General features: G+C 39.0%; 4 protein-coding genes across 4 annotated transcripts; all 4 read right to left on the minus strand.

Annotated features, from left to right (window-relative positions):
* Positions 1 to 11,079: 11,079 nt before the first annotated feature.
* Positions 11,080 to 34,664, minus strand: LOC311071783 (calpain-1 catalytic subunit-like). Its single transcript, XM_084096320.1, has 21 exons — positions 34,607 to 34,664; positions 33,105 to 33,378; positions 32,801 to 32,873; positions 31,141 to 31,259; positions 30,872 to 31,005; positions 30,506 to 30,680; positions 30,268 to 30,333; positions 24,679 to 24,764; positions 16,178 to 16,249; positions 15,917 to 16,077; positions 15,676 to 15,836; positions 15,517 to 15,528; positions 15,223 to 15,428; positions 14,999 to 15,050; positions 14,501 to 14,569; positions 14,359 to 14,416; positions 14,200 to 14,261; positions 13,997 to 14,065; positions 12,060 to 12,138; positions 11,696 to 11,812; positions 11,080 to 11,292 (listed from the first exon to the last, which is right to left on the minus strand). Exons 2-21 carry the CDS (start codon positions 33,351 to 33,353, stop codon positions 11,225 to 11,227), a joined length of 2,088 nt encoding a protein of 695 aa, XP_083952446.1. The 5' UTR covers positions 33,354 to 33,378; positions 34,607 to 34,664; the 3' UTR covers positions 11,080 to 11,224.
* LOC311072460 (uncharacterized protein) lies at positions 19,413 to 22,854 on the minus strand (the record flags this gene model as incomplete). Its single annotated transcript, XM_084097484.1, has 4 exons — positions 19,413 to 20,237; positions 20,436 to 21,017; positions 21,282 to 21,397; positions 22,748 to 22,854. 4 exons carry the CDS (start codon positions 22,852 to 22,854, stop codon positions 19,438 to 19,440), a joined length of 1,605 nt encoding a protein of 534 aa, XP_083953610.1. The 3' UTR covers positions 19,413 to 19,437.
* A 5,049-nt stretch (positions 34,665 to 39,713) lies between the features above and the next one.
* LOC311071913 (calpain small subunit 1-like) lies at positions 39,714 to 46,494 on the minus strand. Its single transcript, XM_084096504.1, has 5 exons — positions 46,307 to 46,494; positions 45,145 to 45,223; positions 44,782 to 44,898; positions 44,327 to 44,379; positions 39,714 to 40,721 (listed from the first exon to the last, which is right to left on the minus strand). The coding sequence occupies exons 1-5, from the start codon at positions 46,316 to 46,318 to the stop codon at positions 40,695 to 40,697; spliced, it is 288 nt and encodes a 95-aa protein (XP_083952630.1). The 5' UTR covers positions 46,319 to 46,494; the 3' UTR covers positions 39,714 to 40,694.
* LOC311071784 (calpain-1 catalytic subunit-like) lies at positions 46,422 to 58,567 on the minus strand (the record flags this gene model as incomplete). The annotated part of the gene is made up of 17 exons (XM_084096321.1): positions 58,478 to 58,567; positions 57,498 to 57,771; positions 57,234 to 57,306; positions 55,383 to 55,501; positions 55,106 to 55,239; positions 54,739 to 54,913; positions 54,511 to 54,582; positions 54,137 to 54,222; positions 50,801 to 50,872; positions 50,532 to 50,692; positions 49,688 to 49,848; positions 49,523 to 49,534; positions 49,230 to 49,435; positions 49,017 to 49,068; positions 46,814 to 46,882; positions 46,672 to 46,729; positions 46,422 to 46,432 (listed from the first exon to the last, which is right to left on the minus strand). The coding sequence occupies exons 2-17, from the start codon at positions 57,744 to 57,746 to the stop codon at positions 46,422 to 46,424; spliced, it is 1,710 nt and encodes a 569-aa protein (XP_083952447.1). The 5' UTR covers positions 57,747 to 57,771; positions 58,478 to 58,567.
* Positions 58,568 to 60,948: the final 2,381 nt, after the last annotated feature.

The raw sequence follows: 60,948 nt of genomic DNA on the forward strand, positions 1-60,948 counted from the left end.
TAACACTCTGTTGGCTCACTGCAAAGAATTGGTCAATAGCAGCACTGTCAATTCGCTGAGAATACTTCCTTATGAGTTGAATGCTACCAAACAGTCTTTGACATCCAACAGCAGAGTATCTACTGATGTTGTGGGACTAGTGAAATGGGAGGGTCCCGGACCATTAACTATTCCTCCTCGCAGTACTAGTTATGCTGTGTGTAAGGTCATGCCCCACCAACCTTTAGCCCATCACATTCTTCTTATGGAGATGCCAGAAGATGGTCAACTTCCTGCTGGTGTCCTAATGCCCTCTCTTGTGATGACTCCTTCTTCTGTGAATGAAGATCATTTCCTCGTACCCCTTCAAAACGAATCTCAGAAGGGAACCGTGATTCCTATCGGGACTCTAGTGGCTCAAGTATGTGTGGTAGACACTGTCACAGTGCCACAGAAATCAGTTTCCACACAAAAGACCCTAGACCCTAGCTTGTTTGACTTTGGAGACTCTCCAATTCCAGAAGTTTGGAAAACACGCCTCATCAACACACTGTCACAGAAAACTGGAGTTTTTTCAGTAGATGAATGGGATGTAGGACTAGCCAGTGGGGTGAAACACCAAATAAGACTCAGTGATTCAAAGTCATTTCGAGAGAGATCCAGGCGTATAGCCCCAGCTGACATTGAGGATGTTCGGCGTCATATACAGGAACTGTTGGCTGCAGGAATAATTAAAGAATCACGCAGTCCTTACGCTTCCCCCATAGTCATTGCAAGAAAGAAGAATGGTCGAATACGCATGTGCATTGACTATCGCACATTGAACTCCCGCACAGTGCCCGATCAGTACACCATGCCACGTATTGATGATGTGCTTGATTGTTTGACGGGCAGCAAATGGTTTTCTGTTCTGGATCTGCGGAGCGGATATTACCAGATTGCAATGGAAGACAAAGATAAGGAGAAAACAGCATTCATTTGTCCATTGGGATTCTATCAGTTTGAGAGGATGCCTCAGGGAATAACTGGAGCTCCTGCGACATTCCAACGATTGATGGAAGCAGCAGTTGGAGACATGAATCTGTTACAAGTACTGGTCTATCTGGATGATTTAATAGTGTTCGGAAAAACCCTTGAGGAGCATGAGGAACGCCTGTTGAAGGTACTGAAAAGGCTAGAGGAGTGTGGCCTAAAAATTTCACTTGATAAGTGTCAATTTTGCCAGCCCCAGGTGAAATACCTGGGCCATATCGTGTCTGCAGCTGGTGTAGCAACTGACCCTGAAAAAGTGAAAGCCGTTCTTGACTGGAAGAAACCTGTAGATTTGAAGTCACTACGATCATTCCTTGGGTTCTGTGGGTTTTATCGGCGTTTTATTGCCAATTATTCATCCATTGTCAGGCCCTTGACCGAGTTAACTAAGGGTTACCCACCAACTCAGAAAAGGAAGAAATCTGGTAGTGCCGAGAAGCAGCAGTACTTCAAGGAGTCGGAACCGTTCGCTGATAGATGGGACAAAGCCTGTGATGATTCCTTTGAGAAAATCATAAAATGCCTCACCAATGCTCCCGTGTTAGCTTTCGCTGACCCAAGCAAACCTTACATTCTTCATGTGGATGCGAGCCTGGATGGGTTGGGTGCAGTGCTTAATCAAGAATACCCTGAAGGTCTTCGTCCCATTGCTTTTGCCAGCCGAAAGTTGAGTATGTCGGAACGTAATTATCCTATACATCAGCTAGAATTCCTTGCTGTGAAATGGGCCGTCGTGGATAAGTTCCATGATTACCTTTATGGAGCCAAGTTTACAGTGAGGACAGATAACAATCCTCTCACATATGTGCTGACAACTGCCAAACTTAACGCCACAGGCCATAGGTGGTTGGCTGCGTTAACTACCTATGACTTTGATGTAGAGTACAAACCAGGAAGAAGCAATGTGGATGCTGACCTTTTGTCAAGGAATGCTCAGGATTCTCAGGATGACTGGGAGAAGATACCCCTTTTTGGAGTGAAAGCTCTTTGTCAGCAGGTTTGTGTTAGTATGAATGACACCTCCAGATTTGTAGACCAGCTTGGGGCATCTCCTAAAGCCATCCCAGATGTTTTTGCTTTTCCAACAAAAGTTGGTGTTAGTACGCTTGACCAGTTAAGTAGAGGTGACTTGACAAAAGCACAAAGCTGTGATCCTGCCATCGGGGTCGTGATGAAACATATGGAAGCTAGGAAGTCCATGTCTGATCTTAAAACACAAGATCCTGTCCTCATGATATTTCAGCGGGAGAGTCCTAAGATCCAGATGAAGAAGGGGCTTCTATATAGAATCATCCAAAGATCTGGAAAAGAGGTGTGTCAGTTAATTCTACCCGAGCAATACAGGCCTATGGTTCTAGAAGCTATGCATGATGACCTAGGACATTTTGGAGTTGAGAGAACTATGGCTCTCATAAAGGACAGATTTTATTGGCCCAGGATGGCCTTTGAGATTACACAGTACATCAAGAATTGTGGCAGATGTGTTGCGCGTAAGACTGTGCCACAGAGAGCTGCGCTCTTACAGCAGATCACAAGTACAGGCCCGCTTGATTTGGTGTGTATAGACTTTTTGTCTATAGAGCCGGATTCTAGAGGAATCTCAAATGTGCTAATAGTGACAGATCATTTCACCAGATATGCACAAGCCTTTATAACTAAAGACCAAAAGGCTTTAACAGTGGCAAAGGTACTGTTTGAAAAGTTCTTTGTGCATTATGGATTTCCTAATCGCATTCATTCTGACCAAGGACGCGATTTTGAGAGTCAGGTCATTAAAGAGTTGTTGGGAATGTTGGGTATCCATAAGTCAAGAACTTCACCGTACCACCCTCAAGGTGACGCCCAACCCGAGAGATTTAACCGCACGTTACTGTCCATGCTCGGAACTCTCGATCCAGACAAAAAGTCAAGGTGGAGCCAGTATGTATGCCAGCTGGTCCATGCATATAACTGCACCAAAAATGATGCCACTGGTTTTTCGCCATACTACTTACTGTTTGGTCGAGAGGCTAAACTGCCCATTGACTTGTGTTTTGAGATATCTCCTGAGGGTGAAAATGATGTCAAATATCATCAGTACGTGGATCAAATGAAACGTGAGTTGAAAAGTGCTTATCAGCTGGCCATGGAGGAAGCCTCTAAGAATCATCAAAGAAACAAAAAACATTATGATTCTAGAGTCCGAAATCAGACTCTCGAAGAAGGTGATCGAGTGTTGGTGCGTAACCTAGGGATCACTGGAAAACACAAGTTGCAGGATAGGTGGAATCCATTGCCTTACCTGGTGATAGAAAAGCTTCCTCACCTACCTGTTTACAGAGTAAAGCCTGAACGGGGCCTGGGCTCTGTGAAAACATTACACCGTAATCACTTACTGCCAATTGGTTATCTGGTGAGGATGCCAGTGAGTGTTCCCAAATCACCAAAAAGCCGGAGGCCGATGACTCGAGCACGAGGAGTCGAAAGATTAAGAGAATTAAACAATCAAAGTTCAGCACAAAGTGGTGACCATGAAGAACAAGATGAGTCTGAAGAGGAAGATCTTTATCCTTTACCACAACTTACCTTTGAAAGGACTGGGTTATGGGATAAACCTGTTGAGTCTGAAAATACCTTACCTGCTCCAAGCGATACCCCGGTTGTTCATGTTGAAAGACCTCCAGTTTCAGATGTATCAGAAGAAGAGGATGAACAAGAAGAGTTAATTCAGTGTGGAGGAACAGATGATCCTCTATCACCTGTCCTGGAACCTGTGGTGGACACAGAACTAGATGGGGGAGACGTCCTTGCTTCTAGTGTCTTGGATAAGGAGGTGGAGTCTATCTCTGAACCAAAAGAACGTAGAAAAGTGAAGCCTGTCATCCGACTTAGTTACGATGAACCTGGAAAACCAACAGACAGACCAATTACAATAATACATAGGGGCATGATGATTCAGATCTCTTATCAATAAGAACTTTAAGTCTCACAATTTAGCCTATACATTGATACCTTCTTGATATATATCTTCATTACTTACCTGTCAGAGGATAGACAATTGAGTTCCCTGTTAAGTCTCATGGGGACATGAAGACCTTTTAGAAGGGGGAGGGTGTAGCCCTGTTGAAATTATCTATAATATTTTCTTCAAAACTTATCTTTATATTGTTTTGTTTATTTGATTTATGTTGTATTTTTGTTTTTTTCATGTGTATTGAAAATGATTTTATATTGTTAGCAGTGTATAAAGTTTGTCTAGGTTCTGATTGGGTATTTCACATGTCAGTTTGGTTTGGAGAGCAATGTGATAGGCCAGAGGGGGCGGGAAGAGAGAGGGAAGAGAGAGGGGACGAAGAAGAGGAGATAGAAGGAAAAATAACCACGTTGACACAGAGTGTGACGCAGTTACAATTTGAGTGTTCTTTTGTTTTATTAATAGTAGTGAGTCTATATAATTTCGTACAGAAGTTAAAGTGTTGATCTCCTACTTTATTCATCATGAGTGCATGTAAGTTAGTACATACTCGCGAATGTGACGCACTTGTTATTCACAAGTGATTTGGATGAACCGGAGACTGAGCTCCTCCGGCCACGTTGGATTTCATCACCAGGTAGCGCTTCAGGTACCCTGGATTGCCTGTAAGTTCCCCTGGCCTTGTTGGATTCCCTGATCGGGACCGCACGGCGAGTGTTGAACGTTTTGCTCGGTGCAGCAGTCTTTGTCCTTCCTGTCGCTCTCTTTGTTGATCCATTTGTCGTGGGACTATGATGATGTGAGCATGACGACCGTGAGTAGTAACGTTACTTTACATTATTGTTGGCTCTAGTAAGAGTGAAGCGGCGATTTGTATTTTTTCCGCCCCACCGCACACGAGCATCGTTCAGGCCTGCAACTCTTTTTATTTGTTTACTTTATTGGGACTATTTTTGTCAGTTTTATTTTTATTTTTCAAAAGTCTGGGCCCAGTGAAAATTAATAACTGTCTGAAAAGAAATGTAAAGTGGTGTGAAAGTTTTGAATATAGCCTACTCCATCCATTTCAATGTGAGTGATGTAAAGTTATTTACTGTGTTTGATAACTGGTTTTGGAGGTTCGTTTCCCAACTTTAGTTAATCTTCAAGTAACAGGGAAACAATTGAGTATTTCAAATTGAGTATTTATTCCTGTTTTCTTATTACACTTACATTCTGTGATTTTAAAAGCTTTCATTCACTTTCCCTTCAATATAATATATATATACCACAGTAACGAACCCAGAGCACTCTAGATAACGTTATTAGAACATAGCCTATAGAGTGCTACACAGAAAACGTGAGACATGCAGTGTGTAGTGTTTGTGGGCACTGGGTCGTGGGCACATTCACTACGTTTAATGCACAATCAACATGAGTCGATTTTTTTGTGTGCGAGCCCTGTGTGGCGGGCTGTGCTTGTGTGTAGGAATGAGCACTGGGCTGTGAGCATTTTTACTACACTCATAACGCCATCGGCCGTGGCCGGAATACCAGAAAATACACTCTTTATGAGATTTATCTGGGTCGCCGTAAAGACAGTGTTTGTGTGCAGGCAAACGGGCTGTAGTACCGGCTTGTTTTCTGCTAAATACACTGGAACAGTCGTATTTTCTGGAACTGAACGAGCGGGAAGTTTTGGTGAAAGTCTGGCCGCAGCGGGACTTGAACACTGTCGCTTTCCTAGGCGGCCTAGGAAGACTTTGAGGCCTCGTTTTTAGAAACGGTGTTTGGGTGCAGGCGAGCGGGTTGTACAACGCGCTTGTTGGCTGCAAAATACACATCTGCAGTCGCCTTTTTAAGGGAACTTGACAGAGCGAAAGCCTTGACGGCATAATTTTATCTGCCGGCAGACCCGGGATTCGAACACAGGTCTCTGACGCGAAAGCCTAAGATTCTGCCACTGAGCCACAGGGGGAAACACATAAGCGTTCAGTTAGCACGAGCATATAAGAAAGCGTCAACACGTCTTGTGACGCCGTTTGTTTGCAGGCGTGCATGTATTATAACAGGCTCGTTTATTGCAATATTGACATTTCCAGTCGCCTGAACTTCAGAGGGGACTGAGAAATGTGTGAGAAAAAGGAGGTTGGTCCGGCCTCGGCGGGACTAAAAACACTCTCTTTCCTCCTTTCGCCGGCGACGCATGCGAATGGGGCGTGAGGGTGGGGTAGCTTTCTTGTAACGTAAAGAAAACTAGCCCAGTGACCGTCCGTTTCTGACATCCCTTGCGAACGGCGCAGTTTGCACGGCACAAGCAAAGGGAGAGAAAACGGGAAGAGAGAGAGCGTCATCATGTTTTGCTTCGCCGTTTGTTTGCAGGCGTGCGTGTATTATAACAGGCTCGTTTGCTGCAATATTGATATTTCCAGTCGCCTGAACTTAAGAGGGGACTGAGAAATGTGTGAGAAATGGAGGTTAGTCCGGCCTCGGCGGGACTAAAACACTCTCTCTTTTCTCCTTTCGCCGGTGAGTGGCGCGTGAATGGGGTGCAAGGGCGGGGTAGCTTTCTTGTAACGTAAAGAAAACTAGCCCCGGGACGTCCACTCCTGACCTCTCTTGTGAACGGCGCAGTTTGCGCAGCTCGAACAGAGGGAGAGCAGGTATCATCCCCCACAGACGCGGCTTCTTGGTCGATATCCATGACGGAAGTGGCGGCAGACGGCGGCCGCTGTCCATCAGGAAGAAACTCTAGCGAAGCGGGTGAAGCAGGCGGGCGAACCGGCGAGCTTTTGCGGGTTGGGGGAGGTTCCGGGACCCGTTGAGCACGGCGCTTTTAAGGCGCAGGTACCGCGGCGGGCGGAGGTGCAGTTTCAGAGAAGGATGCCAGGCGAGTCCTCAGAGTCGCCATAGGCAGTAGCTCGCAGTGAGGGCAGCCGCCGTCGGCGAGCGCGAGAGCTGCGTGATCCTCACCCAGGCAGGAAAGGGGCATCTTGAAAAAGACGCCCGGCTCTTTTAGTGCAATGAGAGTGTGTGTCGCGGCGGCGAACACACACACACACACAAAACACAGTAGCAGAGATAAGGATATAACGCCGGATGGCGCAGCAGGAACGGCGACTGAAGGCGGCGCGGCCAGCGGCTTCAGATGCAAGGCTCGTCCTGCTGAAAGGCTTTCTCTGATGGCGCGGCTTCTTTCTCTCAGGATCCAGCGATGCGTGAGCTCTGCTGAAGAGATGAAAAATCAGATTACCAGCCTGTCGAGCTATATTTATAGGCCCAGACCACACCCGTTTCGGCTGGACCTGGATCTGGCGTCACGACGGGGTCTCTCGATAGGCTGCTGCAGTTGCCGCAGGGCAGCCAATAGGCGCGTAAGCCATCTTGCCTATGTCTGCATGCTGCCACAAAGCGTTTTACATTATTCCAAAATTAAGGATAATTTCTGGCTTCAGTATCTCGCGGAAAAGAGATTTCCCTGTAGCGTAAGATATCACGCAGTAGAGAACCTCTCGTAAGAGAACTGCATGGCACATGCCTTAAACCTGGTTGTGAAGAAGGCAATAGAACAAACACCAGGATTGGAGGATATTAGACTAAAGGCATGAAAGATTGTGGCACATTTCAAGTCTAGCACAACAGCAAGTGAAAGATTATTGGTTTTACAAAATCAGATGGGCAAACCAAATCACAAGTTGATTCAAGAGGTCAAAACTCGCTGGAACAGCACATATGCCATGTTAGAGCGGCTCTTTGCTCAGAGGGAGCCAGTAGGCGCTGCTTTGGTTACTCTGAAGACAAGCCTCATACCATTGACTTCAGAAGAGTACCAGACAGTAAATGAATGTCTGGGTGTAATGTGTCATTTCAGTGAGGTTTCCACAGAATTGTCAGAGGAGAAGTGAGTGTCAGGGTCAAAGGTGATTCCTCTTATAAGAATGCTGAGGCCTGCAATCACCTCAGAAAGCTCACAGGTTCATGATGAGACAGCTTTGCAATTGTGCAACAACCTCCTGAGACTTCTTTCTGAGAGGATGTCTACATATGAAACTATGAGCATCATGACTCTAGCAACTCTGCTTGATCCACGCTTCAAAACTATTGGCTTCAACAGCCAGTCAAATGCACAGACTACTGTAAGGTGTCTCACAGCAGAATGTGCTGCAATCATACGAGCAGACCAAAACACCCCATCCTCTCAAATCTCCTCATCACAACCAGAGCCAACAGGAGCCACAGGCAGCGATGCAACCCACTCAAGTACTGTTTGTTGTGTGTGTGTGTTTGTGTTTTATTACATTTGGCATGGATCATGCATGTAGCTATTGCAGAGAAATACATTGAATTCCATTAAACTTGTATTTGTATTATTCTGTTCTTTTTCAGGTAAAGGTCTGTGGGATGTACTGGCCAGTCATGTCATGGAATCCAGACAAATAAAAAAATGCAACAGCAGATGCCACAGTTGAAGTTTAACGCTACCTCAGTGACTCATTTGTTCATACATTATGTAAAAATCAACACTAACACTGATGATTTTTATTGCTTTGTGGTTTTCATAGCACGGAGTGATTTATTACATAAAATAAAATAAAATAAAAAATTTTGCTTTTCCACCTTTTGACCACAAGATGTCATTAGTGTGCACCATGTTGAAAAGCTTCAAGTAATGAACAAATTTATGATACACTTGAGGGGAAAGCCTCAGTGCTTCACAAAGCTTCATTTCACCATCACTAATAAACAGTCCTCCATTTTAAATTTTAATTGGTCCATTCTTCTGTCACGGTTTGGTGTAAGATGATGAAAAAGATGATGAAGGCAGAAGATTCCAATATAAACTTTTACTCACAATAGGTATTTCCACAGGCAGGATTACACTAACCCCAAAAATCACTTAACATAGACAAGAACAGACAAAGACTGACTAAACAGAAGGAACTAAATACACACACTGATGAAACACTGACAGAACACAGGTGATACAGATAATTAACTAGACACAGGTGATACAAATGAACTAAAAATGACACTTGACGAGATGACAGGTAGACAAGTCCAATGAAAACAAACTAAACAGAACACAACAGTGACACTGTCCTTCATGTGAATGCCAAATATCTTTTTTGGCCCCCCTCTACCATATAAATTGTTCATGAGGGCCTGTTTGTTATTGAATTTCAATAACTTCCAATTGAGGTTGTCGTTCTATTAACACTACTTGATATATATTTAATTAGTCAAAAGCATATTGAATCAAATAATAATCTTATGAATTAAAATTGAAATCGAATATTTGTTAATACCAAGTGTTAATACTTGATTTAATTTCAACTGTAGCCTTAAATGAAGGTATCTGTATTGACAAATTGCATCCAAGTACCCATTTGGATCTATTTAAAAGGTATATTTAGTTTTACTTTTATTTTCCTTCATGATTTGTCTTAATTCTCACTGTGCTATGTCAATTTCTTGAATTAGTCGATACCATTCATTATTTTAATTGCTTTTCTAATTTACTATCGTTTCTATGTTGCTTTGATATATTTTTCTCTTCAATAAATGTTTGTTCTGGTGGGGTTATTATTAAGTTGCTACTAAATCAAGGGCTGAATCATTCAATTTTAGGAAAGTTTGGTTGATGTTGACTGTTTGAACTTTTACTCATTCTTTTCACTCTGTTAATTGTCTCTTCTTTGCACAGCTCCTCATGAGCTTCCCACATTCTGCAACCTTTCATTCCTGTGTTTCTGGTCAAGTTTGTCTCCTTTTTCCATTCATGTATTGATCATTCTGTTAGCCGTCTTATCAGTCATAACATCTTTCACTAGGGTGACTCTGCGAGTCGTTGCAATACGAGGCTTTTTTTCTCTCATTGGCAAGGGAAGATCACTGCCCACATGCCCTTGATTCCTCACTTCCTGTTGTGGAGGGTTGCTGAAGTTGGTTGGTGTATTTTAAGTTGAGAGGCATGGACTCAAATATCACTTTGCTGATCAATGCACAAGCCTCTTCTGAGATTACAAAGCACAGTCACTGGTTCTTTTTGTTAGAACTGCGCCAGAAACCTTCCTGGAATTGAGCTGCTGTCATCTGTGAATGAAACCTTATTTATTTCTGTTAGTGACAACATGTATTAAATCATCTGCTCATCTGACCCATTGTCCTTCTTGGTGTTACCTGTTGAATGGTCATGTGGGCTGAACGGTGTCCTGTTTCCTTTTGAGGCTTTCTGCTGTCATTATCAGCAGGGCTTGAATCCATATATTCCCATTTATTTTTCATAAATTTGACTTTTATCATCATATTTGCAACTTTTTTCTCACAATAAATTTCAAATGTACTTTTTACAATTAGTCAATTCAACTCAGTCATCTCATTGTTTTGAGTTCCACTATCACCACACTATTTATTAGGCATCTTGGTCACACTCAACCCACTTTGCTACAAGACAAAAGTTACAAGACATTATTTCATACTTTTGACAAATAATCAGCTCCATCATGATATGCTGAAAAGAAAGTCAGATGTGTTCGATCCTGAGAAGTCCGGACGTCTCACCTGAAGGACGGGTTAGTGGGGCCCATCAACTATTTGGTTACCCATATTCTTCAAAATATCTTATTTTGTGTTCAGCAGAAGAAAGAAACTCATACAGGTTCTGAACAACTTAAGGGTGAGTAAATAATGACAGAAACTATCCCTTTAATTGACCCTAGCAACACAGGGTTGGTTCAAATGTCATGTCTTAAAAAAAAAAAAAAAAAACCTAGATAACTAGCAATGACAACAATAGCAGGAGGTTTCAAAACCAAAGCAAACAATATGACAACAGTGACTCCAGGTGGTCAACATAAGAAATATTACATCCATAACATTAATCACTTTTCAAACAGACAGTTAAAACAGTATTTTTTGCACAAATTACAGAATTACAAACACAATTTGATCATGTGAAATGTGTATATCAAATAATAATTTTAAGAAAAGCAAAATCATTTTAATTCTTAGAGGGATAATAAGTGAATAAGCATCACAATTTGTTTATTAGTTTAATATAAAAATAAAAAACTGCCTAAACTGCCAATCTGTTCTTACGTTTGTTGGCAAACCTCCTGGCAAACAGACGTTCCCTCATGAGTACATGGTGAGTCCAATCCACTAAAACAAAGATGCACAGAAATAGGTTGTGAATGTATGAACTTTGAATGAAAAAAAAAAAAATGAAAAAATGAAACACTTGTACAGTATGTGTTTTGAGATATAGAAAAATGTAAATGTTTACATCAGGATTACCTCACTCTCATTAAGAGTTATCTTCCCACTTTCACAGAGTCTCTGGAATATTCCTGATGAAGAAAATAAAGGCTGTTAAAATGTAATAATAATAATAATAATAATAATAATAAATACCCAGGATATTTAGCTCAAACTATTTCAGGAGCATGAAATGGTCAAACCAAATTTTGTTTACCAGTTTTTGTGGTAAACAAACAACTCTTGGTAGCGATAAAACAAGGTATGTTTTATTATTATTATTTTAAGTCCGGAACATCAAATTAGGGTGGCATGGTGGCTCAGAGGATTTCTGTGTAGACTTTGGTTAAATTGGAAAGTTTAAAATGGCCCATAGATGTTACACTGAGAGTGTGAATGTGAGTGTTTGTACTGAGAAAGGCTCCAGCTTTCTGTATAAGGAAGTCAGAGAGAGAGAGAGAACATCAAATTGCTTTTCTGTCTAGTTTTACTCACTAGCCATGCAGTTCAAACGCATGACAAGGCAAATGAAACCCTCCAGAGAGATCTGTTCTGAAGCACCACCATACCGCACAACCATGAGACTCAGGATGTCTTCATTTATATGCATGCCTAGGGCACAAGAACCATGACATAAATACAGTATCTATACAATGTGTGCTTGAAAATATTATATGTATCATAATATCTCTGTTTTCAATTTTAGGGGTCACTAGGCAGCTATACAGATACACTGTACCACAGCAGTGATTTTGTAAAAAATAGTTAATGCAAATATTTAATACTTTTCTTCTACTAAGTAAATTACAATATTTTCAACATTTTACTACCGCAAAGTATAAACTGTATAAGCTTTAACCTGTTTTATCTAATGCATTTTGCAGTTCGTTTAAATCCAGAAACCCATCTTTGGAAGAATCCATGTTGTAGAAGATTTCCTGTAAAAACATATTTTTTAAAATTGTCTTAAAGGAGTAGTTCACTTTCAAATGAAAATTATCCCATGATTTATTCCCCCTCAAGCCATCCTAGGTGTATATGACTTTCTTCTTTCAGACAAATACAATTGGAGTTTTATAAAAAAAAATATCCTGGCTCTTCCAAGTTTTATAATGGCAGTGGATAGCAACCAAGCGTGAAAAGTGAAGCCAAAACATCTCGATCGCCCCCCGGTGACTGGTCCTAGTATAGGTCATAAGTCCCGCCTCCCCATGTTATTCAACGGGACGTGAGACCAACTAAACAATTAAATTACACTTCAAATATCTTTTTTCCAAAGGTGGTTTCTTTCATTTGCTGTCGTTTTTATCACGCTGATGTAAGTTCAAGTGTCTGTTTCAAAAATAAGTTGTTTTTTAGTTAGTTACGTGATGCGGTTGTGTAACGTCATGATTGACAGCTGTGATTGACAGGTTCTCTGAGCGAAGTAGTCACTGAAGCACCAACGGACATTTTTTTTGGGATCTTCGGAGGACTGAGGAGATTCTATTTACTTTATTTTAACAAGCCTCTTGTCGTACTGCAATCAATTTTTAAAAAAGTGTGCAGAATCCACTCTCCCCGAGTGCGTTCTGCGAGAGTGAGGGCGGAGTTGATCTCGCGACTTTTACTTCCTGCTCACGACTGCGCAGGTCTGGTCCCGAGATGGCTACTGCGCAGACTCAAGTTCCAATATGTCAGCGCCATATCGGGACTCTGGCGGCTTCAGTTCTCATCAATGGAAGAGAGCGAAGGGGCGTCGTCCATCTTTTTTTACAGTCTATGATAGCAACCAACAGATTGAAGCTCAAAAACGCGCATCCATCCGTCATAAACGAACTTCACACAGCTCCAGGGAGTTAATAAAGCCCTTATGAAGCAAAACAATGAGTTTGTGTTAGACAAATATTAATATTTAAAACCTTATAAAGTGAAATAACTAGCTTCCAGCCAAACAAACATACGGATTCCACCTAAGTGTAAAGCGCAACTTATCTGGCAACGTACTGTGGATATTTTCGCTATGCCATGACGCACTACGCTACTTCCGACATCACAAATTTCGTAAGTTGCGCTTTAGGGGCAAGTAGACTGCTTATGGCCATTTGGCCAGAAGCTAAAATTTTACTTTGTAACGTGCTGAATATGAATATTTGTCTTACACAAACTCATTGTTTTGCTTCAGAAGGGCTTTATTAAAGGGTTAGTTCAACCAAAAATGAAAATTCTGTCAGTAATTACTCAACCTCATGTTGTTCCAACCATGTACGTTTTTTGTTCATCTTCGGATCACAAATTAAGATATTTTTGATGAAATCTGACAGCTTTCTCACTCCTCCATAGGTGTATAAAAGTATTGTCGTCGCATGATAAACTTAATGTAGAGCCACTGTAGTCACTTGGACTATTTTAACGATGTTTTTAATAACTATTCTGGGCCGGCGAGTTTGGGTCCCTCTGAAAGCCTATGGAGGAGTGAGAAAGCTGTCAGATTTCATCAAAAATATCTTAATTTGTGATCCGAAGATGAACGAAAGACTTACATGGTTGGAACAACATGAGGGTGAGTAATTACTGACAGAATTTTCATTTTTGGGTGAACTAACCCTTTAACTCCCTGGAGCCGTGTGAAGTTGTTTATGATGGATGGATGCACGTTTTTGAGCTTCAATCGGTTGGTTGCTATCCACTGCCATTATAAAACTTGGAAGAGCCAGGATATTTTTTAACATAACTCCGATTATATTTGTCTGAAAGAAGAAAGCCATATACACCAATCAACAATCAAAGCTAAATTCCAGACTCAAATCCACTCACCTTGTACATCATAATGCGGGTCCACAGACGAAGAAATTCTGATCCACGAAGTCTTCCAGTGACAGAGAACTATTTTTATTGTCAGGAAATATTTCTAGAGCTAAAACATGTTTCTTCACAGTATGACTGGAATGGGGATAAATCATATACCATCATTCAACAAATTCTTTTTTAAACGTTTTTAATAACAGAAAAAAGGATACATCTGACATGGCAATTATACTTCTGCAGGAATCCAGGCCGAATCCTTCAGTATTTTTATTTCCTAAAAGGTATGGGTCACATTTGTGAGATTTATGAGGCAATTTAAGATTTCTAAGCTATTTTTCACATAGAACGTACAGGATTTTTAAAACACTCACCTCTGAGTAGGTTTTCATGAAGAAGCTGTTGAAGTTTCTCAGCATCAACAACTTTGTACTGTTTCCAAAGAAGACATTCAAGAGTTTGAAGCTTGTAGCAGCTCATTTATTTTTTTGATAATATATTAGCGTACATATTTACCTGATCGGAATATTGTCGAAACAGAGTTTTAGTTCTGAATTCTTCATCCAGATTATCATTGTATGCAACCTAAATATGAGAAAAGAGACAACTGTATCATCGGCAGCTTCTAAAATCACAATTAATGTGATAATCTATCTTATTAAATATTATTAAAGAAAATCTGCTCTTTACAATTTTCAGATGATATCAGATTCTCAAATGTTAAAATGAATAAAATGTTAATTTATGTAACATTATATTCATATTTTTATAGAATAAGCAATAATGTAATATTTAATGTGCAGAGAAGAGTGTTCATGTAATAGATTCTGAAGTTGTAATTATACTAACTTTATTTGTACAATTAATATAATTCCCCTTGTAGGAGAGTTAACAAAAACAAGACAAAGATAGGGTTTAGTTGCAATTTCAGAGATATGTTGAAAGAACCAATATAAATAAATCAATGATTGCACATATTGGCAAACTTTACAAAATAAATCTGTGTATTATTACCTCGTCTACGAGATCCACAAGAAAATCTTTCTCTGTCCTTTCTGTGTCCTTTCTGGATAAAAAAAACACATATTTAAAACAAATTTTACCTGTGTAATAAAGCACATGATTGTGAACATTTCAGTGTATAAAGTCAGTTTTTCAGTATTCCAAGCATAAATAATTACTCAAATGTTGAATATTGTAAAGTTATAGTCAATCTCTCAGTCCTTCATGTAACTTACTGAATGTTTATCTCATTTTTGCACAGAATGGACAGGATGAATTCTGCGTTCTTATTAGGCATGTAAGTGGATGGTACAATGAGATACTCTCCTGGCTCCAGTCTGAATAATTTCATCACTTGTCTTGCATCCTGAAAGTCCCCGCTTGTTGCCACAGGCTTTCTGCTCTTGAAAAAGCTTGATCCAAACTTTCCCTCAGATCTCATCTAAAGGATAATAAAACAAAAATACGTGTCAGAAAGGTATAACAGCTTATGTAATATGTAATACAAACTGTGAGTATATTTTACTTGCCTCGGGTGGAACCTGTAAAAGTTAAAAAAATAAAAATAAAGGTTACACTCTAAGCACAATGGCATCATTGTACAACCATATTTATTGCCTTTGCATTTTTGTTTGTTTGTTTGTTTGTTTTTGTGTGTGTTTTTTTATGTTTTTTTTGTGAATACTGACCGCAAACACGCAGAAGCCGATGCCATGGTGTGAAGCAAGGCGTCTGTTTCTCTTGTCAGGTTTCTGAATGAGGGACACCAGAACATTGCTCTGGCCCTGATCACAGGCCTTATCCATCTCATTAATCTTCAGCCAAAACTGGGGGTTGGTAAAGAAGGTGTCTACAATTACAGGACACGGGTGTTAGAAGCAGATTTGCATTGATGACTAGTAGCTTTATTATTATAATTAATTCAATTACTTGAATGATTCATGCAGCCTCCAGCTGTACTCCCAGGAACCCAGCTGCCATGGTGGAACTTGGAAATCCATTGACATGCAGACTTTTCTTCCAGAAAATCAGGAGAGGAACAGCAGATATCCACGCTGTCAAATGTTCTAAGGAAATCATACATTGACATCCTGCAAAAAAAAAAAAAAGACGTAGGTAAATCCTAGACAATATGTAATTCATGTTTTAGTATGCGTTAAGAATCTTTTTCAAAACATGGTTCATACTCACCAGAACTCTCCATCTTCGTCCTGAAGATGTTGTTTGCGGTCCTCATCACTCACTGTGTTCCACAAGGGTGAGCTGAAAGAATTATGTAAAACATACATCTCAATAAAGGATCATTTTGACTGTGCAATAATCAAACAATTTCACAAACTTTTTTGTTTGTTGAGAACTGTGAAAAATAGAACAATTTGTTGTTGAATGTTTTCACTGCCAGTTCTGCTAGTTAGTTATGTTTAACTGCTACTATTGTGTGATATAATTCATGATTTGTTATCTATTGAGTATTTGGTAAAAGTTTTCTAGTGTCTGCTTTAACATCTGAATCTGATCATTCTTATATGAATAGCTTCAATAATATACTCTGTCTGTATTTTTTTATTTTACTAAAATAACAACCACAGAAGTTTAGAATGTTATTGTTATCAGTCTTAACTAGATGTACCGCATGGCGGTACAAAATATGACCGCCGCTCAGGCCTGCACTGGCTTTCCACAAAAATAAATGACGTGGAGCAATTTGGCTGTATTACAGGTATATACCTGTATGTATATACCTAAAAAAAGTAGTAGTATGTGCATGTCTGTCTGTGTGTGTGTGTATGTGTGTGTGTTTGTGTATGTGTGTGTCTGTGTGTGTGTGTGTCTGTGCGTGTATGTATGCGTGCGTACATGTGTGTGCGCATGTGTGTTTGTGTGTGTGTCTGTGCATGTGGATTTGTATGTGTGTGTGTATGGGTGTGTGTCTGTGCGTGTGGATGTCAGTGTGTGTGCATGCTTGCGTTTGTTTGTATTCCTGCATGTGTGTGTGTGACAGTTAGGGTTGCCAACTTCAGAAAAGGAAAATGCGGGACAATCGTGGTTATTTATAGGAAAATGAGGGACACTCAAAATATTTGTACTGTATCACACAGTGTACGTCATTTCAGTGTCTGCAGTTAAGTTTGTGTTTAAAAGGTTATCAGACATAAACACATTTGTATTGCTTAACCTATTTATGTATTTAATTCTAAAAATAATTTTAATGTCATACATGAAAAAAGTCACATTACAAACAAACCATAGTTCAAAATAACAGCATTTATCTAAAATAGAAAGCTTTTTTAACATTATACACTAGGCTTACAGTTCAAAAGTTTGGGGTTAGTAAGATTATTTTTTGGGAAAAAAAATAAAGAAAGTAATTGCCTACTTTTATTCAGCAAGGATGCATTACATTAATCAAAAGTGACAGTTAAGATAATGTTACAAAAGCTTTATATGTACTTTCTAAAAGCTTTAAAACATTAATAATAATCAGAAATGTTTTTTGAGCATATTATTCCCTCAGGTAGATTACATGTTTTCTTGCGTGGCTGGATGTTAGACTCATGAACAATAATCACGTTGTTTGCATTCGCCAAAATTGATTAGCCGAAATCAAAACGTGGACAGTGAAAGGAAATTACCGTTAGCGCGAGACGAGTCCGGCTTGTAGCGGAAGCGACCAGACGGCAGAGGATGTTCGCAAATCAAACAATGATTTGTCTCAAAACAGTGATTAAAAAAAGCTGTGATTGGATGATGACAGGTGTCGGTGATCATTCTCAAGTGTCGTGGTCAGCACCAGTGTTGCCAACTATTTTCAAAGGAAAGTAGCTAACGCCTCCTCTAAAAGTCGCTAAATGTCGCTAGATGACGTCATACGTCAATTAGCATATTCATGACGTCATCGCGGCGTACTTGCGTTCTGCCTGCCTAATGTTTTTTCTCATTAAAATCATGCTCACATACTGTATTTTAATATAACATAATAATATAATATAGCCGAATGTCCAATAAAGCTGTTCTCATTTACTATATTTTTTTGTCAGACAATAGAATGAGTAGCTATTGAATGCCTATTTTTTATATGTGTAAAATTATCTGAATTGAGAGGGTTCAGGAACTGGTGAACTAAAGCACTGATAGGGAGTGTTACAAGTGATAAGAACAAGAAAATAAAGGAAAATAAAATGGTCAAACTAAATTCTTTAAATATAAAACAAAGTGATAAGTCTGTGGAAACAACACTGCTCATTCATGTTAGTTAGCTGCCGTGCTGCTGCTCCTCTCTCAGCCAGTCACTGAACAGGGTAGACACAGAGAAAGGTGTGTGACGGCAAGAAGAAAGCAAACCTTCGCGCTCGCAGGACTGTGCTGGCAACATTTGGAGGTTACTGAGGTTTGTCCAAAAAGTAGCTAGATTTGTCGCTAGTCGCTTTTTTGAAAAAATGTCGCTAAAGGGGTCTGAAAAGTCGTTAAAAATAGCGACAAAGGCGCTAAGTTGGCAACACTGGTCAGCACTGCTGCTGTTGCTGTTGTATCAGTCAGTGGTTTATCAGCTTGTCAAAAAACGGGACACGGGAGGTCACGCAAGGGACAAATAAATTAGGCCCAAAATGCGGGACGTCCCGCCTAATTCGGGACAGTTGGCAACCTTAGTGACAGTATCATCCTAAACCAGCAACCCTTCGCTCAACACCACCATCTACAGGCCGATGAGTGTACAGTCACTAAATGTGCACATAAATGAATTTATTTTATACCCCCCCGTGGATGAAATTCTACGAAACTTAGCATACCCCCAGAGGATGTCAAGTTAATCATACACATGAAATATGGTGCAGTTCTGAACATCTCAACTGAAGATAGGGGGGATTAAAGCAGAATAATATTGCATTTTCATTTTTTATGGGAGGGGCGCAAATCACAAATGAGTGATTATGGGCTAGGTTGATGTGGGCCCTTAAGAGCAACATACCATCAAAATTTCTTCATCCTCGGTGCCACGGTTCAGGTAGTTATTTAGGAAAAACTGCATTTTTTGGGTTTGGGGGGGCCCAGCGCGGGGGGGGAGTGGCCCCCGGGGACCAAACGAAATTTTTCCGTAAAAGTCTAGTGGGGCTACATGCCCACCAAATTTCATGTTCCCCGGTGTTTCGGTGTCCCTGGTATCGTTGACGAAAAAATTCAGTAGATGACGAAAAAAAAAAAAAAAAAACTTTGACAATCGATTATGGGCTAGGTTGATGTGGGCCCTTAACATTTACATTTACATTTAGTCATTTAGCAGACGCTTTTATCCAAAGCGACTTACAAGTTAGGACTAGATTAAGCGAGTCATCATGAAGAGGCAAAAAACAAAAGCAATGCAAGAAGTGCTCAAGATACGAAGTTCAGGCATTATTCAGAGTAGCATAAGCCCAATAAGTGAGGTTTTAGAGGGAAAGTTGTTTTTGTTTTTTTTATGAGGTTAAGTGCTCACGGAAGAGATGGGTTTTCAGCTGTCTTTTGAAGGTTGTCAGGGATTCTGTTTTCCGGATGAGGGTGGGGAGAGCGTTCCACCAGCATGGAACTGTGAATGAGAATGTTTTGGACAGTGATTTTGTGGCTCTCTGTGATGGAACCACGAGACATCGCTCGTTGACCGATCGTAGGCTTCTGGTAGGGATGTAGACTCGTAGTAGTGAGTGAAAGTAGGAGGGAGCTGAGCCTGTGATAGATCTGTAAGCGAGCGTCAATGCCTTGAACTTGATGCGAGCAGTCAGAGGTAGCCAGTGCAGAGAGATGAACAGAGGAGTGACGTGGGCCCTCTTTGGCTCGTTGAAGACAAGACGAGCTGCAGCATTCTGGATCATCTGTAGAGGTTTGGTTGTACATGATGGAAGTCCAGCCAGAAGAGCATTGCAGTAGTCAAGCCTAGAAATGACCAGGGCCCGGACGAGAAGTTGTGTTGCATGCTCAGTTAGGAAAGGCCTGATCTTCCTGATGTTGTGCATTGCAAACCTGCATGATCGAGCTATCTTTGAAATGTGATCTGTGAAGGTCAGCTGGTCATCAAACGTTACTCCCAGATTTCTGACCGACCTTGATGGGGTGATTGATGATGAATCTAGCTGGATAGTGAAGTCGTGCTGTAGAGACGGATTGGCAGGGAGGACAAGAAGCTCAGTTTTTGCCAGGTTGAGCTGCAGGTGATGTTCCTTCATCCACGTCGAGATGTCCGCCAGACAGCTTGAGATCCGTGCAGCTACTGTGGGATCATCTGGTTGAAATGAGAGGAAAAGCTGTGTGTCATCAGCATAGCAGTGGTAGGAGAAGCCGTGTGCTTGTATGATGTGTCCCAGTGATGTGGTGTAGATGGAGAAGAGGAGCGGTCCCAGCACAGAGCCCTGAGGAACACCTGTGGTCAGTTGATGAGATCTGGATACCTCGCCTCTCCATGCGACCCTGAAGGACCTACCTGTGAGATAGGACTCAAACCAGTGGAGGGAAGTTCCTGTGATGCCCAGTGATGAGAGGCTGGACAGAAGGATCTGATGATTCACAGTGTCGAAGGCAGCAGACAGATCCAGGAGAATGAGGACTGAAGATTTGGAAGCAGCTTTTGCGATCCGTAGGGCTTCTGTGACTGACAGTAGTGCAGTCTCAGTTGAATGCCCTTTCTTGAAGCCAGATTGGTTGACATCCAGCTGGTTGTTTAGAGACAAGAAGGATGTTACTTGGTTGAACACAGCTCTTTCAAGTGTTTTAGCAATGAATGGTATGAGAGAGATAGGTCTGTAATTGTCTACAAATGATGTGTTTAGCGTTGGTTTTTTAAGCAGTGGAGTAACCCGAGCCTGCTTGAATGCTGTAGGGAAGGTGCCAGTATGGAGGGATGAGTTGATGATGTGTGTGAGTGCTGGTAGAAGTGTGGGAGAGATGGCTTGTAGAAGGTGTGAGGGGATGGGGTCTAGAGGGCAGGTGGTAGGATGACTGGAGAGGAGAAGTGTAGATACTTCTTCCTCGGTTAGCGGAGGAAAGGAGGGCAGAGGGTTATTGGCTGTGGAAGGGGTCAGTCTGGGTTCCTGTGTGTGTGGAGCTGAGAACTGACTGCTGATAGTTGTTGTTTTGTTGGTGAAGAAGTTTGCAAAGTCGTCAGCAGTTAAAGAGGAGGTGGGTGGTGGTGGAGGTGGACAGAGGAGAGAGTTGAATGTCTTGAAGAGTGATCGTGTGTTGGAGGAGTTGTTGATCTTGTTGTGGAAGTAGGAAGATTTTGCAGCATGAACATCACCAGAAAAGGAAGAGAGGAGAGATTTATACATACTCAGGTCAGATGTGTCTTTTGATTTGCGCCATTTCCTCTCCTCTGCCCTGAGTTCGGTCCGGTGTTCACGAAGAACCTCAGACAACCAGGTGTTGGAGGGAGTAGCGCGTGCTGGCCTGGAGGAGAGAGGGCAGATAATGTCTAGAGAAGAGGTTAGAGTGGAGCATAAGGTATCCGTTGCGGTATTCACATCCAGAGATGAGAATTGTGAGGGTGAGGGAAGAGAAGATGACACGGCAGAGGAAAGATGGGAGGGAGAAAGTGAGCGCAGGTTTCGCCTGAAAGTGACTGGTGGGGGGGTTGGTGGTGCAGGGGTAGAGAGATGTAGACTGAAAGTAATGAGGAAATGATCTGAAACATGGAGAGGTCTCACCAAGATGTTGTCTGTGATGCAGTTGCGTGTGTAAACCAGGTCCAGTTGGTTGCCTGATTTGTGAGTATCTGTGGTGATAAGTCGTTTGAGATCGAAAGAGGCTAGGAGAGAGATGAAGTCAGTTGCATGCGGCTTTTCGAGATGGATGTTGAAGTCACCGAAGACTAGAAGTGGGGTGCCGTCCTCAGGGAAAGAGGACAGCAGCACATCCAGCTCCTCTACGAAGTTACCCAGCTGACCTGGGGGGCGATAAATGACTACAATGTGGATCTTATTGGGAGTTGTAAGTGTAATAGCATGATATTCAAATGAGTTGTTGTTGCATAGAGAAGAGAGTGCTGAGTATTTCCAACTGTTAGAAATGAGAAGCCCTGTACCCCCACCCCTCCCAGACTGGCGAGGGGAGTGAGAGAAGGAGAAATTGCTAGAGAGAGCAGCGGGGGTTGCTGAGTCTTCTGGACGAATCCAGGTCTCAGTAAAGCCCAAGATACTAAGAGTAGAATGAGATGCAAAGGCTGGAATAAAGTCAGCTTTATTGACTGCTGACTGACAATTCCATAGACCCACGGAAAGAGAGAGAGGTGTGTGCGAGGATGAGAGAATGGGACGTAGATTAGCAGTATTGTGCTGCATTTTGCGCGTGATGAAAGGGCGTTGCCGAGAGATAACAGGAATGTATTGAAAGCACATGTTGAGTAAGGTGAAGAATACGATAAAAAGTGGGAAGGGAAAGGGAGAAGGAGATACTTAAGTGCCTTTCTGGTGTCCTTGCTCGGTGGACGAGGAGGCTGAACACGAGAGCTGAACGCTTCCGCTGACGCTTCCGCGACAGCGCGCAAATTACATAGATATAGATATAATGCTATCACTGCTTGAGTGAGGACAGCTGTCTCAGTCGGCCAATTAAGTCATAAAGCGAGAATGGGGCAAATCGAAACTGCTAGGAGTCAATACTTAAGTGCTATTAGAACTGCAATAATAATAATAATTTCCACGCGCGGCCGTTGATTAATGTAGCAACGCGTCTAAATAAAATACAGAATTATGTGAAGTTAAAAAAGCAAAGTAAACAGAGAATCGAAGATAGTCTTACCTTGAGTCAAATACAACACTGAAATAACAGGAGAACTGAGTATTCTGAAAAACCACTAGCGCGCTCTTGCCGTGCGTCCTCTTAAGCTGACCGCTGGTCCTCAACATTAAGACCAACATACCATAAAAATTTCTTCATCCTCGGTGCCACGGTTCAGGTAGTTATTTAGGAAAAACTGCATTTTTTGGGTTTGGGGGGGCCCAGCGCGGGGGGGGAGTGGCCCCCGGGGACCAAACGAAATTTTTCCGTAAAAGTCTAGTGGGGCTACATGCCCACCAAATTTCATGTTCCCCGGTGTTTCGGTGTCCCTGGTATCGTTGACGAAAAATTCAGTAGATGACGGGAAAAAAAAGAAAAAAAAACTTTGACAATCCCTATATGACCGCTTTCGCTAGCTACGCTAGCGGCGGTCATAATAATAGATACATTACATTTGCTTCTCATATCCTCGTGTATCCACTGGTTGATCAACTGACTATCTGGAAGTATTCTTGAATTTCTCCAATTTATAAAGAAGGTGATCCACATTCTTGATCCACAAAATAAGACTTATATCAATAATTTGTGTTATTGTTAAAGTATTTGAACAATTTATTTATAATCTGTTATCAAAGTACCTAGAAAATAATATTTTTTTAATAATATTTTAATAATATCTTATCACCTTTCCAATCTGAATTTAGGCCTAATTATTTAACAACTAGTTATTGTCTAAAATTGACAAATTATGTATTTTCAACATTAGATAATGACAGCCTTACAGGGGCTGTTTTTATCGATCTGAAGAAGGCTTTTGATTTAGTAATTGATGAAATTAGATTTTGATGAAGTAATTGATAATTACTTATTATAATATGAGCTTTATGCAGTTGGTCTTTCTCAAAATGTTTTATTGTGGTTTAATTCTAATTTACATAATAGAAAACAATGTGTTTTCATTGAAGGGGGAAAATCTGATCATTATTCAAGAAAGAGGCATACCTCAAGGCTCAGTGTTGGGTCCACTTTTCCATTTTTATTAATGATGTTCCTTTTATTCTTTCACATTCCTCTGTTCATCTTTATGCAAACAGCCCTGTTACTTATACTTATAGACGATAACCGGCAGGGAACAGAACGAAACAAGGATTATTTAGATTATATATTTGCTTCTTTATTTTGAGACATGATGTACATGCTTTAGATGATGTTATATCTATGTTTAAAAGCCAAGAAACCTTAAGGATTTAGAGAGTATCGGTAAAGAGGTGTGGACCAAAATCCCTCCTGAGATGTGTGCAAATCTGGTGACCAACTACAAGAAATGTCTTACCTCTGTGCTTGCCAACAAAGGTTTCTCGACCAAGTACTAAGGCATGTTTTGCTTGGGGATCAAAAACTTATTTCACTCACTGAAATGCAAATCAATTTATAAACTTTATATAATGTGATTTTTCTGGATTTTTTGGTTGATATACGGTCTCTTTCCATTAAAATAAACCTACCATAAAATTGAAGACCCTTCATTTCTTTGTAAGTGGGTGAACTTACAAAATCAGCAGGGGATTAAATAATTATTTCCCCCACTGTATTATTGCTAGGCAAACATTGTCATGGTCAAGTAATGTTTCGTTTCTTTATCATGTCTTGTTTAGTTTAATAGTTGTATTATCATTTTCTTTTTAGTTTCTTTGTCACTGTTTTGCTGGTTTCTAGTTCATAGTTTGTTGGTTTCTGATTAGTTGCACACCTGTTCCCTGTTTCTTTGATTGCTATCATGTGTATTTAGCTCTCAGTTTCCTCAGATCTGTGTTCGTCGTTGAAGTTATGGTGGATGTTTAGAGTTCACTTGATTTCTTTGTCATTCTGTGTCACGCATCCCTCCTTTTAACAAATTTAACAAGAGAATCTAAATGTCTAAAATGTGTGGTTAAATAAAAAACAGTTCTTACTCGTCACTCCAGTCTCCTTTCCACTCAGTGCCTCCCCATGGGTTGAACAATCTCACCAGCTGAACTGGATATTTACCTCTCATGACCTGTGGAGCATGATTTTAAATAATTAGTAGTATGAAAATGTGGCAAATCTTTCGGATATTACCAGTAGCTTTATTTTGTAATTTACCAAAATTTTGAAGTAAAACGCATATGTTCATTTTTAATCATTTGTCACATTTGAGCGCCGAGCAGAACAAACACTAAAATTATGCAAAAAGGCCAAATCATGTACAAACATGTAAAGCATGGGTGAGTATCAAGTTGGTTGGCTTCCATTATCTTTTGTCCCTAAAATATTTACCTTAAGACCTTATATCGGCTAGACTTCCGGTGGGGCGAACACTGGCGCTGTTAGCAGCAGCTGCTCTGAGGAACTTTGAACGATTGAACGTTTTTAACGTTTCTAGCTATTAGACTACCTTTTTAGTTCACTGTGTTTTATTCACCTGCCTGGTTTGTGCACGATTTTGGATTCACCGAGATTCACTGAGATTTTGCTGCTACCTGAGACTGTTGCCGGCATTGCTGGATTCCTGCTCACCTGTCAATTTGGTTCGAGGCTGCCGGACTTTACTTCTATCCTCCTTCAGCTGCGGCAATGATGATCGTCATGAGACCGATGATCTGGATTTCAATTGTGTGGATTGTCCTTTGCTCAATCTTCCTTCCTGTGTATCCGCTCTATCACTACTCGGCAGCAGAATTGTTGCAGCTACGCACTATCTGCTTTAAAACTACATCAGGACACTGCTTTTACACCACGCCGTAAATATGTTCATCGTGGATCTCGTCGGAGTTTTAAAGATGTCTCTCCAAGTGGAATTCCTTCCATTTGGTCTACAAACCCTCGTCCTCCAAGGAAACATGTTCGGACTATTGGTCGGTAAGAACGATCTTTCATTTGGACTATGGAATATTCTATCAATCTCTGATAAAGGTCCTTTCGTGAATGATCTGCTGCTTGATCGTAAGTTCGACTTTCTTTGTCTTACTGAGACTTGGCAAAAAAGTAATGACTTTTACCATTTGAACCATTCTGTTCCTCCTGGATATGCTTTTATCTGTAAACCACGCCCTGTTGGCCGGGGTGGGGGGCTTGCAGTACTATATAAGGAAAAATGGAAAGTTACAACTCTTCCTGAAACTGATTATACTTCCTTTGAATCTGTTGTTTTGCAAATCAATGGATTCATACCAACTATCATTGCTATTGTATACAGGCCTCCGAAGGCCAATTCTGTATTCCAACAGGAATTTTCAACATTTTTAACTTCTCTTTGTCTCCAAATGTGATTTTGGTTGGTGATTTTAATATCCATGTGGATAATAAAGAAAATTCATGCTCTAAAGAGTTTTTATCATGCCTAGATAGTTTTGGACTACAGCAATTTATCAATGTCCCAACTCATTCAAAAGGTCATACTCTTGATTTGGTCTGCTGTTCAGGTGTGATTCCTGGAAATTGCACTACTTCTGACTTATCACTGTCAGACCACTTGCTGGTGTCTTTCAATGTCTCTTTATCTGTGTTTAAGCCTAATTTGAGTTGTACAATCACATTTCGTAATATTAAGAACATTGATCCCTCAATTCTTGGGGAATGTTTGTCCACACTTCCCTACAAAGACCATTCAGGGAATCTTAATGATTTAATCCAGCATTACAATGACAATCTTCAAATGATCCTTGACACTTGTGCCCCATTGAAAACCAGGAATGTTTCGTTTGTCAACTCTGCACCCTGGTTTACATCGGATCTTCGTCTGCTAAAAGTCAAGGGGCGTCGTTTAGAATGCTTGTATTCCAAGACTGGACTTGTAGTTCATAAAGATTTGTATGCTGATCACATGCAAGTTTATAAGACTGCACTTTCCACAGCGAAATCAGATTATTATGCAGGTTTAATTGGATCTGGTGTAGGAAACCAAAAATCTCTATTCTCTGTGGTTAACACTATTTTAAAGCCACCTGAGTGTTCTAACTGGTATATAAACTCTACAGAATTGTGTGAAGCATTTATGCTCTTTTTTAATAAGAAAATTGAACACATCCACCAGCAATTGGTTTCACCAAACCCTGATCGGAACATAACTCATTCTAGCTTTGCGCCATCTCTCTTATTTTCACTTTCTGCTTTTAAAACTCCAACAGTTGAGGACATTTGTTCAATTGTACAAAAATCTAAATCTGTCACATGTCAACTGGATCCATTACCGACTCACTTGGTTAAAGCTGGTTTATCATTTCTTTCCTCTTTAATCACTGATATTATGCATACATCACTTCTTACTGGTGGTACTGTCCCTACTGCACTTAAAACTGCTGTTATAACACCTATTCTTAAAGCCTGTTTTATACTTCTGCGTCGAACTCACGCCGTAGCTACGTCGTAGGCTGTGTGTAGCGTGCGTACCCTTCGGCGTACCCTGACGTGCACCTCTTCAAAAATGTAACAACGCGTCAACTCTACGCGGACACAAGCGCTGTGATTGGTCTGCTAGAACCCCTCCCTCGGGTTTCACATGCTCCCTCTGCATGCGCGTCAACGCGGACACCAAAATGCAGAAATATAAATGAAAACCAACGCGTTGCCTACAGCGTAGAGGCTACGGCGTGAGTTTGACGCAGAAGTATAATGAGGCCTTAAAGGGATAGTTCACCCAAAAATGAAAATTCTGTCATCATTTACTCACCCTCAAGTTGTTCCAAACCTGTATGAGTTTCTTTGTTCTGCTGAACACAAAGGAATATATTTGGAAGAATGTTTGTAATCAACAGATCTCGGTCCCCATTGACTTCCATAGTAGGAAAAAAATATACTATGGTAGTCAATGGGGACCGAGATCTGTTTGGTTACAAACATTCTTCCAAATATCTTCCTTTGTGTTCAGCAGAACAAAGAAACTCATTCAGGTTTGGAACAACTTGAGGGTGAACTATCCCTTTAAGAAACCTTGGACAGACACAAAGAATTTGGCTAATTTTCGACCTATATCAAATCTGCCGTTTTTGTAAAAAATCCTGGAAAAAATTGTTGCTCTTCAGCTCCGTAAACATCTCTCTTGCAATAGTTTATATGAGCAGTTACAATCAGGGTTTCGTGCTTTTCACAGTGTTGAAACTGCACTTGTAAAGATTTCTAATGATCTATTACTAGCGGCTGATGCTGGTCTTCTATCAATACTTATACTTCTTGACCTTATAGTGCAGCATTTGACACCATTTCACATCCCATACTTTTGAGCAGGCTGGAATCTATTGGAATTACTGGTATGGCTTTAAGCTGGTTTTGTTCTTATCTCACAGATCGCATTCAATTTGTACAACTTAAACAGTTTAAATCAAAACCCACTTATGTTGTCACTGGTGTTCCCCAGGGCTCTGTTTTAGGACCTCTTCTGTTTATTATCTATCCTTTACCTATTGGCAGCATTTTTAGGAAATATGATATCCATTTTCATTGTTATGCCGACGACACCCAACTTTACCTGTCTTCTAAACCTTCTTCAAAGTTTCCCTCTTCTGCTCTTGGTGAGTGCTTAAGTGAATTAAAAAACTGGTTTTTAAGTAATTTTCTAAAATTGAACAGCAGTAAAACAGAAATTCTTCTTGATGGTTCAAAAAATACAATAAGTAAGTCGAATATTTCTTCTGTGGAAATAGATAACTGTTCTGTTCCTATATCGAATCAGGTCAAAAGTCTGGGTGTCATTTTTGACACAACTCTGTCTTTTGAATCTCACATTAATAGAGTTACCCATTCTGCAATTTTCCATATCCGCAATATAAATTGTCTGCGTCATGTCCTTTCAATCAAGAGTACTGCTACGCTTGTGCATGCTCTTGTAACATCAAGAATCGACTATTGTAATGCTTTGTTTTATGGGCTTCCTTCCAAATCTCTTCATAAATTACAGTTAGTACAAAATGCTGCAGCTCGAGTCATTACCAAAACTTCCACTTTTGAACACATTTCTCCTGTTTTACAGAAGTTGCATTGGCTCCCAGTTAAATTCCGTGTGAATTTTAAAATTTTACTTTTAACTTACAAAGCACTTAAAGGTAGGGTAGGTAATCCTGTTCAGAAACACTTTTTTTTATACTGGGTGAAATGGTCCTTCCATCCTGAGAGTAGTCAATACATTATGTGTTCAGAAAAAGGAATGAAAAAAATCAGACCTCTGTAGCAGCTGCAGGACAGTAAAAACTCTGACCAATCACTGCCATTCGGTGCGAATGTAAAGAACCAATCAGATGCCTTAGTGTCTCGTGCCCGAGCCCCACTGAGCGCGCTGCCCTGCGTGCACTCATCACATGTCACCGTTCCCGGAAATATTCAGCTCAAAGCACCTGCATATGCAGTCAGCGAAGGCAAACAAGGCAAAAACTACTTCCTCGGACCCTGCCCGCACTCTTGAACGACCTCCTCTGCTTCGCCCTCAACCCCGGACCTGTCCTCGAACCGACGATGCGGTACTTGTCTCCGGACTCGGAGTGTACGTTAGTCTTCATTAGAGTCAACAATGTTTTCATCATGGAAACTCTTACATGCAAAACACCGTATATGTTATGAATCTTACACGAAATTCACCTTCATCACAGTGTAACTGATGGTAATGGAAAAACGTGTATCAGTGCAACCTGTTTTTAGTTTTGCCTTAAAAATATAGCTCGTTACCGAATGAAACTTTACCATTATCGATATGCTAGCTTGATAGTGAGTACTAAAAGAAATCTTATTTGTTTATATTCATAGTGATAAAGTTAGGTATTTTATTACATGTGATTCTGACATGATGTCACTGTATGTACTGCGCTCCTTCCTCTCCACTCGTCTCAGGTAATAAATGCGTCTTCCAGCTGAGCCTGAGCGTTTGGCGTCGCGCGTTCATGTGTTTTGGGGGCGTCGCTTTGGAAGGAGCTCAGAAGGGAGGGGGTGGGAGTGAATGGAAATAATGAGCTGTGTTTATTGCAGATTAAAAGATCTACAGTCACTCGATTTTTATATTTTCTTTTTCAGAGTACTTACATTTTAATTATGTATTGGTATATAAAGACAGTTTAAACAAATTTGGAATGTTTTTTTTTTAGAAAAATCCTACCTACCCTGCCTTTAACAATTTGGCTCCTTCATATCTTCAAGATCTTCTTCATATACACACTCCTTCCCGCACTCTAAGATCTGCTTCTGCACTTTCACTTGTTCTGCCACGCACTCGGACAACTTCTATGGGGTCACAAGCTTTTGGCTATGCTGCTCCCCATTTATGGAACTCTCTTCCTGTAGAAGTTCGCAACAGTTCTAGTCTCTCAGTTTTTAAATCTCGTCTTAAAACGTATCTGTTTAGGCAGGCTTTTATGTGATTTAATGTTTGTTGCTGTACTGGTTTGATTGTTTAATGTCTTTTTTTTTTTTTACGAATTTTGTAAGGTGTCCTTGAGTGCCATTAAAGGCGCCTTTAAATAAAATGTATTATTATTATTGTTATTGTTATTATTATATGAATCTGATGCGTGCTGAGACTTGATTTTTTGCAGTCTTACCTGGTAAACCTTTGTCACAGTGTAAGCGTGGCCCAGAACAATGCCATTTGGTAATTCTTCCTCATTCTTTTTATGATTATGTGGAAACAGAGAAAAATTATCAGAATACAGATGGTGTGGTGCAAAAGTCATTGCTTAAAATGTGCTGTAAGTGTTTTTTTGGAATCCCACAAATTAAAATGTCCCTGTAAAATATTGGGGTTTTTTTTGTTGTTGTTGTTAGTTTTTTTGTTTTTACCCCTTCTGGAGTTTCACAGCCCATAAGGACTTCTGACTGGAAAGCACGGTACATTATCTCCCACAAATCAGTTGGAGCCGTTTTCAGTTCGTAGTGCATATGAACCCCACCGGTGAAGTCCATGAGGGCTTCAGATACACGGCCACTGTGCATGTCAGCGTAGGAGCCGCACACCCTGTAACAGTCATTCAAACTCGAAATTATATGCCGCAATGCAATAGACATAAATTTGAGGACTAATACAGTACATTAATCATAGGTTGAATTACAGTCGTGTTTACTGTATATTGAATATGACAGCACAATTGCTTACATATACTTGAAATGATTTTTTATAAAGTCACTAAAAGATGTACAGCCACTTACTTTGCATATGCTTTCTCCATCAAGGCTGGCCAGAACTCATTATATGTTTTTGATTGGACAAAAATCAGCCTGTTGTCGATTGTTGGCAGTTTGTCATCAATCACAACATCGTACCATTTCCCAAACCGCCAGAACTGTAAGTTTAAATAAGCAGAACACTGAGTAAAAAACTAACAGGAAAAACTATTACTTGGGGTTTCGATTCTGGATAATATGATCAAAATAGAATTAAATATTGGAAATTATGGCATGAAATAAGAGGAACTTACCCTGAAGTGAAATAAACCAGTATAATTGTGGCTTAACGATTGCCCATCTGGGACGACCTTCTGCAATAATTTGTCTTGAAATGTTAGAGCCCCAACAGAGGCCAGAAACCAGCAGTTTCCTGAAGAAAAAACACACACTAATTGAAACTGTGTGAACTAATACACTAATTGTAAATTTGATCGGCTATCTTTCATATTCCAAAACTCATTTATTATTTTTTTTTCTAGTTTTGCTAGAAGGAGTTTACTTTGTTTTCAGCAGAAATCAAGCCTAAATATAGCCACAAGAGGCAATCATCAGGCACCAATGGCTCAGACTAAAGGATATAGGGATGATGCAATGCATCTTTTTAAATATAATAAGTCTTTAAGTGTGTCTTTATAGATGTGTTATTCTGTATATTATAAAAGGCAAATAATATTGTCTCTTCAGTTTTATTAGACAGCAATATATATAGGCCTACCACATCACACAAATTGACAAATATGTTTTCAATATTATTATAAATTAAAGTTAAAATAACATTTCTTTGTGAATATACTTTTGTAAACAAAAAACATTTCTTATAAAAAAAACCTACATTGTAAGTGCACTATAAAATCTTCCGATAACATTTTGTCATGAGGGTCTTGGGATGATGCATGCCAAGTTTTGTGCAAATCGAACCATCTAACCAAAAAAAAAATGGTTTTCCAGAAAATTCAAAATGGCGGAAACATTTCCCTGCTGGCAAACAAAATCAGATGTATGATTCTTGGGGCTTACAAGGATTTGAAAGGGAAAAGGAACGTGAAACTCAAATGCACTTATAATAGCACCAAGTGTGCTGCTCATAGGGCAGAAAAAGAATAATATGCAAATCTGTACAAAATACAATAATGTTACTTGGCTTAAATATAGGCTAAGCTTTTATTTACACAGAGCAGGTTGCTTTATCTCAATAGCCCCTCTAATCTTTTATTGGAAAAATAATCATGGCTGACTGAATTAATGGATGTCTACAATGGCATAGGTAATTGAACTGAACACCATTTTGTTTGTATGATGCCGCTAGGTGGCAGAGTTTTTTTAATGTTTTTTATACTGGTTGAAACTCTCTTCTCATCTTGATGGCAATCAATAATTGAAATGGTCTTCAATTGAAGTTTAAAAATGATCATATCTTCAGTGGAAGTCTCGGAACTAAAGAAATGCACGTCCAATCATTGCATTCGGTCCTGATGACCTTCCTGCCTGTATTTCCATCACATGTCATCAGCAGGTTTCATGAGGCTATGCTGCAGAATTGTAGACAGACAGCCAAAGCGCTGCCGTAATTACCGTAATTAAGAAATGGCAACCAGTGACGTTCTACCCGGAGCGGTTCACCTCCTCAGGCTCGGATTTTTGTGTTTCTATGGCAACACTATCAACGCAAACATGTATTTGCAGCAGTCAGGTGGTACAAGAGCTCTGCAAGTTGTTTACTTTACGTTCAATATTATTGTAGTGTTATTTGCTTTGAGACGTGAGGTAATTTAACGCCGTCTCTCATGACGCTTTGCAGATCTTATGGGATCTTATGCTTTCAAAGCTAGCTCGCTATTTCTAGCGTCTTAAAAACTGCCTTCCCATGCTTTAGGTGTCTAAAACAGCAATACTGTGGTTACCCAGACATACCTATCTTCCCTTGGACGTAGTCAAACCTGGACACTGTATCTACAATAAATTCAGCTTTATCTGGACACAATTTCTGTGGAAAAAAAGAAGTAATATCTTCAGTATTTGACTTGTGATCAACTGATGCTTTCTGTGAAAGGGATGTGATTTATAGTGTTTTAAAAGTGTCTTTTAAATTCTTTAAAGCATTTAGATTGTCACAGTCACATATTTTAGCTTTCCATAAAGCTTATAAAATTTGACACTTCTAATTAGGTGTGCATTATTATCAGAACACGTCACAGATGAAGTATAGATTACGTACCGATGGTCTTATCCACTCCACTCGGGCCATGACTTCTGGCTCAAGCAGCCCTTCGCCAATGGAACGAGCGTCTGGCGGGAAAATCTCATCAACAAATCTCTGTCTTGTCTTAAGACAGTAGTCTTGTAAAGAGTTGTAGTCCTGATCCATGAACTTCAAAGGATTTGTTTCAGAGCCCATGCCACCCTTCGTGTTGCGGTCATCCATGATTTTTAGGCACATGCCGTGTGGAACCGCTGGAGGAGGCATTTTGAAATCTGTCTGGATTTCTTTACTATTAAAAAGAGGAAATTACAACAACAATACAAAGATATTACATTGCTTTAATAAAAGTTACCTCAATCACATTCATATTCACCAGTTCCCATTGACAAACCTGTGCCATTCCCTGCCACCAGAAATACCAGCCACAATCTTTATTTTAAGAGGAAGGTCAATGCTTACCCTGACAGATCAATGTGTCAGTTCATCTTACAGCTCTATGACTGTTCTCATGGTATGCGTGCTAAGAGTCTTTGAATATAGTTGTTCACATGTTCGATTAAACCTAAACAGAACCCATCCTGTTATTGATTTTTCGGTAACGCTTGATAATAACGTTCAGTTGTAAGTCATTTATAAGTGGTTAGTTAATGATGAACTAATCATTTACAAAACATGAATATGCGTATCAGAAATTTTCAATAAATTATGTTATTTTTTTGTATGTATGTAGAAATTAGAGGGTGCAGAAAGTGTTGTAAATGCCTTGTATAAATGTACAGATCATTTGTAACAGGTAAGTAACAGTGTTCAACACAATGATGTGTAAACGCATGAATAAATAATTTACAACACTTTCTGCATCCCCTAATCTAATGTAAACTATTCATCACTTGTAAATGTGTTACACATCATTCGTAGATAACATTCATAGATCTAATGCCTTATTGATTCTTGAATTGGTAATCTACGAATGATGTGCAACACATTTACAAGTGATGAATAGTTTACACTTTAGATTAGGTGATGCAGAAAGTGTTGTAAATGATTTATTCATGTGTTTATATATCATCTAACAGGTGTTGAACACTGTTGTGTGTGCTGCAGTGTAAGTGCTGACTGGTGAGGGTATAGACAGCTGTCTTCTCTGACACACATGGAGTCTTTAACCACTGTGCACCTGATGTGAGCAAAACATACAAAAAAATTAACATATTACTTATTAATCATTTATGAAAGCATAGTCATGTTTCATAAATGATTAGTTAATCATTTACTAATCACTTGTAAATTACTTACAACTGAACGTTATTATAAAGTGTTACCTGTACGCTAGTACTTTATTTTGCATATGTTACAGACTAAAGACAAAGTAACTAAATTCATACAAGTATACAATCCATAAAGTGCTTTTTTATCAATTAGTTTGTATATACAAACTGAATATAGGTCTTCCCTTCCAATGAGACTATTCAGCTTTAACTTATTGCATTACTGACATAAATAAAATGAATATGTACCTTCAGAGATGCAACGAATTTTCACCCAAGTGACTGGTAATCTTCTCCGTCTTTACACACTTTTGCCTTACTTCAAGCTTTTAAACACTTGTAGAAGCCCTGCCCCATTCCCAGCGTAGGTGTTTATAACAAATAAGTGATTGACAGAAACTCATCTGAACTCATCTGAATCTTTTTCATTATAAGACACTGAAATCCTCCACATTTGCCAAAGGACAAAACATTGGTCTACATATTTCACGTTAGCGAGTTATTATTGTTATTATTATTATTTTCTTGGACGAAAGATAGTGCATTGTTTATTTCTCTGCATAATATAATAAAATACATGCTGCTTTTTAGACACTCCATTACAGTTTAGTTTGCTTTTATGGTATGGGTTTATGTAAGGCCTCCAAAAATGCATTCAGTGCAGCAGAAATCGGTTTTGTAATTGTAATTATAATATATTTATAATGATCAGTATAATATATAATATATATATATATAATTTATGACCATAGTAACTGTAAGAGTAGCCTATGAGACATTTCTTGATAAATGAGCCATGTCAGGTATGTTAGGTATAAATCCTTGAGCCAAAACAGTATATGCAAATGAAAAGCAGTCAAGTCTGATCAAGTCCTGCTACTGTACAAAGAGAGGAGTAGTTTGATAGTGCCAAGCTATAAGAATCACTTTGAAACTGTGAGGGTACTTTGGAAAAAAAAAATATACCAAGGCAAACATCTTTCAAAAGCTTTAAAACTATCTGTTTGTTCATTTGGAAGGAAAAAGTTTTTTATTATAATTTTTTTATTAACGAGACCCTCTGAGTAAGACCACTTAAAAGTTCAATGTGTTAAGTGTTTGTTCATAATATTCAAGAATACATTTTCTATTTCTTAGGAAATTCTGGGCACTGCACCGCTGCTATACACAAATTTCTGACGGCAAGCCAACAATCAGTGATTTATCAAACATTCTGTGGAAAAAATGCTCAGTGTATCAAAACATGTTAATATCATGCTTTATAATCATAAATTCACAAAGTAACTTGAAAATAAAGTGAATTAATTCGCACTGATAAACATATTTCGGCTGAATTGGTTCGCAGGGCACAAGCTATAAGATGAGCATTTCTGGTCAATAGCTTCTTCGCTATATGTTTTCTGACAAAAACTCAGATTAACATTTCCTTCTGCATTCTCAAGAGCAAAATGCTCTCCATTGTCTTCCATAGTCATAATAAAATGCACATTAAATTGATAGGTAGAAATGTCTAGGTAACGACTGTAATCTCTATTCCCTGAGAACAGGGAACGAGACACTGCGTCGATGCCGCTTTGGGGAACGCCTCAGGCGTGACAGGTGTCTGAAATCACTATCAAATATTGTCCCACAGATCTACCCAGCGCTTGTGTTTCAAAGCACAGAGATATGTTAGGTATCTAAATCCCTGAGCCAATACCGTATATGCAAATGAAAACTAGTCAAGTCAGATCAAGTCTTGCCACTGTACAAAGAAAGGAGAAGTTTGATCGTGCCAAGCTATAAGAATGTGAAATCACTGTGAGGTTACTTTGGAAAAAAACATATACCAAGGCAAACATCCCAGCCAAATACTATTCAGGGGAACATACTCACCCGAAATGCCTGGAAGGTCTGACCTGGCGTCACTTACATTGGACACTTCAGTCTGGCCAACTTCCTGTCTGTCCGAAGACAGATCCTCTGGACACTTGCCTTTAGATAAGGCGTCCAACCCGAGGGACTGCGAAGTTGACAGTGAACTACTTGGCCCAGATCTCAGAGACGGGGTATCCAGGAGAGCATGACTCAGCATAGCGCTTACAACCCTTGCCAGCGAGGGGAGTTCTCTGCTCGATCCACAGATCTACCCAGCGCTTGTGTTTCAAAGCACAGAGGAGGCCTGGAAAGGCCTAACGACTGATCTAACTGGGAGGCCTCACAAGAGGCCTACGAACATTTGACCAGACTCAGGAGGCAAAGTACTCATCGTGATCCTCAGTGAGGGGAGCACATGGCCTGCCTGCCGCATCGTTGAGGGTCACCCTTTGGGGAGGGGTTAGGCTAGCTAGCACATACACCCAGGGTCTGGCATCTTCATCTTCTTTGTCCTCAATTGAGGTATTTGACTCAACATCCAATGCTTGTAAATATCAATTTGGTTTATAAGCCTAATCTTAAAAATATATGATTTGGTTGCCCTCTAAAATTAGTTTTCATTATCTTAACAATTTCAGCATTTCCATTAGTTTAACCGTGGTGATCTAGTATAAGAACTAGTGATCTTAAAATGGGAAGTAGGCCTACACAACAGAATAATAACCCACTTTCAATATTACAACTCCAAAAAACATTCATAATTTAGCAAACCATGCTCATAATTCTCCAAACTTTAAATCAAGTTTTCCTTAACTTTTTGACTCAATCGTATTCGCTAAATTTTCATCCCTGCCCAGTATTATTTTATAAAAGTGCACACTAATCTCCAAACATAACTCTTACTATTTTTTTTCATGTAATTGTTTTTCTTCTATTGCAGACAAAGCATTATAATAAATCTCTGCTGATTATAGTAGTATGGATTCATTCTGTGTTTTTATTTTGCATAATTTTGAAAATTTAAAATAGGGCTGGGTTAAAATAACTATCTCGCATTTTTAATTGCTTCTTATTTTTATGAAGTGTAACGGTCACCAGCTGGAGTGCCCTTGAGAGCCACCAGAGGGCACTCCACATAAGACTTTTATCACTCACAAACTACATTTCCCATAACTCCCTGCCCGGACTCATCACTTATCACTGATCACATTCACCTGTACCTCATTCACTGATTGCATTCACCTTTGTCTCATCATCCTGTTAGTCTCAGTCTATTTATACCATGTTCATTCACTCACCGCGAAGTCTTGTTTAAGTGTTACACTGCATTTCTGAGCATTCTCCTGGTTTTCTTGTCTCTTGGTTTTGGATATCTTGCCCTGTTCCCTGGATTACTCTCTTGCCTCTGGTCCCTGCCTGGTTTGTTTGTTTGTTTCTTTCTTTCTTTGTTTTGACTGCCTGACTGTCTATGACTCTTGCCTGTACATTGGTTTACGCCTCTGGATTGCCCCATACAATAAAGTTGCGTTTGGATCTAAACCTTTGTGTCTCGGAGCAGATCATGACATGAAGAAATATAAATTCTTAAATTCAAAAAAATCAATCTTTAGTCAGTCATTTTTAGTTGATGAACGAACAGAACATTGTAGTGCACCTTCTATCCAATAAATTGAATTGTGCTTGTGTTATAAAGTTTTATATTTCAAATTCTGCCAAATTTAAATACCATTTTGACATTTTTAATGCCGCATGTTTTAGCTCCTCATTGAAACCCCTCAGTTCAAGAACACCTTAACTGAATATCATTTCTTCCTTTTTACTAATTTCTAAATTAACTATCATGAATAAACTATTTATGTCACATGTAATCACTCAAACTAAGAAAGCTTTGAGAGCAATGTTACATTTACCCCATAAAAGTCGTTCAATAAACTTAGACAATTAGAAAAAATAAAAAATAACTTTTTGCACTATATTACATATTCATTTCTTTTTCTGTATACATACCAATCTAAAAAAAAATGTATCAACCATTTAAACCATTAGCATTATAACTTACTTATTATTAAAACTTCCTTGTGTGTAATTTAAGTGTTCATATATAATTCATTTTAATCTTCAATATTCCTGGAATGAATGCTAACCCATTATCTGAACCTATTTCTGATAGGATTTCAAATTCAGTGGTATAAATTTAATTTCTGCTTCTGCTGATATCATTGCCTTTACCCATCTATATCATGTCCACATAATACATTACCAAGTGTTTTAATAGTCCTTCTGGTACTGATATATTGCCTATTTGTTCCTTTCCTAACTTTGTTTTTGGTCAAATTTCACATGTGGACAGACAGAAATTTGCAAAAAATGCCTTTAAATTTAATTTCCTTACCCTTAATTTTGCCTTTTAATTTAATTTTCCTTATTCTTAATTTTGCCTTTTATTCCCTTATTCCCCCCTTGCGCAGTGGTCAAATCCATGCGCATCTGGATTGAGAATATATTCAATAGTGTTGTTGGTGCAATAATCTGTCCTTCATGTGAATGCCAAATATCTTTTTTGGCCCCCCTCTGATATATAAATTGTTCATAAGGGCCTGTTTGTTATTGAATTTCAATAACTTCCAATTGAGGTTGTCATTTTATTAGCACTACTTGATATATATTTAATTAGTCAAAAGCATATTGAATCATATAATAATCTTATGAATTCAAATTGAAATCGAATATTTGTTAATACCCAGTAATACTTGCTTTAATTTCAACTGTAGCCTTAAATGAAGGTATCTGTATTGACAAATTGCATCCAAGATCTATTTAAAAGGTATATCTAGTTTTACTTTTATTTTCCTCCATGATTTGTCTTAATTCTCACTGTGCTATGTCAATTTCTTGAATTAGTCATTACCATTCATTGTTTTAATTTCTTTTCTAATTTACTATCGTTTCTACGTTGCTTTGATATGTTTTTCTCTTCAATAAATTTTTGTTCTGGTGGGGTTATTATTAAGTTGCTACTAAATCAAGGGCTGAATCATTCAATTTTAGGAAAGTTTGGTTGATGTTGACTTTGTTTGAACTTTTACTCATTATTTTCACTCTATTAATTGTCTCTTCTTTGCACAGCTCCTCGTGAGCTTCCCACATTCTGCAACCTTTCATTTTCCATTCCATCCTTGTTCCATTCATGTATTGATCATTCTGTTAGCCGTCTTATCAGTCGTTACATCTTTCACTAGGGTGACTCTGCGAGTCGTTGCAATACGAGGCTTTTTGTCTCTCATTGGCAAGGGAAGATCACTGCCCACATGCCCTTGACCCCTCACTTTCTGTTGTGGAGGGTTGTTGAAGTTGGTTGGTGTATTTTAAGTTGAGAGGCATTGTTACGTCCCAAGATGATTTAATTTTGTCTAAGGACATTAAGGGAGTAACATTTGTCACTGAATATCTTTAGAAAGTATAATGCAAACAGTGGTAATAATAATAAAGCAGAGGAATTCAGAGTACGAACATTGATTTATTCATATTCCCAGCCCATAAACACAATGGAAAAATAAACTTTAAATGATTTCAAATATAAGTAGTCAAACAAAGATAAAGAAAAATACAATGAAATTCACCAAATAAAAATGAAGAGCATGAGTGTTGCCCAAATCAAAGAACTGAGGTTTCAAAACCATAGCAAACAATCTGACAACAGTGACTCCAGGAGGCCAACGTGAGAAATATTACATCCATAACATTAATCACTTTTCAAACAGACAGTTAAAACAGTTATATTTGCACAAATTACAGAATTACAAACACAATTTGATCATGTGAAATGTGTATATCAAATAATAATTTTAAGAAAAGCAAAAGCATTTTAATTCTTAGAGGGATAAAAAGTGAATAAGCATCACAATTTGTTTATTAGTTTAATATAATAAAATAAATGAAATGAAAGAAATGTTTAGACCGCCTAAACCATGTTGTGGCAAAATTTCTCATTAAACAATCATCACTGTATAAGAGTCACTCTGAATCAAATGGTCTTTTAAAAGTAATTATTCTTGCAAGAATAGGCCCAGTCGCCCTCACAGAAGTTACACTATAGAGCAAGTGAGACAAGGAGAAGAAGAGCCGGGCAGTTTTTATACCGTCTTATCAAGGTCTTCCCTCAAGCTTCATTCCACAGACAGAAAGGCTCCTTAGCTATTAGTCTTAATCTGTGCCATTAGGCTCCTAAGATCCCCAGGCTAGATAACCTCTGACCTCAGGGCCACTTCTCGAATGTCTCGCTCACGCACTCCAGGTGTATAAACATACATTTAATCACAGAAAGTTCCCCATCCCCATACAGACTATAGATTATTAAAAAAAAACATATGTTATTTCTTTGCAATGTCTTACTGAAGATCAATGAAAATCAAATTTTCCAATACAACCGCCAATCTGTTCTTGCGTTTGTTGGCAAACCTCCTGGCAAACAGACGTTCCCTCATGAGTACATGGTGAGTCCAATCCACTAAAACAAAGATGCACAGAAATAGGTTGTGAATGTATGAACTTTGAATAAAAAAATAAAAAAAAATGAAACACTTCCCAGCCAGCAATGACACGTGGGGCCCAGATGGGTTAACTACGGGTTCCATGGGTACTGTGTGGGCATGGGCTTTGGCTGGGTGAAATCAGCGGGTCCCATGTAGGTTTTGTAGTACGAGTCCCACATAGGAAGCCCATATGAGCTGATTACATGGGCCCCATAAGGGACAGGCATGGGCCAAGTGGGCATGGGTTTGAACTGGGAACACATATATGGGTCTTGCATGACATATTTATGGGCCAAGTGGGCATGGGTTTGAACTGGGAATGCACATATGGGTCCTGCATAGAATTTTTATGGGCCAAGTGGGCATGGGTTTGAACTGGGAACACATATATGGGTCTTGCATGACATATTTATGGGCCAAGTGGGCATGGGTTTGAACTGGGAATGCACATATGGGTCCTGCATAGAATTTTTATGGGCCAAGTGGGCATGGGTTTGAACTGGGAACACATATATGGGTCTTGCATGACATATTTATGGGCCAAGTGGGCATGGTTTTGATCTGGGAACACATATATGGGTCTTGAATGGCATATTTATGGGCCAAGTGGGCATGGGTTTGAACTGGGAATGCACATATGGGTCCTGCATAGAATTTTTATGGGCCAAGTGGGCATGGGTTTGAACTGGGAACACATATATGGGTCTTGCATGACATATTTATGGGCCAAGTGGGCATGGGTTTGATCTGGGAACACATATATGGGCCTTGAATGGCATATTTATGGGCCAAGTGGGCATGGGTTTGAACTGGGAATGCACATATGGGTCCTGCATAGAATTTTTATGGGCCAAGTGGGCATGGGTTTGAACTGGGAACACATATATGGGTCTTGCATGACATATTTATGGGCCAAGTGGGCATGGGTTTGATCTGGGAACACATATATGGGTCTTGAATGGCATATTTATGGGCCAAGTGGGCATGGGTTTGATCTGGGAACACATATATGGGTCTTGAATGGCATATTTATGGGCCGAGTGGGCATGGGTTTGAACTGGGAATGCATATATGGGTCCTGCATATAATTTTTATGAGCCAAGTGGGCATGGGTTTGAACTGGGAACACATATATGGGTCCTGCATGGTTTATTTATGGGCCAAGTGGGCATGGATTTGATCTGGGAACACATATATGGGTCCTGCATAGAATTTTTATGGGCCAAGTGGCCATGGGTTTGAACTGGGAACACATATATGGGTCCTGCATGGTACATTTATGGGCAAAGTGGGCATGGGTTTGAACTGGGATAATATATATAAAAATATATTTTTGATTTATTTACCAGTATGTTGTGACATTTAAATTGTTTTTTAAAGATTATGTTTGTTGTTCGATTTAATAATTTTGTATTAATGTATTTTTTGGAGAGATGTTTTTTTTCAGAGATTTTTTTTAAATTAAAATATATTTTTGATTTGTTTACCGGTATGTTGTTGTGACGACCACAAAAGTGTTGTATTTGTGTTTTAAGAATATTCACAATTATTGTCTTTTATTTGAAACAAGTGATTGTTTTTTTGTTTTTTTTTAAACAAGTAACTTATCCCAATTGTTTTATTTTTAATGTGAATTTTCCTGACTTAAAGTGAATTGTGTAGTGTTTGCTCCAGGCCAGTAGGGGCAGTGTAGAGTGACGAGTTACTGTAGCTGCGTGAGTTGCGCGGGTTCATTACTGCAGAGAGCTCGAAACTGATAACACTTTCTCCTCGTTTCTCTCCTGTTTTACAGGTGGGTAATTGTATAAAAACACCTCAGAAGTAGCATTTATCTATGCTGAAATGTATGTGAGATATGAGTGAACTGTTTTTAGTGAAATGAGTTTCGTTAGGGTCTGTTTTTGATTTAGTTTGAAATGAGTTGAAACGAGAGGGCAAAGTCCCAACAGAGTAACGGTCGAGAGACATTACTAGAGAGCAAGTCAGCTCAACACACACTTTCCTCGTGTATATGTATGTACATGAAGATATTTTTTTGAGCTTGTAATGTTAACAGATATGTTTAGCTCACTGTATTAGCTCATGTTTATTCCCACCATCTGTTGGAAATGTTTTTTTGCTCAATGAGTTTATACAAAAATGTTTACAGTTTAAAACGAGGTTAAAAGTTACACTTTAATCACTTTATGAGTTCTGAGCATGATTTTGCAGTACTGTATTAACATGATACTGATAAAATACTGTGAATGGAAGATTCTAAGTATCTAAAAAAAAGCTGGTGAATATTACCATTGTCTTTACATTTCATTTTGATAAATAGTATAAAATACATGCATGAAGAGTAAGTGAACATGCATTTGGTGGAAAGAGGTTTATTTTAATATGGATTTTGCATTGACATGGACACTGAAAATTCATTGTAATGTTAAAAAGACACTGAACATATAATATGTGAAACATACAATGATACTTAACAATAGAGATGTGATTGCTGAAGAAAATTCAGAAAATAAATTACTGCAGAGAGCTCGAAACTGATAACACTGTCTCCTCGTTTCTCTCCTGTTTTACAGGAATTAATCTGTTATCCACGGTGCCGTTGCTACGGTACCTGTTACATTGTGACATTTAAATTGTTTTTTAAAGATCATTTTTGTTGTTCAATTTAACAATATATTTCTTGCAGTTCAAAGCGTCAAGTGTCTTGTATTTATCTTGGACTTATATTCATTCCTCATTTTTAGTTTTTCTTAGATTGTTTCCTTAAACCACTTGGCATGGTTGGGCTTAGATAGGCCTTGCATGAATTGCCCAGTTAGGACCCACATAAGATCCTTACAGAGCCCACTTTAAGCACATAGGGGCATTCACGGTTGAATCTTGGTGCAAGCCCACTTTAAACCCATTTAGGCAGGTGGGGCCCAAATGGGTCTGACATGAATTACCCAGTTAAGACCCACATAAGACCATTACAGGTCCCACTTAAAACCCATCTGGGCATCCACGGCTGGCCCCCGTGTGGATCCCGGGTGCAAGCCCATTTTAAACGTCCTTTAAGCAGGTGGGGCCCAAATGGGTCTGTCATGAATTGCCCGGTTAAGATCCCACATAACACCCTTATAGATCCCTTTTAAAGCCCATCTGGGCATCCACGGCTGGATCCTGGGTGCAAACCCACTTTAAACCCCTTTGGGTAGGTGGGGCCCCAATGGGTCTGGCATGAATTGCCCAGTTAGGACCCACATAAGACTCTTACAGAGCCCATTTAAAGCCCATCTGGGTAGCCATGGTTGGATCCCGGGTGCAAGCCCACTTTAGACCCATTTGGGCAGGTGGGGCCCAAATGGGTCTGACATGAATTGCCCAATTAAGACCCATGCAGTACCCTTACAGGTCCCACTTTTAGTATGTCTGGGCTTCCACGGCTTGCCCCAATGTGGATCCCGGGTGCAAGCCCATAATGGGGCCCACATTTGCCGCCCATGAAGCCCTCATCTGGGCCCCACATGTCATTGCTGGCTGGGTTGTACAGTATGTGTTTTGAGATATAGAAAAATGTAAATGTTTACATCAGGATTACCTCACTCTCATTAAGAGTTATCTTCCCACTTTCACAGAGTCTCTGGAATATTCCTGATGAAGAAAATAAAGGCTGTTAAAATGTAATAATAATAATAATAAAAAAATACCTGCAGGATATTTAGCTCAAACTATTTCAGGAGCATGAAAGGGTCACACCAAATTTTGTTTACCAGTTTGTGTGGTAAACAAACAACTCTTGGTAGCTTACCTTGATGTTTTATTATTATTATTATTATTATTATTATAAGTCCAGAACATCAAATTAGGGTGGCACGGTGGCTCAGAGGATTTCTGTGTGGACTTTGGTTAAATTGGAAAGTTTAAAATGGCCTATAGATGTTACAGTGAGAGTGTGAATGTAAGTGTTTGTACTGAGAAAGGCTCCAGCTTTCTGTATAAGGAAGTCAGAGAGAGAGAGAGCATCAAATTGCTTTTCTGTCTAGTTTTACTCACTAGCCATGCAGTTCAAACGCATGACAAGGCAAATGAAACCCTCCAGAGAGATCTGTTCTGAAGCACCACCATACCGCACAACCATGAGACTCAGGATGTCTTCATTTATATGCATGCCTAGGGCACAAGAACCATGACATAAATACAGTATCTATACAATGTGTGATTGAAAATATTATATGTATCATAATATCTCTGTTTTCAATTTTAGGGGTCAATAGGCAGCTATAGAGATACACTGTACCACAGCAGTGATGTTTGTAAAAAATAGTTAATGCAAATATTTAATACTTTTCTTCTACTGAGTAAATTACAATATTTTCAACATTTTACAACCGCAAAGTATAAACTATAAGCTTTAACCTGTTTTCTCTAATGCATTTTGCAGTTCGTTCAAATCCAGAACCCCATCTTTGGAAGAATCCATGTTGTAGAAGATTTCCTGTAAAAAAATAATAAAAAAATTGTCGTTCAAAAAAAGTAGTTCACTTTCAAATGAAAATTATCCCATGATTTATTCCCCCTCACGCCATCCTAGGTGTGTATGACTTTCTTCTTTCAGACAAATACAATTGGAGATATATTAAAAAAAATATCCTGGCTCTTCCAAGTTTTATAATGGCAGTGGATTGCAACCAACAGATTGAAGCTCAAAAACGTGCATCCATCTGTCATAAACGAACTTCACACGCCTCCAGGGAGTTAATAAAGCCCTTCTGAAGCAAAACAATGAGTTTGTGTAAGATAAATATTCATATTTAAAACTTTATAAAGTAAAAATAACTAGCTTCCGGCCAAACGAACATACGGATTCCACCTAAGTGTAAAGCGCAACTTATGCGACGTACTGCGGATATTTACGCTACTCCATGACGCACTACGCTACTTCCGACATCACAAGTTTCGTAAGTTGCGCTTTAGGGGCAAGTAGACTGCTTATGGCCATTTGGCCGGAAGCTAAAATTTTACTTTGTAACGTGCTGAATATGAATATTTATCTTACACAAACTCATTGTTTTGCTTCAGAAGGGCTTTATTAACTCCCTGGAGCCGTGTGAAGTTCGTTTATGACGGATGGATGCGCGTTTTTGAGCTTCAATCTGTTGGTTGCAATCCACTGCCATTATAAAACTTGGAAGAGCCAGGATATTTTTTAACATAACTCCGATTATATTTGTCTGAAAGAAGAAAGTCATATACACCAATCAACAATCAAAGCTAAATTCCAAGTCAAGTCAAGTCATCTTCATTTATATAGTGCTTTTAACAATGTAGATTGTTTCAAAGCAGCTTTACAGAGACAAACGTATAATTTAAGGTAACAGAGATTGTTTTGGCTTTACAGCGGCTCTTTAATAAAGCCATTCTCCAGCTAAAGCCAGTTTTGATTGATTCGCCTCCGTCGCAACGATCATCCGTTATCAAACCAGGGGCCGCTAAGACGACACCATTCTCTCTACACAGACTTTAAACGCGAACCTGTGATAAACGCTGATGGCGTTCATGATTAAAAAAATCCACTCACCTTGTACATCATAATGCGGGTCCACAGACGAAGAAATTCTGATCCACGAAGTCTTCCAGTGACAGAGAACTATTTTTATTGTCAGGAAATATTTCTAGAGCTAAAACATGTTTCTTCACAGCATGACTGGAAACACAAACTGATGGGGATAAATCATATATCATTATTCAACAAATTATTTTTTAATCATTTTTAATTAAGGAAAAAAGGATACATCTGACATGGCAATTATACTTCTGCAGGAATCCAGGCCAAATCCTTCAGTATTTTTATTTCCTAAAAGGTACGGGTCACATTTGTGAGATTTATGAGGCAATTTAAGATTATATTTCACATATAACGTACAGGATTTTTAAAACACTCACCTCTGAGTAGGTTTTCATGAAGAAGCTGTTGAAGTTTCTCAGCATCAACAACTTTGTACTGTTTCCAAAGAAGACATTCAAGAGTTTGAAGCTTGTAGCAGCTCATTTTATTTTTTGATAATATATTAGCGTACATATTTACCTGATCGGAATATTGTCGAAACAGAGTTTTAGTTTTGAATTCTTCATCCAGTTTATCATTGTATGCGACCTAAATATGAGAAAAGAGACAACTGTATCATCGGCAACTGCTAAAATCACAATTAATGTGATAATCTATCTTATTAAATCTTATTAAAGATATTCTACTCTTTACAATTTTCAGATGATCAGATTCTCAAAAATCTTTAAAAACTTTAGTTAGTGTGTAATGTTGCTGTTTGAGCATAAACAACATCTGCAAAGTTACAACGCTCAAAGTTCAAAGCAAAGGGAGATATTTTCTTTTAAAGAAATTGCTTTTTAAGGACTACAACAAACGGCTGGTAGGGACTACACAACATTCCTCCCGGGTTAGTGACATCGCCAACCCTAGAATTTACATAAACCCCGCCCCCTGAACACGATTTATAGATTATCAAGACAGAATATGCTAATCAATGTCTAGAAGATAACTATACATAATGCTGGGTACACACCAAAATATTTTTTACATCTTATAAGATTTTCAAAATGTGATAGGATATTTTCAATATGTGATACAAAATGTGACTCACAATGACTAAGTCTCCTCAGAAGACTGAACTGTCATAGCTCAGATTATTGAGCTAGTACATCACACACATTGAAAGTGTTTTAACCTTTCATCTCTGTGCTTGGTTTGGCCATTTAAACTGCAAACTTATTTCTGTCCAGTTTGAGCTTCTGAAGTCTGGTAGGCACTTCAGAGTGCCTCTGCCTAAAAGTATTTTTTAAAAATCTTTTATCCCAAATGCCATTAGTAAGACCACAAACATGAGGACAAAAAATAAAAAATGACCATGACTGCGTTTGTTATGCGTCCGTCTTCCATCATCTCGCTTTCTGATTGGATATTGTTTCTTTTCACGTGATAATCTCCAGAGTGTGCATGCGTTTGTCCTCGGGGTTCACCCCACACATCAGGATTTCTGATCGTAAATATTCAACATGTAGAATATTTACGATTCACGATCGGGGCGGCTCCGACGTTCTTCCGATCAGGTTCGGACACTCTAATGCCTGGCTCACACTACAGGAGTTTTAGGCCGATTTATGCCTGATTTTCCCCTCCCGAGAATCGGAGAAAAAATCTTGTCGTGGACCTCGACCGGTTCCGATGTTCGGCGCAGATTATCTGGTAATGTGAGGCGTTCACAGATCGAATCTTGCACCTCCCAATCTGCTCTCACACAAATCGTTCTCGCCCCGATCATATTAAACATGTTTGATATTTATCGGGATGAGCAATATTGTGATTACATCAGTACTGTCACAATAGCCAATAAGAAACTTTATATAGAATTAGATTGAATTAAAACACTTTAAACCCAAATGTCAAAAAAATTACTTGAATCAATGAACAGCATTAATAAAGCCCCAGTCTTACAGATCATTAACTAAAAAAAGTTGTTTTAGGGTTTAGTTACCCTTTCAACCGTTCATTCAACGAAAATGTAAAAGAAATTTGGATTCATTCAAAGATAGATGTAATGAAACAAGCTGTTAATTATTTTAATATTTCATTTTAACTTTGAGCTCCTCTTACAAGGCTCAGCTGAGCAGCAATGCGGTGCATGGACAACGCCGAAGCTGATGCTCACTTCATAGAGATCAATGACATTGATTCATTGTATTGACCAGCGCTGATGCCCTCTGTGCCGGAATCAGCAGCTCATTTGCATTTAAAGGGACAGACATGGTGCGTTTTTTGCTCAAACTCAAAAAGTGACAACTTTAACATATATAAAAATATCTGTGGGGTATTTTGAGCTAAAACTTCACATACAAACTCTGGGGACATCAGATACTTATTTTACATCTTGTGAAAAGGGAATTATACCACCCCTTTAAAATGAATAACATGTGAATTTATGTAACAATATATTAATATTTGTATAGAATAAACAATAATGTAATATTCAATGTGCAGAGAAGAGTGTTCTTGTAATAGATCCTGAAGTTGTAATTATACTAACTTTATTACAATTAACTTTATGTACAATTAATTTCATTCCCCTTGTAGGAGAATTAACAAAAACAAGACAAAGATAGGGTTTAGTTGCAATTGCAGAGATATGTTGAAAGTAACTAATTCAATGATTGCACATATTGACAAACACAAGAGTATACTAAAAAATTTACAAAATAAATCAGTGTATTATTACCTCGTCTACGAAATCCACAAGAAAATCTTTCTCTGTCCTTTCCGTGTCCTTTCTGGATAAAAAAATCACATAACAATTAACCCGTGTAATAAAGCACATGATTGTGAACATTTCAGTGTATAAAGTCAGTTTTTCAGTATTCCAAGCATAAATTACTCAAATGTTGATTATTGTAAAGTTATAGTCAATCTCTCAGTCCTTCATGTAACTTACTGAATGTGTATCTCATTTTTGCACAGAATGGACAGGATGAATTCTGCGTTCTTATTAGGCATATAAGTGGATGGTACAATGAGATACTCTCCTGGCTCCAGTCTGAATAATTTCATCACTTGTCTTGCATCCTGAAAGTCCCCGCTTGTTGCCACAGGCTTTCTGCTATAGAAAAAGCTTGATCCAAACTTTCCCTCAGATCTCATCTAAAGGATAATTAAACAATAAACGTGTCAGAAAGGTATGACAACTTATGTATTATGTATTAAAAACTTTGAGTATATTTTACTTGCCTCGGGTGGAACCTGTAAAAGTTCAAAACAAAAATAAAGGTTACACTCTAAGCACAATGGCATCATTGTACAACCATATTTATTGCCTTTGCATGTTTATTGTTTTTTTGTTTGTTTGTTTGGTTTTGTGTGTGTTTTTTTTAATGTTTTTTTGTGAATACTAACCGCAAACACGCAGAAGCCGATGCCATGGTGTGAAGCAAGGCGTCTGTTTCTCTTGTCAGGTTTCTGTATGAGGGACACCAGAACATTGCTCTGGCCCTGATCACAGGCCTTATCCATCTCATTAATCTTCAGCCAAAACTGGGGGTTGGTAAAGAAGGTGTCTACAATTACAGGACACGGGTGTTAGAAGCAGATTTGCATTGATGACTAGTAGATTTAAAATCATAACTAGAATGTACATTTCCTGAAGAAAATGTGAGTGGTGCAATATGCTAACAAAATTAACAAGTTGTTAGCATGATGATGACATGATTAGCATGTTGCTAGCATGATTAGCATGATTAACATAATGTTAGTAGGATTATCATGTTGCCAACATGATGCTAGCATGATTCTTGCACATTTTTAATTGTTCTTATCATGTTTAACCCTAAGCTAATTGCAATTAGCATGTAGCTATCCACAGCTAGCATGTATAGCATGTTGGAAATCCTGTTTAATAGCACGAGTCAAAAGAGCCAAACCCCATCTCTATATGATGTTCTGATGCAGAGATATAGGTCTTGCAAAACGGTTGCTAGGGTACTCTATTTGGTTGCTAGGGAGTGGCTTGGTAGCTTCCAATGATGATATTCCAAAGGCTGCTTGTCAGTATGAATGATAAACCAACTCCCATGCCTTACAGAACCTGTCAGTCTTTTCAAATGTGGTAAATTACACGTTTCTGCGAAATCCTCGCTCAGAGCTATGGCTCGTCAAAGTTTTGCACAAAATAATAATAATAAGTATGAGCAATAACAATAGTAGTGCCTTGCCTTTGGCACCACTAATGAAAGAAAAGCACCTGAATGATTCATGCAGCCTCCAGCTGTACTCCCAGGAACCCAGCTGCCATAGTGGAACTTGGAAATCCAGTGACATGCAGACTTTCCTTCCAAAAAATCAGGACAGGTACAGCAGATATCCATGTTGTCAAATGTTCTACAGAAATCTTTCATTGACATCCTGCAAAAAAAAAAAAAAAAAAACACTTCATAAGTAAATCCTAGACAATATGTAATTCATGTTTTAGTACGCGTTAAGAATCTTTTTTAAAACATGGTTCATACTCACCAGAACTCTCCATTTTCGGCCAGAAGATGTTGTTTGCGGTCCTCATCACTCACTGTGTTCCACAAGGGTGAGCTGAAAGAATTATGTAAAACATACATCACAATAAAGGATCATTTTGACTGTGCAATAACCAAATAATTTCACAAACTTTTTTGTTTGAGAACTGCAAAAAATATAACAATTTGTTGTTGAATGTTTTCACTGCCAGTTGTTCTGAAAGTTAGTTATGTTAAAGGAGAACTTGGTAACTTTTTTAACTTAATAAAACTGTCTAGAAATCATTTGGATGGTTAAACAACCTGTTCTGGTGATATTGGTGACTTTCCCCGCTCCCCCCAGCGTTCCCAGGCGGAAAACCAACCTTGCAACTTGGGGACTACCGTCCCGGCAAGATAGAAATTGGAAGTCTCGTGAGAAGCGAGAACTAGAACGAGAACGAGCGCGAAACACAAATTGCTTTACAGCAATTCGACATAAACACACACGCATGTATGATGTATTACCAGATTACCCACCTCGGTCGACATAGCTCCACACGATTCAGTTGGCTTGCTCCGATCAAAACAAACGCACATGAGCAGTGGTAGAGAGGGGGAGGAGGCTGCCGCAAGTGAGTTTTTTATGACCATGTTGTGAAATATACGCCCCCCCACAGCTGTAGGGGGAGCTCGTGGGGAAAACATGCGGCAGCAAAAGGAAAAATCAGCGAAGAAGTGACTAGAGTTCGCTAGAGTTGCCGAGTTCTCCTTTAAACTGCTACTATTGTGTGATATAATTCATGATTCCCTATCTATTGCTGTATAATTTATAAAATTATACAGTCTGTTCTAACATCTGATCATTCTTATATTAATAGCTTCAATAATCTACTATTATTATACAATTATATCGTATTTTTTCTTTTACTAAAATAATACCTACAGAAGTTTTGTAATATTATTGATCAGCTCAGTCTTAATAATACATTAAATTCGCTTATCAGATCCTCATGTATCCACTGGCTGATCCACTGACTATATGGAAGTATTCTTGTATTACTCCAATTTATAAAGAAGGTGACATTCTTGATCAACAAAATGATAGACCTATATCAATAATTTGTGTTATTGTTTAAGTATTTGAACAATTAATTTATAGTCTGTTATCAAAGTACCTAAAAAATAATACATTAGAAGAGATAGAAGAGGCGGATGAGAGTGGTGAGGATTCTCTCCCCCCACTGCTCTCCGGGCCCTCTTCGGACCCAGAGATGGAAGAAATTGCTCTTTTAAGGTGATGATACACAGGGCAACTTTTTGAGCAATGTTGCCATCAACGGGCAACCAGATGAGACACAGGGCCCACGACCGATCTAAATTATCCAGATAGAAATTTAATGCCCATTTTGAATGGGAAAGCGCCCAAGGAACAATCGCTCTGCAAGATTGCCCTGCAACATTGCTCAAAAAAGTTGCCCTGTGTATCATCACCTTTAGTGAAAATGTGGGTACCGCTGGTTTTGAGGCCAGCGGTGGAACAAAAACAAAAGGAAAACAAGGATTTTCCACCGGCCCTCTTCCGGGGGAGAGAGCGGTGCGGTCACCATCTCCCGAAGAACAGTCCCATCCATCTCCGGGTCCCCGTCCAAGGGGCGCTTGCTCTTGGCTTTACCACCCTTCTTGGCGGGGGCCTGCGACTGGCTCCACGGTGCCGTTAAGGTGGAGGCTGCTGCTGCTGTGGCCAAGGAGCGAGGGCAGACGCAGGAGGCCGCCCCCGGCGATGAGCAGACTGAGGGGCCGCAGGCGGTGGGGTGGAGACAGCAGCTGACCACCGCGCCAGGATGTGTTTGATGGCCTCAGTCTGCTTTTGTACAGCCGAGAACTACTGGGCGAAGTTCTCAACTGCGTCGTCGAAGAGGCCAGTCTGGGACATGGGGGAGTTAAGGAAGCAGAGCTTGTCAGTCTCCCTCATGTCGGCCAGACACAGCCAGAGATGGCGTTTCTGGACCGCAAGTGTGGACATCGCATGACCCACTGACCGCACGGTGACCTTCGTCACACGAAGCGCGAGGTCCATTGCGGCATGAAGTTCCTGGAGAATTTGTGGGTTGTGACCACCCTCGTGCAGTTCCTTCAGTGCCTTGGCCTGATGGACCTGCAGCAACACCATGGCGTGACAGGAATGTGCACTCGCCTGTGCATGTCTCTCTCACTGGTCTAACCAGCCGTGAAAACGGCTTTTGAGCGCTCTAAGGCAAAAACAAAAAATAGAGAAGGGGAGATAGAGAGAAGAGAGAGAGAAAAGAAAGACTGCTGTGTTGTCACGCCCGCACCTCTGGAGAAATCCAAAAAAGAAGCTTGCTCAAAATAGTCTTCACAACTCTTGAAGTTTAAGGAGAGCATCGAAGTGCTTGGCTCCGAAGCAAAAAGCTGAAATGCAATCGCACCTGCTGCTCGTTATATACCCACGCTGCGAGGCTGAACAGCTGATGCAAATGATTGCATGCCAATGTGTATTGGCTCTTTTAGTTTCACTCTTAGTAGATTGGCCTCTCTAGCGAGATTCCTATCAGTCAGTCATGACGTACGTTGAAGTGATCGACCAATAAGGGAAACTTCCACAATAATCCACAACGCACACAATAACATAGGCGATAACCGGGAGAGAACAGAATGAAACAGGGATTATATATACAGATGATATATTTGCTTCTTTATTTTGAGACATGCTGTACATGCTTTAGATTATGTTATATTTATGTTTCTATACTGAATATATTATTGCTAGGCAAACATTGCCATAATGTTTAGTTTCTTTATCATGTCTTGTTTAGTTTAATAGTTTTATTGTTATGTTTTGTTTCTTTGTCATGGTTTTCGTTGACACTGTTTTGCTGATTTCTAGTTTGTAGTTTGTTACCATGGTTTCTGATTAGTTGCACACCTGTTCCCTGTTTCTTTTATTGCCATCCTGTATATTTAGCTCTCAGTTTCCTCAGATCTCTGTTTGTCGTTAAAGTTATGGTAGATGTGTAAAGTTAAACTTGATTTCTTTGTTTATTTAACCTCATGTTTCATTGTCATTCTGTGTCACGCATCCCTCTTTAGATTCAACTACACTGCACCATTACAAACATTTGTTTGTTGTAATTTATTGGTTGTGTTTATTAACGTTTTGCGATTCTTGTGTATGAATTATCTTGTAGTTTTTTTGTGTGTGTTTTGTGTATTGTATATTAGGACCCTCTTGAAAGTAAGATTGTGCATTTCAAGGGGTTTATCCATAAGAATAAAATTTGTTGCAAATAGTAAATTTAAAATAAAAGAGTATGTGTGGTTAAATAAAATCAGTTCTTACTTGTCACCCCAGTCTCCTTTCCACTCAGTGCCTCCCCATGGGTTGAACAATCTCACCAGCTGAACTGGATATTTACCACTCGTGACCTGTGGAGCAAGATTTTAAATAATTAGTAGATCTTTCTGATATTACCAGTAGATTTAGCCTTTAGTAGCTTTATTTTGTAAAATGCAAGTAAAATGCATATGTTTATTTTTAATCATTTGTCACGTTCGAGCACCGAGCAGAACAAACAAGACCAAATCATGTACAAACATGTAAAGCATGGGTGAGTATCAAGTTTGTTGGCTTCCATTATCTTTTGTCCCTAAAATATTTATTTGACCTTATATGAAGCTGATGCGTGCTGAGTCTTGATTTTTTTGCAGTCTTACCTGGTAAACCTTTGTCACAGTGTAAGCGTGGCCCAGAACAATGCCATTTGGTAATTTTTCCTCATTCTCTTTCTGATTATGTGGAAACAGAGAAAAATTATCAGAATACAGATGGTGTGGTGTAAAAGTCATTGCTTAAAATTTTCTGTAAGTGTTTTTTTTGGAATCCCACAAATTAAAATGTCCCTGTAATTTGTGCTTGAAATGTCCTTGTATTTTTGTTTTTACCCCTGCTGGAGTTTCACAGCCCATAAGGACTTCTGACTGGAAAGCACGGTACATTATCTCCCACAAATCAGTTGGAGCCATTTTCAGTTCGTAGTGCATATGAACCCCTCCGGTGAAGTCCATGAGGCCTTCAGATACCCGGCCACTGTGCATGTCAGCGTAGGAGCCACACACCCTGTAACAGTCATTCAAACTCGAAATTATATGCCGCAATGTAATAGACATAAATTTGAGGACTAATACAGTACATTAATCACAGGTTGAATTACAGTCGTGCTTATGTTGAATACAACAGCTCAATTACATATACTTGAAATAATTTTTTATAAAGTCACATAAAGTCACTAAAAGATGTACATGCACTTACTTTGCATATGCTTTCTCCAGCAAGGCTGGCCAGAACTCATTATATGTTTTTGATTGGACAAAAATCAGCTGGTTGTTGATTGTTGGCAGTTTGTCATCAATCACAACATCGTACCATTTCCCAAACCGCCAGAACTGTAAGTTTAAATAAGCAGAACACTGAGTAAAAAACTAACAGGAAAAACTATTGCTTGGGGTTTAGATTCTGGATAATATGATCAAAATAGTGGAAAAAAATAAAATATTGGAAATTATGGCATGAAATAAGAGGAACTCACCCTGAAGTGAAATAAACCAGTATAATTGTGGCTGAACGATTGTCCATCTGGGACGACCTTCTGCAATAATTTGTATTGAAATGTTAGAGACCCAACAGAGGCCAGAAACCAGCAGTTTCCTGAAGAAAAAAAACACACTAATTGGAACAGTAAATTTTATAGGATATAGAACGTATTTTTTTCTAGTTTTTAATGGTTCAGACTAGAGGATATAGGGATGTTGCCATGCATCTTTTCAAATATAAAAAGTCTTTAAGTGTGTCTTTATAGATGTGTTATTCTGTATATTATAAAGACAAATAATATTGTCTCTTCATTTTAATTAGACAGCAATATATATAGGCCTACCACATTACACAAATTGACAAATATGTTTTCAATATTATTGGGATAAATTGTAAACAAATTATATAAAACTACATTTTAAGTGCAATATAAAATTATGTTTCTTTCGATAACATTTTGTCATGAGGGTCTTCGGATGATGCATGCGAAGTTTTGTGCAAATCGAACCATCAAACCAAAAAATCGTTTTTCCAGAAAATTAAAAATGGCGGTAAAATTCCCCTGCAGGCAAACAAAATCAGATGTATGATTATTGGGGCTTACAAGGATTAGAAAGGGATGTGAAACTCCCTTTCACATTTTAGAATGTGAAACTCAAATGCACTTATTAGTTGTCTAAGTTTAAAAATGTACAAAATGCAATGATAGGATGACCTTTCTGCCTGTATTTCCATCACATCAACATGAGTTGTAGACAGACAGCCAAAGCGCTGCAAAGAAACAGCAGCCGCTGTTTTTACTTTTACAGTTCCTCCTGAACCAAAACAACGAGTTTATGCTGCATAATTACCAAGATTGCAATCCGTGACGTTCTACTTTTTATTTCTGTTTCTTTCAATGGCAACACTATCAACACCTAGTTAATTTTTTTCTCCTGTAGAACAAATTGTATAAAAACGAATAGCATACGAATAATATATTTTTTTTTAATCATATTAAGATCAAGAAATCCAGAAAAAATGTTTAACAAAATTATGAAAATAAGGATAAATTATGTTTGACAGGGAACGCATCTCAAGGTCGCATGCACAGACTCATGTTGCTGATGGAGCAGTCATCACCGAACAACAGGCAAATAAAATCTTAAGCTAATTAAAGTTAGAATAGTTCAGTGAGTGATTTTCTTTTTCTTTTGTTCTTTGATCAACATTAATGGTAGCAGCGAGTATATGCTGTCAGTGCAATAGACTTAGGCTTACTGTTTTTCTTTCTCAACCATTTAAGACAAAACCGACTGTTTACGGGGATATTTGAACTTGAAAAAAGGTTGAATTTCCGTGGTTGAAACAACAATTCTTCTGATGTTTATTCATGTTTATTTGATGCTATAAATTAACTAGAAGGGTAATTGTGAGATATAATTGTGTATGTGTCCGTGCACTATATGAGAGGCGGCTCTTTTCGTGCTTTGTGAGTGCACAGCACAGAAAACAGTGGACATGCAGACGTGTTCTCTCGTGTCTTGCGTTTAAAGAATGCTATCAAGAAGAACACCTTTCCTGTCCAGTGACGGAAGATCGGTGGAGTTTGAGGGGCCCCTAATTAGCACGGGGCCCTGGGGCAGCCGCACCCAAGCACCCATGCTATCTCCGCAAATGCTCATGGCACTTTGCAGACTCTCTGGCTTTGCGTGTTCATGTGTTTTTAAGGAGACGTGGCTTTAGAGAAGCTCTGAAGGGAGGGTGGGATGCTTTCCAAGCTAACATGCTATTGCTAGCATCTCCAAAACTGCCTATCCATGCTTTAAGTGTCTAAAACAACAATATTGTGGTTACTCAAACATACCTATATTCCCTTGGGCGTAGTCAAACCTGGACACTGTATCTACAATAAATTCAGCTTTATCTGGATACAATTTCTGAAAGAAAATAAGTAATATCTTCAGTATTTGGCAACTGATGCATTCTGTGAAAGGAATGTGACTGAAAGTTGTTTTTAGTAGTGTCTTTTAAAAAAAATTAAATTGTAAATTAAAACTAAAATTTGACACTTCTAATTAGGTGTGCATTATTATCAGAACACGTTAAAGATGAAGTATAGATTACATACCGATGGTCTTATCCACTCGACTCGGGCCATGACTTCTGGCTCCAGCAGCCCTTCGCCAATGGAACGAGCGTCTGGCGGGAAAAAGTCATCAACAAATCTCTGTCTTGTCTTAAGACAGTAGTCTTGTAAAGAGTTGTAGTCCTGATCCATGAACTTCAAAGGATTTGTTTCAGAGCCCATGCCACCCTTCATGTTGCGGTCATCCATGATTTTTAGGCACATGCCGTGTGGAACCGCTGGAGGAGGCATTTTGAAATCTGTCTGGATTTCTCTACTATTAAAAAGAGGAAATTACAACAACAATACAAAGATATTACATTGCTTTCAAAGTTTCCACTATCACATTCATATTCACCAGTTCCCATTGACAAACCTGTGCCATTCCCTGCCACCAGAAATACCAGCCACAATCTTTATTTTAAGAGGAAGGTCAATGTTTACCCTGACAGATCAATGTGTCAGTTCATCTTACAGCTCTATGACTGTTCTCGTGGTATGCATGCTAAGAGTCTTTGAATATAGTTGTTCACATGTTCGATTAAACCTAAACAGAACACATCCTGTTATTGATTTTTCTGTGTTGTAACTTTTACAGTTGCCATTTGAGGATTTTATCCAAACGACTTTCATTTCATTCAAAGTATACATTTTATCAAACCTATTGTTAGAACAATGCTCAGCTGTTTATTCTGCTGGAATACAGACATAACACATACATAAACACAGTATAATAAATCCTTACAGAACAACATCTACAGATGTAAATGAACACTAGTACTTTATTTTGCATATGTTACAGACTAAAGACAAAGTAATTCAATTCATACAAGTATACAATCCATAAAGTGTTTTTTAAAATCAATTACTTTGTATCTACAAACTGAATATAGGTCTTCCCTTCCAATGAGACTATTGAGCTTTAACTTATTGCATTATTGACTAATAATGAATAATATCATTATATATATATATATATATACCTTCAGAGATGCAATGAATTTTCACCCAAGTGACTGGAAATCTTCTCCGTCTTTACACACTTTTGCCTTACTTCAAGCTTTTAAACACTTGTAGAAGCCCTGCCCCATTCCCAGCGTAGGTGTTTATAACAAAGAAGTGATTGACAGAAACTCATCTGAACTCATCTGAATCTTTTTCATTATAAGACACTGAAATCCTCCACATTTGCCAAAGGAGGTCTACGTGTTTCACATTAGCAAGTTATTATTGTTATTTTCATATTATAAAATACATGCTATTTTTTTAGACACTCTATTACAGTTTAGTTTGCTTTTATAGTATGGGTTTATGCAAGGCCTCCAAAAATGCATTCAGTGGTGCAGAAACCAGTTTATCCTGCCTGGACTTGCTCTGAATGTAGAATTCTACTGAAGGGTTCATCATTATAATGATCATGAATTACAATATTAATTTAATTTAATTAATTATTTAATTTAATTAATTAATTTAATGATGAGTATAAATTATATAAATTATGGCCATAGTAACAAATTACCACTCATGCCAACCAGGTATGTATTAGGCATTTAAATCCTTGTGTCAATACAGTATATGCAAATGAAAAACTACAGTGCATTTGAAGCGGATCAAAAAATCTAAAAAGTTCATCAAAGTTGTCCTAAGACAAGACCGGGTATTGTTCAAAATTCATCCGCAGTGACTGCGGGGGGTCACCCGCAGTCACCATAGACAGTAAAATAAATGGACACAGCGACCCCATAGACTTCAACGGAGAAAAGTGAAGCAAATTAGAAGCACTCACTTCCTGATGGCTGAGCGAACTGCGCAGACTCAAACTGAGCTTGATGACGTAGATGTGACGTGAGCAACCTGTCTGACAGTTGCAAGTCTTCTAGTAGCTGTGCCAAGAGAAATCTGAATCATTCCCTTCCGAATCTTGCAGAGACGGAGAGCGTAGGAGTAGGATCTGTCCATAAGCTAGGAGCAGGAGCAACTTTATGACTCTCTATGGGCTTCTCCCTTGACTTTATCGGACTTTATGCCTCCACGTCCCCCCGATTGACTGCGAGCTTCTCTTCCTGTCTATACAGTAATTTCCAGAGAGCCGCGTGGTTATGACGCAATCGTTAGCCTAATTTAACAAAAACTGCTTCTACGGGGCAATAACGTAAGATACAAGGTAATGGAGCCTTTTATACATTGTCGTGTTTCTTTAGAAATAAACAATGGACAAATAGAGTCTTTAAAAGCCTCAGATGTAAAGTTATTCGCTGTCAAAGTGACGCCAAAATGAATGGGAGTCAATGGAATGCTAACAGCAGGTGAAGGCTTGTTAGCTAATGGCGGCCCTCGGGGATGGTACGCTATTTGAGAGCTGGATTACCCCCCCCGCAGTGACGGATCAATTGAAAGCTGAGTCTGACAGCAGCTGTCAATTGATCCGTCACTGCGGGTCTCAGGTAGCCGCGGGAACATATTTTATCAGGGGGGTGCTGGGGGCGGGGCTTAATGGGCGGTGCTTGATATTGCGGGGTGGTGCTATGGTAGAGTTTTTTTTAAACAAAATAGTAATATTAAACAGCCCAAACAAAAATATGAACATACAAATGAATGAGTACAGAGTTGTGAGAATGCTCAGAACTCATGATACATTTTAAAAAGTACAGCACACAAATCTGCATATTACCTTATGATACTCACTCAGGAGTGCCGGTGTTGTGCCGAATTTCGACCCCCTACCAAATTATTACCCCCCTCGTTGAAGTCAGTACCTGATTGCCTAATCCTAACCCCACCCCTAATCCTAACCCCTCCCCCACAACTAATCCTAAACCTGCCAATACTAGGGGGGTAATAATTTGGCGAAGGTCGAAATTCGGCACAACACCTGTTCACACAGAAAGCATAATCTTTCAAAGCGAATAAACAAAAGACGCCAAACGCGGGCAGTGGAACAGGGGGAAAACGCAAGGTCTCGAAGCGTGTTTTAGTTGAACTTGTCTTATTTTAAGTTGAGTGCTGCGTTTTTGAGAATGCTGTGTCAAGCGCGAGACGCGAGCACAACAGTTAAACACGAGTAGTGCGTTCACACTGAAATGGAAAAGTAGCAGAGTGGAATGGTTGACATTCTGTGTGAACAGCCCCTAATGCAGAATGCTTTAATCAATACATCTAGTTTTTTTTCACATGCATTAAGTGAGTGTCAAATCAGTTCTGAGATGCTGGTCCTCAACCAGTGTCACGTCACACGTTAATTTCTTTTAGAGTCATAAAACCCTATTCGACAACATATAAAAACAAAATAATCTTTAGAGTAATTTTATAAAGGTTGAAGGTGTTCTTAAAAAACAGGTTGAAAAAAAAAAGTTTTTTTTATAAAGTTATAACCAGCGCCCCTATTTTTGAGAATTTTCTGAAAATGACATACCCAAATACGTCTGTAGCTCTTAAACCCTATTGTCCACATTCA

The sequence above is a fragment of the Abramis brama genome (genome assembly GCF_963993115.1).
Source record: "Abramis brama genome assembly, chromosome: 21".
NCBI lineage: Eukaryota > Metazoa > Chordata > Actinopteri > Cypriniformes > Leuciscidae > Abramis > Abramis brama.

Coding starts and splice junctions, on each gene's coding strand:
- LOC311071783 (XM_084096320.1), bottom strand. CDS start 33,353: ATGCCTCCTCCAGCGGTTCCACACGGCATGTGCCTAAAAATCATGGAT. Junction 16,078..16,177: donor GACGAAGATGGAGAGTTCTG/GTGAGTATGAAC, acceptor TTTTTTTTGCAG/GATGTCAATGTATGATTTCC. Junction 15,837..15,916: donor AGGCTGCATGAATCATTCAA/GTAATTGAATTA, acceptor CTGTAATTGTAG/ACACCTTCTTTACCAACCCC.
- LOC311071913 (XM_084096504.1), bottom strand. Junction 44,380..44,781: donor GCGTTTGAACTGCATGGCTA/GTGAGTAAAACT, acceptor TTTCTTCATCAG/GAATATTCCAGAGACTCTGT. Junction 40,722..44,326: donor TAACTCTTAATGAGAGTGAG/GTAATCCTGATG, acceptor TCTTTGTTTTAG/TGGATTGGACTCACCATGTA.